At 39.8% G+C, this 72089-nt stretch overlaps 1 protein-coding gene across 2 annotated transcripts; it reads right to left on the bottom strand.

The window, feature by feature from the left end:
* Positions 1–15380: 15380 nt before the first annotated feature.
* On the bottom strand, positions 15381–31716 carry LOC117514761 (nuclear receptor coactivator 7). 2 transcript variants are annotated; one of them, XM_034175339.1, is made up of 7 exons: positions 31552–31716; positions 19294–19489; positions 18428–18574; positions 18184–18336; positions 17988–18083; positions 16778–16854; positions 15381–16490 (listed from the first exon to the last, which is right to left on the bottom strand). In XM_034175339.1, exons 1-7 carry the CDS (start codon positions 31650–31652, stop codon positions 16352–16354), a joined length of 909 nt encoding a protein of 302 aa, XP_034031230.1. In that variant the 5' UTR covers positions 31653–31716; the 3' UTR covers positions 15381–16351. The 2 variants fall into 2 exon arrangements, with proteins under 2 accessions (XP_034031230.1, XP_034031231.1); XM_034175340.1 differs by lacking the exons at positions 19294–19489; positions 31552–31716 and adding an exon at positions 18838–19051.
* Positions 31717–72089: the final 40373 nt, after the last annotated feature.

Below are 72089 nucleotides of genomic sequence, written 5' to 3'. Positions count from 1 at the left end.
CTGGGTATCATCTGCGTAACAATGAAAATTTAAGCAATACCGTCTAATAATACTGCCCAAGGGAAGCATGTATAAAGTGAATAAAATTGGTCCTAGCACAGAACCTTGTGGAACTCCATAATTAACTTTAGTCTGTGAAGAAGATTCCCCATTTACATGAACAAACTGTAATCTATTAGACAAATATGATTCAAACCACCGCAGCGCAATGCCTTTAATACCTATGACATGCTCTAATCTCTGTAATAAAATTTTATGGTCAACAGTATCAAAAGCAGCACTGAGGTCCAACAGAACAAGCACAGAGATAAGTCCACTGTCCAAAGCCATAAGAAGATCATTTGTAACCTTCACTAATGCTGTTTCTGTACTATGATGAATTCTAAAACCTGACTGAAACTCTTCAAATAGACCATTCCTCTGCAGGTGATCAGTTAGCTGTTTTACAACTACCCTCTCAAGAATCTTTGAGAGAAAAGGAAGGTTGGAGATTGGCCTATAATTAGCTAAGATAGCTGGGTCAAGTGATGGCTTTTTAAGTAATGGTTTAATTACTGCCACCTTAAAGGCCTGTGGTACATAACCAACTAACAAAGATAGATTGATCATATTTAAGATTGAAGCATTAAATAATGGTAGGACTTCCTTGAGCAGCCTGGCAGGAATGGGGTCTAATAAGCATGTTGATGGTTTGGATGAAGTAACTAATGAAAATAACTCAGACAGAACAATCAGAGAGAAAGAGTCTAACCAAATACCGGCATCACTGAAAGCAGCCAAAGATAACGATACGTCTTTGGGATGGTTATGAGTAATTTTTTTTCTAATAGTTAAAATTTTGTTAGCAAAGAAAGTCATGAAGTCATTACTAGTTAAAGTTAATGGAATACTCAGCTCAATAGAGCTCTGACTCTTTGTCAGCCTGGCTACAGTGCTGAAAAGAAACCTGGGGTTGTTCTTATTTTCTTCAATTAGTGATGAGTAGAAAGATGTCCTAGCTTCACGAAGGGCTTTCTTATAGAGCAACAAACACTTTTTCCAGGCTAAGTGAAGATCTTCTAAATTAGTGAGACGCCATTTCCTCTCCAACTTACGGGTTATCTGCTTTAAGCTACGAGTTTGTGAGTTATACCACGGAGTCAGACACTTCTGATTTAAAGCTCTCTTTTTCAGAGGAGCTACAGCATCCAAAGTTGTCTTCAATGAGGATGTAAAACTATTGACAAGATACTCTAACTCCCTTACAGAGTTTAGGTAGCTACTCTGCTCTGTGTTGGTATATGACATTAGAGAACATAAAGAAGGAATCATATCCTTAAACCTAGTTACAGCGCTTTCTGAAAGACTTCTAGTGTAATGAAACTTATTCCCCACTGCAGGGTAGTCCATCAGGGTAAATGTAAATGTTATTAAAAAATGATCAGACAAAAGGGAGTTTTCAGGGAATACTGTTAAGTCTTCTATTTCCATACCATAAGTCAGAACAAGATCTAAAATATGATTAAAGTGGTGGGTGGACTCATTTACTTTTTGAGCAAAGCCGATAGAGTCTAATAATAGATTAAATGCAGTGTTGAGGCTGTCATTCTCAGCATCTGTGTGGATGTTAAAATCGCCCACTATAATTATCTTATCTGAGCTAAGCACTAAGTCAGACAAAAGGTCTGAAAATTCACAGAGAAACTCACAGTAACGACCAGGTGGACGATAGATAATAACAAATAAAACTGGTTTTTGGGACTTCCAATTTGGATGGACAAGACTAAGAGACAAGCTTTCAAATGAATTAAAGCTCTGTCTAGGTTTTTGATTAATTAATAAGCTGGAATGGAAGATTGCTGCTAATCCTCCGCCCCGGCCCGTGCTACGAGCATTCTGACAGTTAGTGTGACTCGGGGGTGTTGACTCATTTAAACTAACATATTCATCCTGCTGTAACCAAGTTTCTGTTAGGCAGAATAAATCAATACGTTGATCAATTATTATATCATTTACCAACAGGGACTTAGAAGAAAGAGACCTAATGTTTAATAGACCACATTTAACTGTTTTAGTCTGTGGTGCAATTGAAGGTGCTATATTATTTTTTCTTTTTGAATTTTTATGCTTAAATAGATTTTTGCTAGTTATTGGTGGTCTGGGAGCAGGCACCGTCTCTACGGGGATGGGGTAATAGGGGGATGGCAGGGGGAGAGAAGCTGCAGAGAGGTGTATAAGACCACAGCTCTGCCTCCTGGTCCCAACGCTAGACAGTCACAGTTTGGAGGATCCCAAAAAATTGGCCAGATTTCTAGAAATGAGAGCTGCTCCCTCTAAAGTGGGATGGATGCCGTCTCTCCTAACAAGACCAGGTTTTCCCCAGAAGCTTTGCCAATTATCAATGAAGCCCACCTCATTTTTTGGACACCACTCAGACAGCCAGCAATTCAAGGAGAATACGCACAACAAACACAACAGATTACAAATACAGCAGTAACCGAATTCCAATGGTGTCGTGTGGGCAGGCTCGACGATAGGAGACGTCTGTCCGAGTCGAACCGGAACCACCCGATTTCCTCTGCCACCGAACTCCGGGGATACTGGAGCCGCCAAGTCCCGAACTCCCAGGTGGCCACTGCCTCCGCTCGTCGGATCCGGTACTGCTGGCAAGGAACAGAAACAGTCAGGTGTGGGTGCGGCTGCACCCAGCAACACGGAGGGTGGAAACACTGTTAAGGATTTTATATATATATATATATATATATGTTATCACTGTTAAACATTTGTAGCTTTGTCTTCTTTCTCATGAGAACGGTGTTGTGCTGTTTTGCACTTCACCCTGAGAACGTACGTGTTATTCAACCTTGTTTTAGCTTTGTCTTCTTTCTCATGAGAACGGAGATGTGCTGTTTTGCACCTGTCTTAATGCAATCCTGAGAATTCAATTTTGTTTTAGCACTCTGGGGTCAATCTGAACTGGGAATGAAGGACTGGATGTACTTATTGTTATAACATAACTTTGTTTTTGTAGCCGCTAACGACTGGGAGTAAAAGAACTGAAGGTTGAATTTTGACTGATTGTGATGCTTAGTGTTCCAGGCAGATGCAAAACAGCTGATAACTGCAACAGACGAACGAGATGTGCTGACCTGAAGTGTTCTTCCTTACAGCTGCACTTGACGTATGCGTTTATGTTATGGGAAGAAACTTGTCTTGCGTCATTACCCCCACCCTTAGGACAAGTTTCTTGTTTATGTGATGAGGGCGTCTCTTAATAAAAAGAGCGGAAAAGCAGGCCAGACTTTAGTGTAGCCTTGGTGTACAGCCTGGCCGCACTCCGCGCGTAATATTTGACTTTCTGTCTCACTGGTGTTTCTTGACTCTGTTTGTCTTGTTAAAGGTTTAAAAATGTTTGGAGGAGAAAATACCCAACATTGACTGGGGGCTACGTCCGGGATCTCAACAATACCGGAGGTGTCCAGCGGAGGTCGTCAAGTCCAGACGTAAATCCTTGGCCAAGGTCCGATCGATTGATCGTGTCTGCAATTGTCGACCACCGTTGGCATCGTCTGGTTGACGAGATTTTCCCGAAGAAGACAGACAGGAAGTCGAGTCAGTGAGTAGAATTTCTTTGTAAATAGTACTGAGTGAGTGGTGATCAGATCACATAAACAGTTAAATTCCGCAAGCGATGATACAGAATCGCCTGTTAATGCAAAGCAGTTAAACTCTGTAAGGAGGGTGCGGACTCCTCTGTTTATATACGCGTACCGGTAGGGGATAAAAGTGATCACATAAAACAGTTAAACTCCGTAAGCGATGATACAGAATCGTCTGTTAATGCAAAGCAGTTAAACTCTGTAAGGAGGGCGGACTCCTCTACGGTTGCGAGGGACGCAAGTAGTTAAATTCCGGAAGGAGGATTCGGACTCCTCTGTTTTAATACGTAAAGGAAATCCCGGGTAGAAATACGTGCACTGTAAAAAGTAGTTAAATTTGGCAGGGACGGCGGAGTCCCCTAATGCAGGACATTAGTTAAATTTCACAGGAGGGCGAGCTCCCCTGACATAAGAATACGCGTACGATTATTAGGAGTGTTTCTATGTGTAAATAGTGTTTTGCGCAAGTGTAAATAACTGTGTGAAAACTGTGTGTGTGTAATACTTTGGACAACGTTAGTGACAACCGTGCGTGTGGAAGCAGAGGCAAGTGATTCCGCTTCCTACGGGGAGGTGAAAGGAATCAACCACACGACGGCAAATTAATTGTCACGTCCAAAGAAAGTGTGAAAACTTCAGATTTAGAACACCCTAGGTGTGCCCCCGTCTGAAGTCCAAATTATAACAAGGGATAATAAAAATGGGGGGTAAGACGTCTATAATAAGGAAAATTTATCAACTGACGACTGGAAATTTATGGAAGCAAAAATCCAAAAACAACAAAAAATTGGAGACCTGGATTAATAAACATGACTTTGACGGACGACTGAACCTGATCAGTATACAGAAGCTGAAGAAGGAGTTAGAACAGCAACATAAAGGTGATGAGAAAAAGATGCAGAAAGTAGGGGCAGATTTAGTGGCATTTTGGGAGGAAGAAGCAGAGAACAGACAGAAGGGAGCAGAGAAGCGACGATTAGAGAAAGCAAGAAAAAAGAAAGCTGTAGGTAAGGCAGAAGAAGATGTGATAATTCAGCACAGAGAACCAGAACAGCCTCAACAACCACCGCCGGCTGGACCGTCGGTGGCAAAGAGACCTTTATCTCCTCTACCAGAGGATGACGATGTATTGCCACCACAGTATGATTTGGCAGTAAAACCTAAGGTAAAAAGAGAAAAACCAGAAAAACCACAAACACGCAGTCAAGCAAAAGTGCCTACAGCCCCTCCCATGGTGGAACATAGTGATCAGGGAGGTGCCTATCCTATGATAGAAGTACCAAATCCTCGTGCAGAAACAGCAGGACAGCTACCAACCATGCTCGTTTATCGGACATGGAATGCTGATGATATCAAAGCAGCAGTCGACATGATACCATCGCCACATGTCGACATTGAGGGATTTATGCAGGATATAGAAAACATTAGAACATCTTACCACCTTAATGGACCTGAAGTCCAACAGGTGTGGATGAAAGCATGTGGCCCTAAATGGAGTCAGGTACGTGGAGACTGGAATCCTGCAGATCAACAAGGCGTACCACTGACACATGATGATCTAGTCTTGAAAACAAGAGTGGAAGCTACGATTACACGTGCAAAAGGAGTGTTAGGACCAAAGATAAATTATACTGAAATTACCAGGACAACTCAGAAAGAAGGAGAACCATGGATAGAGTTTAGATGCAGATTTGAGAGTGTATTTAGAGTCCATAGTGGCATATTGCCAGGAACACCAGTGTATGAAAACAAATTGAAAAATATTTCACCTGTGAAGCTGATAATGACCGATTTGATTCATGATGGCAACTCAACAGCTGTCATAACAGTAACAGGTGCCACTGAAGATGTTTTAAAATTGAGATTCACAGGTATGCCATTACATGTGTCACTTTGTAAACCATATTTGACAGAATGGCAAGAATTGGGACTGACAGTCATAACAGCTTTGTCAGCCACTGATTGGAGCAGAGTTGGACCACGAACGGAGTTCAGTCCATCAACTAAATTGTATAAAGTGCCAGTTAATGTCTCATTGGTGCTGACAGCTGGAACACAGATTGATGTGTCCACTTCACAATCCTGAGTGTTTCAGTTGAGTCCTGAAGAGGACGATCTTCTCTCTTCTGTACCATCAGGATTGTGGACAACAGGTCCTTCAGACGTAGGACTGATAAAAAAATGCACAACCTGTAGTTATAAGACCAAAAACAGAATACAGACCATGTGTAAGACAGTATCCATTGAAACCTGATGCAATTGAAGGAATCAGGCCAGTAATAGAGAATTTATTAACAGCAGGAGTAATAGTGCCATGTCCAGATTCACCATGTAACACACCCATATTTCCTGTAAAAAAAGGCTCCGCCCTCAGTGGGATGGAGAATGATTCAAGATCTGCAGGCAGTAAATGCTGCTGTAGTAAAAAGAGCTCCATGTGTACCAGATCCGCACACACTGTTAAGCTCATTGAGATTAAATTCTAGTTGTTTTTCTGTAATAGATATCAGTAATGCATTTTTTTTTTTCCGTACCAGTACACCCAGATAGTCAATTCTGGTTTGCTTTTACCTTTAAAGGACAACGATATACATTCACCAGATTACCGCAGGGTTACGCAGAGAGCCCAACTATTTATTCTCAAGTCATGTCAGCATGTTTAGCTAATTTCGTTCCACCGGCAGATAGCCAACTATTAGTGTATGTTGATGACATTTGATTGCCTCTGACACACGAGAAAACTGCATAACTGACACAGTAGCATTATTATGTTTCTTATTTGATAATGGCCACAAAGTGAGTAAAAACAAAGTTCAGTTGTGTAGGGATAAAGTAAAATATTTAGGACATGAATTATCAGCCACAGGGCGCACAATCCTGTCTGACAGGAAGGAAGCAATTTTGCACGCTCCAAAACCACAAACCAAAAAGCAGATGATGTCATTTTTTGGACTGACTAATTACTGCAGGGCATGGATTCCCTGCTATGCAGAATTGACTAGTCCACTTTCTGATTTGATGTACAAGGATGATATTTCAATGTCAACCGTGTTGGAATGGAACAAAGATGCTGAGGAAGCTTTTGTAAAAGTAAAACAAACAGTGTCATCCACAGTTTTGGCACTACCAGATTATAGTAAACCATTCATTCAAACAGTTGATTGTAAGAATAAGTTCATGACTAGTGTTTTGGTTCAAGTGTATGGCTCAAAATTGAGGCCAGTTGCCTACTACTCATCTAAATTGGATGCAGTAGCAAGTGCTCTACCACCATGTGTACAGGCTGTTGTTGCAGCCTCTATGGCTGTTCAAAGTAGCAGTAATGTTGTTCTATTCCATCAGTTGACACTGAAAGTTCCACATGCAGTCTCTGCACTTCTGTTGCAGACAAACATGAGCCTTTTGTCCCCAGCAAGACATCTTTCGTGTATGTCCTTGCTATTATCACAACCACATCTTACGGTAGAGCGATGTACAACATTGAATCCATCCACATTGATACCCTTACCTGAGGATGGTGAGCCGCACAATTGTCTTGATGTAGCTACGGTCTGTACGAAAGCACGTCCAGACCTCCAGGACACACCCATCCCAAACAGTACAATTGTGTATGTGGATGGTTCTTCCACTAAAAACGCTTATGGACAAACACAATCTGGATATGCTGTTGTCACAAATTCAGAAGTATTGGATTCTGCTTCATTGCCATCCTCATTTTCAGCACAAGCAGCTGAATTAGTTGCTTTAACTGCAGCTTGCTATCTGTTTAAAGGTACGGCTGTATCAATTTATACAGACAGCCAGTACGCTTTCAGTACGCTGTGAAATTGCCTAACCAAATTGCTATATGCAAATGTGCGGCTCACACCAAAGGCTCTGACAGTGTTTCAAAAGGAAATGACGTTGCTGACAAAACCGCAAAGGCGGCAACAGCTCTTTCTATTTTTCTCCTATATGACACCCCTCCGGATATGACCACAAAAGAAACCCATATTGCCAAAAAAAAATATGTTTAAATGGGCAGCTATTATGAGCCATGGCGTGACGCATGTCTCATCAGGGGGTATGATATCGCAATTGCAATCTATTTTTTGTCTTTATGGGTTCGATGCATATGCAAAACAGCATTGTAGAGCATGCATGACATGTGCAAAACACAACTCACAAGGCAATTTGAGACCCCAAAGAGGTAAATTTCCAACACCACAATATCCCTTTCAAGTGATTCACATGGATTATATACAGCTGAGTAAACATGAAGGGAAGGAATTTTGTTTAGTCATAATTGATGCCTTCTCAAAATGGGTAGAATTGTTCCCTACAAAACATGCAGATGCACTTACAGTGGCTAAGGCATTGTGCAAAGACATCATTCCATGATTTGGAATACCAGAAACAGTCTATTCAGATAATGGAGCGCATTTTGTTAATACAATAGTGCAATACGTAGGAGAAGCGCTACAGGTCAATCTCAAAACTCATTGCGCTTATCATCCACACAGTGCCGGATTAGTGGAAAGGACAAAGGGCACAATAAAAATAAGATTAAGGAAATGTATAGAAGAGACAAAACGAACCTGGATTGAATGTTGGACCTAGTAAAATTGTATATGAGAATAACACCAACACCATCAGGGTTAACACCATTTGAGATACTTTATGGACGACCATATCGTCTACCAATTTTGACATGGATACTAAAACAGCAGATGAGGAACAAACATTAGCAAATTTTATGAAAAAGACATTAACACAGAAAGAGATAACTTAAACACATTTACTGCCGAATAATTTTGATCTTCCACAGGACGGCCTTCCAGTAGTCTAGCCAGGAGACTGGGTGTTCATCAGAGTGATTAAGAGGAAGAACTGGTCCAGTCCTCGTTGGGAAGGTCTATACCGAGTGCTGTTAACAACACCAACTGCAGTAAAGATAGCGGAGAGATCAACGTGGATACATCACTGTAAGATACAGCGTGTGTTGGCGGCCTCCACAGTGTAAGGGGAAGTCTGGCTACAAAGGGAGTCTATTTAATTAGCAATAGATTGTCTCAATGCCAGTGAAGCAGGGAGATCCTTGCACTATTAGGTGAGGTGGTTAACAACACTGTATCCTAGCAATCATGACTGAACTACAGCAGACCCCGGAGCGGCGTGCTCAGCGCCGCCGCTGCCGGACTGTTGGTAGGGCAGCCGGTTGTGTTGTGATCTTAGTGTGTTTCGTGCTCCTCGGATTCCTGGCCTGGTGGTTGACCCAAGAATTGCAGCTCACTGTGGACCGAGCCAGAGAACAACGCAAGCAACGTCAGAAGAGGTTTATTCATAATGTGAATGAGACAGATGGACACCCTCATATATACCATACTAATATGTGGTACAGATATGTTCATTTATTGGCTATGGAATTACGTTACTAATTATTATGTTTGTTCGCAAATACCTATATCCTCAACACACCCAGCTCTGACGGCTAAACCGTACCCTGCTAGGGTGACAGAATGTCTTATCATACGGATGCATAATCAAACTGTATTTCGGGGGCAGCAGTTCTCAGCAAATCTGATAAGATGTAACACCACTTGCCTCAGTGCAACCACTTATATGATAGGGATTTCAACAGAGGACGTACAAGCGTGCCCAAGTGCTGCTCCATTGACTAGACTGAAGGGAAACGCAAAAATATCATCACGTTAAATTGTCATCACAACGGCCATTCCCAATTTGCTTTTACGGGACAGGGAATAAAAATGTAGGTAAAATTAAGAAACGTCTGTGTACCCAAACGTATGTTTTATCAAATAATTTAAGCCTAACCAAAACATAATATGTGAATGGTACTTATCTTCATCACATTGGACGGGGATGTAATTATACAGGCTCCTGTCCATGGGGAACGGATGAATCATGTGCTTATGTTAGTAAGTTTTGCTACCACCTGTAAATGGTACTCCGGTGTATGATGACATCTATTGGCTTTATGGTTCCAGACTGTACATGAGTCTCCCACCAAATTGGGGTGGTGTGTGTGCACCTACCCAGGTGACTGACCATACATATGTGGTAAGACCTCCACAGAGAAGAATGGCAGCACCAGACGGAGGAGATTGATATACCCAGATGTGTTACCACATAATCACATGTGGGGCTCGGATGTACTAAAGGACCAAAAAATTGTGGTCTGTAGGAGATAAAATAGCACATTCATTGTTCCCCTGGATAGGAGTGGGAAAAAATTCATTAATGATTGAAACTCTGAATTATTGATTGGGTCTGTTCATGAATGTAACAAAAAAAATAGTAGCAGCTCAAAACACTGAAATAGATGCTTTACGTACCATGGTGATGCAAAATCGCATGGTTTTAGACTTGCTTACTGGTTCACAGGGAGGAGTTTGTGTTCTGCTGAACACAACATGCTGTACTTTCATCCCAGACTCCATTCATTCAGTGGATATGCAGGACGCATTGGAGGAGCTGAATGAACTTCGTGATGCAATGCATAAAGACACCCTAGCCGTGAACCGGTGGAATCCCTGGTCCTGGTTGACTTCAGGACCATGTTGGCAGTTACTATTGAAATGGTGTCAAATACATTTGTACAGCGTAATCTGGCCTTCCAACAAACTATGCCAAAATATCAAGCATTGAAACAGTCAGACCTTAGTGGAGAAAACTGTAATGACTGTACTGAGAATTATGATGATATTGAAAAGCTCACAACTCCAGTTCAAGCTTGAACTGTTGACGTGATGAGTTAACACACTCTTAGCCTATGAAGCTTTAGCTGAAAAAGTAATAAGACAAGTGGTGTAGTCGAATAATACAGAAAAACGGTTCATTTATACCAGTCGGTAGGAGTGATGTATGGTGGTGGTGTGGTGATAACAGAATCTTTGATAGACTGCCACGAAATGTGTCAGGTTATTGTGCATTAATATCATTATTGTTACCCATGACCCCTGAAGACGTTACGACATATGCAGCCTCTTATTCCTGAGGATTGGCAGAAAGGCATAGCCAGACATAGAGTAAAAAGAGATTGGAAAGGAGTAGGAAATCCAACATATATTGACGCAATAGGAGTCCCCAGAGGAGTGCCTGACGAGTATAAACTGGTTGATCAAATAGCAGCTGGATTCAAATCTTCCATCTGTTGGTGGTGTTCAATTAATAAAAACGTGGACAGAATAAACTAAGTTAATAAACTAACTAACTAAGCTGGGTGATGCCTGCTATACGTTTAACAGGTGATAAACAGGTGGGAAATGTTAAGGATTTTATATATATATATATATATATATGTTATCACTGTTAAACATTTGTAGCTTTGTCTTCTTTCTCATGAGAACGGTGTTGTGCTGTTTTGCACTTCACCCTGAGAACGTACGTGTTATTCAACCTTGTTTTAGCTTTGTCTTCTTTCTCATGAGAACGGAGATGTGCTGTTTTGCACCTGTCTTAATGCAATCCTGAGAATTCAATTTTGTTTTAGCACTCTGGGTCAATCTGAACTGGGAATGAAGGACTGGATGTACTTATTGTTATAACATAACTTTGTTTTTGTAGCCGCTAACGACTGGGAGTAAAAGAACTGAAGGTTGAATTTTGACTGATTGTGATGCTTAGTGTTCCAGGCAGATGCAAAACAGCTGATAACTGCAACAGACGAACGAGATGTGCTGACCTGAAGTGTTCTTCCTTACAGCTGCACTTGACGTATGCGTTTATGTTATGGGAAGAAACTTGTCTTGCGTCATTACCCCCACCCTTAGGACAAGTTTCTTGTTTATGTGATGAGGGCGTCTCTTAATAAAAAGAGCGGAAAAGCAGGCCAGACTTTAGTGTAGCCTTGGTGTACAGCCTGGCCGCACTCCGCGCGTAATATTTGACTTTCTGTCTCACTGGTGTTTCTTGACTCTGTTTGTCTTGTTAAAGGTTTAAAAATGTTTGGAGGAGAAAATACCCAACAAACACCACCTCCACCTCTACTCAAAAACAACACTGTAGACTGGAATGTGTGTACTTATCCAATCACGTCCAATATGGTCTTCAGATGACCCTAAGCACAAGCAACAAAGTATTATTCCTCTGGATTCACAATTGGCTGAGTTCGTTACCTCTTTGGTAGAGCGATATCTCGGCAATGAGGTGGAGATGCCGTCTTGCTGATATACCTCCCTGTTGATTAATATCAGCTGTCTCAAGGTGATGGGTGACAGCTGTCACCCTGGCTGCTCCTGTGAGGCGGCAGCGCCCTCCGATGCCTGGAGCCCGCACTCCAGGCAGGGCGCCCTCTGGTGGTGGTGGGCCAGCAGTACCTCCTCTTCAGCGGCCCACACAACAGTCTGGTTAGGTTAAAAACTCCAGCTTTTGTTGGCTTCTGGTTTATTCTTCTCTACCAGAGTCAAGACAGAAGTCAGACTACCAGAGCAAGAATTTTAGCTGAGGAAGCTTCTGTGATTTGAAGCGAAACATCCTCACGTCAAGCAACCCAGTCCAGTTGAAGATTCAAGCTTCTCTACTATGTGGTGATGTGGTCATATTTGCGCACCCTCATCAGGATCCTGGCAGCACTGTTCTGGATGCATTGCAGTCTCTGTGAGCTCCTGTCAGAGATCCAGATGAGGACTTCTTTACAGTAATCCAGCCTGGAGGAGACAAAGGCGTGGACGAGCTTCTCTGCATCAGCCAGGGTAAGAGTTGAATGTAGTTTGGCAATGTTCCTGAGATGGTAGACTGATGTTTTACAGAGATGTTTAATGTGGGTGTCAAAAAGTGAGCTGTGGGTCAATTTTGACACCTAGGTTTGTGACAGAACTGGAGAGGGGAATGTTTTGGCCAGTGAAGGTAATGCTGGTGATGGTGGAAGAGCGGAGCTAATGTGGAGTGCCATTGAGAATGGCTTGTGTTTTGAAGTTGTTTAGTTGAAGGAAATTTAGCTTCATCCACGCCTCTATCTCCTCCAAGCAGGTGGTCAGTGTGGATGTTGGCAGGGGAGCTGTGGAAGGGAGAGTTGTTCTCAGATAAAGTTGTGTGTCGTCAGCGTAGTAGTGGTAGGATATCCCATGCTTGCTGATGATGGCCTTAATAGAGGGGGACCACTGTATCTGCACTTTTAATCTTGATTGAGTTACAAGATGATAACATTTATTGTTTTTCTTATGGCTTGCACAGTGCTGGTTGGGGTTTGACTAACCCACCCATCCACTCATTTGTACATTTTTGTCGTGAAAGCCAGGTGTCACTGACTGAACGGTCTGTCAGAGTGCTCCATGATGCATATCACAAAATGGCCGACGCACATCCGAAATGTCCCTGTAACTGTCTATCTCTACCTAACTGCTTTTCAAAATGGCCGACGTACAAAATGTTCTTTTATTTGGCACGACTATCTGATCTTTTTATAGCCGTCTTAATTGATAAAACTATCTGATCTTTTCATAGCTGTCTAACTGGGCATGATGGAACACTCTGATTTATTGTGTGACATGCAGACATACACAATAAGATTTTTACATAACTGCCTTGAACGCAACGTGAGCAGGCACCCGCTAATACCCGCCTACTTCACGTTGCAGCCAGTCACATAGCCACTGATTAACAACAGGCTAAGGACCGCCCACATGGGGCCGACTGGAGGACCAAAAGTTAGGTAGAAAGAAAATCTGGGATTTTTGTCCCAGATGTAGCATGTGATCTAGTCCACGGCCCCAGCGCTGCAGATGACTGACTGTCAGTGTTTGAACTTTTTCAGTACAACATCTAAACTTTGAAGTCCGTTTCCTGTTTAGTTCTTTTTGAGATCACTCACCACATAAAAAAACCTAACAAGTCCCACTCTGCCTTCACTGCGCACACATCATTTCGGAGCATTAGCAACGTCAGTTCTAAGCGTCAGCTGTAATCCACTGATTATCGCATAATTTTTGCTTAAACCTGCACTCCAGTCATCATCTATTTCAGCAACAGATATCTGAAGCTTTTGTACAACAATCATTTCCACATGAATTCAGCATTATTTCGCAATAAAAGACAGAGGACTGATCAGAGTGCGTCAGTAGCAAAACGAGGTGATTATCGCCTCATTTCTGCTTAAAACAGCCTTGTTTCTGCTTAAAACTGACTTTAGAATGATTTAGGAGGTTTTACCTTGTCATCCGATGGTTAATAATAACATTAATATAATAATAATCCCTTTGATCTCTTTGGGTGTAGAGAGTCAGTCTCAAAGTGCCGCTGTGGTCCCAAATGATGCACGCGAATATAATTTATAAGATATACCTTTCTGAATTTTCATGCGCAGTGAAGTCAGGGCAGCCCATTTTTAGGGGAACTGTTCTGTCGGCTTCACTGGCGTTCTTACCAGCACAGGGAAACCTACAATATGTACCGCTGGAGAAGGCTGTTTGAAGGTTTTTAGCCAAGGTGTATGCAAACCTATGCCTGCAGGTATTGGCACATATTTTATATGCATGAATATATTTTATGCTTGGAAAAGCTCCAGCCAACCATTAACCGGAAACAATAATAGGTGAACAGTCACGTAATTGTATCTGTCTGCTGTTCCTCTTTTGTCAAAAGTGGTTGGTGTCATAAGTGTGATTGCATTTCCTATAAATCTGTGACACCAAATCTTCAAATTGTAGTAGATTGCAGTGGAAATTGTGCCCTTTTTGATAAAAGAAGGAAATTTGTCTGAAAAGCAGACCATTGAATTTACATTAAATTTAAGCTAGGTGTTGCCATAGTAACCGGCAGACATATTTCCGACCCTGAAGTTATTTGAGGTGCAGCTATCTGCTGCCCTGTGACCAATAATTGTAATAATTTTGGTACATTTTGACTTTTATGTCTACTATAAAGCATCAGAATGTTTTCATCTTATTTGTGTAGAATATCCATAAAGTTACTTTGGAATTTTGTTTTCCATTTGTCTTAACGTAAAAGGTTTCTATATTTCTGTCTGTGGGGTGAGGATGTGGAACAGATTGGGAGTGGGGCTCAAGCAATGTCCAAGCATGAACCAGTTCAAACAGCGGTACAAAAATATGTTTTTTTTTTCTAGGTATAGGGAGGAGGAAGGCTAATGAGGGTTAGGGTGTTTTTGTTTTTTGCTTCGGCTTGTAAATATATAGTATTTTGTATGTAAGTAGGTATGTGTAGGTGTATATTTATGTTTGTGTATATATGTGTGTATATGTATATATATGTATATGTGTGTGTATATGTGTGTATATATGTATATATATGTCTATGTATGTTGAGATATATATATATATATATATATATATATATATATATATATATATATATATATATATATATATATATATATATATATATATATATATATATATATATATATATATATATATATATATATATATATATATATATATATATATATATTGATATCGGTTTAGGTGTGTAGGAATCTATGTGTATATGTGGCAAAGGGTATTACTGGTTGTGGGGAAGAAGGGGTAGGGATAAATAAGCTGATGCTTCACCCTACCCCTTTTCGGACATGTTGGGTACACAGTAGGAACTTTTTTGTTGTTGTCTTTACTGATCTATCTTGTAATTGTTGTTGTATCAAATGTTCGAAATAAACAGTTTTCATCTTCATCTTCTTCATCAACGTGCTGTGCACGTGTGCAAGCAGGTGATGGGTCTTTTTTTTTACTTCACATTTCCTATTTAGTTATTAGCTGCATGAAAACAGCGAGTCGATGACAACACTGACTATAACACAGTGTCATTTATTCATAACAAAATATTCTTTAAATCTGTCATCAATGAACAAGCAAATGAAAAGCCTCCACAAAACATTGGCAATGCCAGCACTGCTATGCATGGAAAATCTGATTTGTACACAAACAAAAACAACAACAAAAAGAGAGGGAAAAAAAAAAAACAGTACTGGCCCAAGTAGTCTGTTCATTAAAAGAAGATTAAATTCATACAAAATAAACGTAAACGACATCAAACACACTGGGGAAAGGCATCTGAAATGTCACTTCTTTTAAATAATGCAATGAAATCCTTTATCAGTTTAAGCAAACAGGCCAGCTGGGAGAAAAAGAGGCGAACAGTTATCCGCCGTTACCTCTTCCTCAAACTGCAGGTTGACAGTATGAGCCGTGGATTTACTGTTGAAGTTGAACGGTTCGGACGTTGTCACCTGTACTTTTCATTTTCAAATAGAAAACACTCAAACATCATGTCTGGTCACATTTCTACATTAAACAAAATATGCTGCATTTTAGTCTTATGTTACTGAGACACAAAATGGAGTGTGTGCACACACTTGCACTGCAGACTCGTGTTTTTGAAAATGATGCAAACGTGCATCATTGTTGAATGTTCTTTCTTCACATACACAGTTTTCATCCCACAGTGATGCACTTTTTTATTACACTGGCCAACACAACCAAAGGAGGGAATAACAAGCTTTTAGAGCTTGGAATGTCCCCGGGCTGTCGAGCTGCTGCTGGATGTCACGGAGTCAGAAGCAGAAGGACTTGCGTCGCTTCTCTTGAAGTAGGAACGGGCTCAGATTACAGCAGACTAATCGGACAGTCGACTCTGAGCAGCACCACAGAAGGCGGCGGACGTGAGGAGAGTCAGCACTCTGTCCGAATGGAACCACGTGAGGTTCGAGACCTGCACGCTGCAAATTGGCTTCTGCTAAGCATTTGTTTTTCCACGTTTCAGTTGTGCACAGTCCACACCTCCAGGTTCCGGACAGTGAAGTCTTGCTGTGTGGACAGAGGTGCATTGTGGAAGGTGGGACAGGAATAGCTGGAACCACGGTTTAGATCAGCATCCAGCCACAGGCCGAAACCCCCGCTGCAAGCCAACAAGGACACATCATCAGTTTTATGCTGCCAGCCATGCAATAATTCTAATCTTGACTGTCCAGAGAGTAGCGGTTTATGGATTTATACTCTTCTCCTTTCTTACTGTATTTCAATTTATTCAATTTATTTTATTTGTTTAGCGCCAAGTCACAACAAAGCTGCCTCAAGGTGCGTCACATGAGTAAGGTGTATTCATGGCACAGCCAGGTGCGGCTGTTCTTTTCTTTCTGAGCTTATTACTGTGTTTGTTACAGGAGAAGTCAGAGCATAACGTACCCGCCTCCTGCACCAATCTGCAGCGATTCCAGTTGGCCGTTCACAAAGTAGGAGTTCTCCCCACTCCATCTGTATGCCTGAATAAAAGAGAAACGTGCAGCATATGAAAAACATACCAGAATGGATTGTGTGGTATCAAAATATAATACTGTGCAGAAGCCTTAGGCACCTTTGATTTATTATAAAAATATCATGTTGGTGTTTTTTAACCATTTTTAGTCTGTAAACAGAAAATCTAATTTGAAGAGTTTATTTCTATTTTGTTTAAGAAACTATGATCAAGTTACATTTTCCATTTGATTTCCTTGTGCATGAACTCAACAGAAAAATAGCTGTTGATCACTTAAGAACAAAATCATTGCTACAACCTCATGAAATACAATTCGATGTTCTCAGTGATCCCAGGACACCAACAGAAAGGAATGATATATATATATATATATATATATATATATATATATATATATATATATATATATATATATATATATATGTATATGTATATGTATATATATATATATATATATATATATATATATATGTATATGTATATGTATATATATATATATATATATATATATGTATATATGTATATATATATGTATATATGTATATATGTATATATATATATATATGTATATATATATATGTATATATATATATGTATATATATATATATGTATATATGTATATATATGTATATATATATATATGTATATATATGTATAAAGCTTGAAAATCAATATTGAAATTTTATTTCAATATTATTATAAATACATATTAACAAATGAACACAATAAATATTAAATATTATAAATATTTCCATGTACCTGTCAGATATGTAGAAATATTAGTAGTTTGTCTTTATTTTATTATTATATATTATTTTATTTTACTCTGTTATTACTTCATAAATATTTTCCTTATTTTTTAAAAACATTTTAATAAATGCATTTTAAACTGATATTGCAAAATGCATATTTTTATCATTTGCTAATTTTTGTGTGGGTTTTTTAAAAACATTTCTGCATTAATATATGCATTTTAAACTGATATTGCAAAATGCATATTTTTATCATTTGCTAATTTTTGTCTGTTTTTTTTTTGTATGTCTCTCTTATTGAACTTGCTAAAATCTTTTTTTGCATCCAGGTGTTTTTTTGTTTTTTTTCTCATAACGATAATTAAAAAACACTGGTTTCAAGCTTACCTTGAACTCAGGGCTGAAGCTGAACAGGAAGGTTTCTCCTGTGCCGTAGCAGTTTCGACTGACTTTAAATGGATGTGAAGAAAAGGCGCCAAACACCTGAAATGTAAAATGCAGGTCATTTATCAGGTTCATTTATTTGCACAAGACTTGGAGACAGTGTGTATTATAAATAGAGTATTTTATTTCTGATGCAAACCTTATTGTTCATGTCTTTGATGATGAGGAGCACTGGGCTTTCTAGTCCAGCCATGTTCCTGTACAGAGTCTTCAGACTCATGCCATGGACGTCCGTGCTGTAGACCAGATGCCAAGGACAGCCCTGCGTCCTCGCTGGCATGTGAGCTGCTAGCTGTCAAGAAAAGGAAATGTTATTCAGAAATCAATAAAACAAGATTATTCCTGTCAGCCAGGAAATCATTGCGATGTTGCAGATCTCTCACATTCTCTAGGTGATGGCCATCGAGCAGTTGACTGTGGTCACTCAGAATAGGAAGAACATCGTCGACTTCCAACTGGTACTCCTGCTCCTCAGATTCAACGGAGCTGCACAGACTCAGCCGACGTTTGGAGTCCTTCACCGTGATAATCTGATGACATACAAAGACAACACACAGTATAGTTAGAAGACTGATTTCTGACTAAAGCACTTAGACATGTTCTGACGCTGTTCCTTAAGTAGCACAATCCTGCAACTCTGTCGGTGACTACACATGTAAACAATCTGAACATGTGAAAGTAAGCGGTGAGATCAACGGCTAAGAATGAATGAATGAAGCTGCTGAACCATAAAGCTATTTCACTGAATATAAAGGCAGCTTGAAGTATCCTTCAGAAGCCACACATTCCATACCTGAACATACGGTTCCACGCAGCGACTGGCAAAATATAGAACTTTGATATTTGGCTGTTTCATAGCTCCAGAGTTCTCTGTCAGGTTCTGTACTGAACAACACTACATGTGTTTCCACTACACCAGCAACCACCCTCTTTTGTAGCCGTAGGTCTACTTTCACTTTGAGATCTCATTGGTTGGAAATGGAAACTAGAGGGGTTGGTTTTATGGGCTTACTATACACGCACTGCCTGCTTTCCTTTCTCTCTAAACAGGAAGACGTTAGAGAGCACTGCCATTTGGGGGCAGAAAGGATATCCTTATATGGAGGGCAGGATTTCCCCCCAACCTCATGCCTCACTTACTGTAAGTCAGCCTGATTTTGATTCAGAGCACTTACTGGCTTGTCCTTGTGCTACCTTGCAGTCCACCCAACTGCACATGGTTTTAATACTGTATCCATGCACATCTTACCTCCCAGTTGTTAGCAGCGGGGTTCAAAGAGTTGCTGAGCAGCTTGCTAATCACATCCACCTTGTCCTTCTCCACCACGAGGTAGCGGTTCTGATGTTTATCTCTAATGATGTAACTGGGTCGTCGTTGCTTTTTGTTGCATTTCGTGTAGATGTGCGGTGACCGTTGCACAAAGAAGGTGTAGAGGTGGTCAACCCTGCAGAGACAAAGTAGAGTTTTGCACTTTTAGCTCATCTCCAGACTGGAAAGCTTGTTGTTCACAGAGATGTTCTTCCCCGCGCAGTTTCCTCCACATAATCCTCATCCGTGCAAACATATGCTTCTAGGCAACTGGAATATCCACATCCGTGGAGAAAAAGCTGGAAAAAATTCTAAATCCCCATTCCACCTGTTTATTTGTTGTTCTTAATGGTCAGTGTTTGTTGTCACTCACTTCCGAGGATCCGTGCAAAATATTATCCATATGCTACTAACTGTGGTCCGTCTGCAAAAACATAAAGTTGATCAAAACATTTTCCTTACGTACTTAAACTTTATAGTGGACTCATCTGACACTACAGATGAATGAGAGCGGCGGTGGCAACAGTTCAGTGAATCAGCTCACAGCTAATTAACAAAGCTAACTTTTTGATAGCTGATTTGCTTTTCAGCTAGACTAAAAAAAATTAGCGAAGTAGGTAGCTTTCACTGGTATTGATCCGATACCAAGTAAATACAGGCCCAGTATCGCAGATATCGATACCGATACCGATACTTTTTCATATGTAAGCTTGATAGATCCAAAGGATCCAAAAGACCTAGGATGGAATTTCACCAAACATTGTACGTGACAACAAAATACTTTATTATCATAATCAACATTTTTGCTTAAAAAAATATCACTCAACACAACTTAAAACAAAATCTCCTGAGGTAGAGGGCTGACAAACCACAATACAAGGGTGTGCTGCTCCATGTTGTGTGATGTAGCACAGCGCTGCTCTTACACACAGAGAGTAGACTTTGATGAATCTGCGTGCGCAGCAGTCAGTGCGCGGGGGAGAGAAAAAAAGCTTGAGTATCGATCTTTTTACACGAGGCTCATTCAATATCAGTACCAGCGTTGGTATCGATATTATCGATATTAGGATCGATCCGCCCATCTCTAGTGTACAGCCAGTACATTCTGAGTGTCTGTCTCAAGCCTGGATAAATGAGGAGGGTAGGAGGAGGCAGGGCACTATTCCTACTTCAGGGGGCTTTCCTGGTACAATGATGTTACCCTCAATCAGTGATGCCGGTAACTTGTTACTTAGTAATGCGTTACTCTAATCTGTCCACTTTTTTTTAGTAATGAGTAATCTAATTCGTTAATCTTTCCAAATCAGTAATCGGATTAAAGTTACTTCTCCATGTCACTGTGCGTTACTATTATTTTTGCATTGTGGGTCAATAGCAGCATTAAACTTGGTCCGTGGGCAGGAGGTCGGGGTTCAACTGAACTGCCCATTTTAAGCGAGCTGTGAGCTTTTCATCCGCGGTTTTCTGCAGCAGCTACGACTCATCCTCACCTCTTAAAGCACGGTGACAACAGCACACCTGCACTGAGCTTTACAAAGACATTTTTATGTTTTTTTTCTCCTTTATTTAGAATTCTGAGCTGCTCCGTATCTGCTCGTTAAAAACAGCTGATCCTCCACGACGCGTCAACAACTAACACTATTTTCCACTCAAATGCACCTAAACTCTCTTTCTGAGGACCACATGATGTGAAAACACAATAAAACTTTCTTACCTGTAAATCTGGTTATGTTTTCTGCATAAATAAATGTTATCCATTCTTTGTGCTCAAACGCCAAAGCAGAGGCGAATCCAGATTGAATGGGGGCGTGGGGCAGGGATGTGCCCCCCCTCCCACAACACCCCTAGATTAAAGGTCCAGTTTTGAAGCCTTTGTTTTACTACAACTACTACTACTTATAATAATAATAATTTTGACAAGTAAAATGTTTAGAGAGAATTTAAATGTTAGAAAAATGTTAGAAATAATTTAATAGTTACATTTATAAACAATGTAGGTTAGAAATTGCAAGTTTTACTGTTACAGTGCTGTCAACAGTTAAATATGAGGTCAAGAAAGAGGTCTTTATTTTACTTTTTATAAAATAAGTATTTATTTTCATTGAAGTCAAGAAAGGGTGACTATAAAGTGAGTTTTTGCAAAACAAGTATTGTCATGTTGAGGGGTGGTAGAGGGTTGTTGTCGGCAGCTGGGGAAAGTAACTAAAAAAGTAACTAGTAATCTAACTTAATTACTTTTACAATTGCGTAATCAATAAAGTAACTAAGTTACTTTTTCAAGCAGTAATCAGTAATCAGTAATTGGATTACTTTTTCAAAGTAACTGTGGCAACACTGCCCTCAATATGGTTGAAGTGAATGAGGTCCAACTCGTCTACCAATTGAACAGAATGCCTAGTGTGTGCATGATGGGGAGTATGTTCCCAGGACCTGTCTCGCCCTCACTGCTTCTTGAAGATGTCATTGAGCTGACAAAATGTGGCTGCAAAGCAGGATGTAAGGGGGGTGCAGGAGAAATGGTTTTCCTTTTCCACCCCTCTCTGCAGATGCTATTCTGGAGATTGTGGGAATATCATCAGAAATAATGCACCAGAAGATGAAAATGATTGATCCGTCATCATACTGCTGCTGTATATGGTTGTATTTTGTACATACTGTCCCAAAGAGCCTGAGTATTATGTTATGTTTGATTGGTGAAAGTTTCACTCTGTTTTACTGACAGGACATCTGATTCACTAAACTCTCAGAACACAAATGGAATGCACCATTAAATCCGGTAACATTTCTTTGAACAAATCTAAATGGTTAAAAATGTTTGGAAACTATAAAATCATACATCTTTGTTCCTGGTCGAGCTTATACACTTAACCAATGAGCAAAACTGACACCGCGCGAAGGCAACCATGACCTCTAAGAGTTAGAAGAGGAGGAGGTCAAGCCAGAGTAACTGCATTAATTACATGATTGAAATTATTTTCAATGCATATCATTATTTCTTAATATTTCTTACCTGTTTTGTACTTTTTAGTACTGTGAAAAAACTGTAGGTTGAATAGTAAGTACTTTAATTTCATTTCATTTGTGCTTTTCATGATTTATTTATTGCTTGATCATCATGCAATCTTGGTATGCTCAACCTTGCTTCAACATATTAAAATTTCAGTTCTTTAGGTGTTTTTCTGGCTTTTACAGACCCCCCCTCCCCAAAAAAAACCCCCCAAAGCTAAATTTACGCTATAAATGTTTGTGATTAGCGATATGCTAAACCTTCTTGGTAACCTCCATGTCTGTGTTTCAACATATTAAAATTTCAGCTCATTAGGTGTGTTTTTCATTGTATTAATGCCCTACCCCCTCATAATAAAGTCAAAGCTAAATTTACGCTATAAATGTTTGTGATTAGCGACATGTTAAACCTTCTTGGGAACCTCCATGTCTGTGTTTCAACATATTAAAATTTCAGCTCTTTAGGTGTGTTTTTCATGGTTTTAAAGCCCCACCCCCTCGTAATAAAGTCATTGCAAAATTTACACTATAAAATTTAGTGTATTAGCGACATGCTAAACCTTCTTGTTAACCTCCATGTCTGTGTTTCAACATATTAAAATTTCAGTTCTTTAGGTGTTTTTCTGGCTTTTACAGAATCCCCCCCCCCCCCCAAAAAAAACAAAGCTAAATTTACGCTATAAATGTTTGTGATTAGCAACATGCTAAACCTTCTTGGGAACCTCCATGTCTGTGTTTCAACATATTAAATTTTCAGTTCTTTAGGTGTTTTTCTGGCTTTTACAGAATGCCCCCCCCCGCAAAAAAAAGCTAAATTTACGCTATAAATGTTTGTGATTAGCAACATGCTAAACCTTCTTGGGAACCTCCATGTCTGTGTTTCAACATATTAAATTTTCAGTTCTTTAGGTGTTTTTCTGGCTTTTACAGAATGCCCCCCCCCCCTCAAAAAAAAGCTAAATTTACGCTATAAATGTTTGTGATTAGCAATATGCTAAACCTTCTTGGTAACCTCCATGTCTGTGTTTCCACACATTAAAATTTCAGCTCTTTAGGTGTGTTTTTCATGGTTTTAAAGCCCCGCCCCCTCGTAATAAAGTCAAAGCTAAATTTACACTATAAATGTTTGTGATTAGCGACATGCTAAACCTTCTTGGGAACCTCCATGTCTGTGTTTCAACATATTAAAATTTCGGCTCGTTAGGTGTGTTTTTCATGGTTTTAAAGCCCCACCCCCACGTAATAAAGTCAACGTTAAATTTGCATTACAAAATTTAGTGTTTCAGCGATATGCTAAACCTTCTTGGTAACCTCCATGTCTGTGTTTCCACATATTAAAATTTAAGCTCTTTAGGTGTGTTTTTCATGGTTTTAAAGCCCCACCCCCACGTAATAAAGTCAACGTTAAATTTGCATTATAAAATTTAGTGTTTTGGCGATATGCGGAACCTTCTTGGGAACCTCCATGTCTGTGTTTCAACATATTAAATTTTCAGTTCTTTAGGTGTTTTTCTGGCTTTTACAGAATGCCCCCCCCCCCCCGCAAAAAAAAGCTAAATTTACGCTATAAATGTTTGTGATTAGCAACATGCTAAACCTTCTTGGGAACCTCCATGTCTGTGTTTCAACATATTAAATTTTCAGTTCTTTAGGTGTTTTTCTGGCTTTTACAGAATGCCCCCCCCCCCCGCAAAAAAAAGCTAAATTTACACTATAAATGTTTGTGATTAGCAATATGCTAAACCTTCTTGGTAACCTCCATGTCTGTGTATCAACATATGCAAATTTCAGCTCTTTAGGTGTGTTTTTCATGGTTTTAAAGCCCCATGCCCTCAGAATAAAGTCAATGCTAGATTTCCACTTTAAAATTTAGTGTTTTAGCGATATGCTGAACATCTTGGGAACCTCCATGTCTGCGTTTCAACATATTAAACTTTCAGCTCTTTAGGTGTGTTTTTCATGGTTTTAAAGCCCCACCTTACATAATAAAGTCAACGCTAAATTTACACTATAAAATTTAGTGTATTAGCGACATGCTAAACCTTCTTGGGAACCTCCATGTCTGTGTTTCAACATATTAAATTTTCAGTTCTTTAGGTGTTTTTCTGGCTTTTACAGAATGCCCCCCCCCGCAAAAAAAAGCTAAATTTACGCTATAAATGTTTGTGATTAGCAATATGCTAAACCTTCTTGGTAACCTCCATGTCTGTGTTTCCACATATTAAAATTTCAGCTCTTTAGGTGTGTTTGTCATGGTTTTAAAGCCCCGCCCCCTCGTAATAAAGTCAAAGCTAAATTTACACTATAGATGTTTGTGATTAGCGACATGCTAAACCTTCTTGGGAACCTCCATGTCTGTGTTTCAACATATTAAAATTTCTGCTCTTTAGGTGTGTTTTTCATGGTTTTAAAGCCCCACCCCCACATAATAAAGTTAACGTTAAATTTGCATTATAAAATTTAGTGTTTTGGCGATATGCGGAACCTTCTTGGGGACCTCCATGTCTGTGTTTCAACATATTCAAATGTCAGCTCTTTAGATGTGTTTTTCATGGTTTTAAAGCCCCATGCCCTCAGAATAAAGTCAATGCTAGATCTACACTTTAAAATTTAGTGTTTTAGCGATATGCTGAACCATCTTGGGAACCTCCATGTCTGTGTTTCAACATATTAAAATTTCAGCTCTTTAGGTGTGTTTGTCATGGTTTTAAAGCCCCGCCCCCTCGTAATAAAGTCAAAGCTAAATTTACACTATAAATGTTTGTGATTAGCGACATGCTAAACCTTCTTGGGAACCTCCATGTCTGTGTTTCAACATATTAAAATTTCGGCTCTTTAGGTGTGTTTTTCATGGTTTTAAAGCCCCACCCCCACGTAATAAAGTCAATGTTAACTTTGCATTATAAAATTTAGTGTTTTAGCGATATGCTAAACCTTCTTGGTAACCTCCATGTCTGTGTTTCCACATATTAAAATTTCAGCTCTTTAGGTGTGTTTTTCATGGTTTTAAAGCCCCACCTTACATAATAAAGTCAACGCTAAATTTGCACTATAAAATTTAGTGTATTAGCGACATGCTAAACCTTCTTGTTAACCTCCATGTCTGTGTTTCAACATATTAAAATTTCAGTTCTTTAGGTGTTTTTCTGGCTTTTACAGAATCCCCTCCCCCCCCCTCAAAAAAAAAACAAAGCTAAATTTACGCTATAAATGTTTGTGATTAGCAACATGCTAAACTTTCTTGGGAACCTCCATGTCTGTGTTTCAACATATTAAATTTTCAGTTCTTTAGGTGTTTTTCTGGCTTTTACAGAATGCCCCCCCCCGCAAAAAAAAGCTAAATTTACGCTATAAATGTTTGTGATTAGCAATATACTAAACCTTCTTGGTAACCTCCATGTCTGTGTTTCAACATATTAAAATTTCAGCTCTTTAGGTGTGTTTTTCATGGTTTTAAAGCCCCGCCCCCTCGTAATAAAGTCAAAGCTAAATTTACACTATAAATGTTTGTGATTAGCGACATGCTAAACCTTCTTGGGAACCTCCATGTCTGTGTTTCAACATATTAAAATTTCGGCTCTTTAGGTGTGTTTTTCATGGTTTTAAAGCCCCACCCCCACGCAATAAAGTCAATGTTAAATTTGCATTATAAAATTTAGTGTTTTAGCGATATGCTAAACCTTCTTGGTAACCTCCATGTCTGTGTTTCCACATATTAAAATTTCAGCTCTTTAGGTGTGTTTTTCATGGTTTTAAAGCCCCACCCCCACATAATAAAGTTAACGTTAAATTTGCATTATAAAATTTAGTGTTTTGGCGATATGCGGAACCTTCTTGGGAACCTCCATGTCTGTGTTTCAACATATTCAAATGTCAGCTCTTTAGATGTGTTTTTCATGGTTTTAAAGCCCCATGCCCTCAGAATAAAGTCAATGCTAGATCTACACTTTAAAATTTAGTGTTTTAGCGATATACTGAACCATCTTGGGAACCTCCATGTCTGTGTTTCAACATATTAAAATTTCAGCTCTTTAGGTGTGTTTGTCATGGTTTTAAAGCCCCGCCCCCTCGTAATAAAGTCAAAGCTAAATTTACACTATAAATGTTTGTGATTAGCGACATGCTAAACCTTCTTGGGAACCTCCATGTCTGTGTTTCAACATATTAAAATTTCGGCTGTTTAGGTGTGTTTTTCATGGTTTTAAAGCCCCACCCCCACGTAATAAAGTCAATGTTAAATTTGCATTATAAAATTTAGTGTTTTAGCGATATGCTAAACCTTCTTGGTAACCTCCATGTCTGTGTTTCCACATATTAAAATTTCAGCTCTTTAGGTGTGTTTTTCATTGTTTTAAAGCCCCACCCCCACGTAATAAAGTCAACGTTAAATTTGCATTATAAAATTTAGTGTTTTGGCGATATGCTAAACCTTCTTGGTAACCTCCATGTCTGTGTTTCCACATATTAAAATTTCAGCTCTTTAGGTGTGTTTTTCATGGTTTTAAAGCCCCATGCCCTCAGAATAAAGTCAATGCTAGATTTACACTTTAAAATTTAGTGTTTTAGCGATATGCTGAACCTTCTTGGGAACCTCCATGTCTGTGTTTCAACATATTAAAATTTCAGCTCTTTAGGTGTGTTTTTCATGGTTTTAAAGCCCCACCCCACATAATAAAGTCAACGCTAAATTTGCACTATAAAATTTAGTGTTTTAGCGATATGCTAAACCTTCTTGGTAACCTCCATGTCTGTGTTTCCACATATTAAAATTTCAGCTCTTTAGGTGTGTTTTTCATGGTTTTAAAGCCCCGCCCCCTCATAATAAAGTCAAAGCTAAATTTACACTATAAATGTTTGTGATTAGCGACATGCTAAACCTTCTTGGGAACCTCCATGTCTGTGTTTCAACATATTAAAATTTCAGTTCTTTAGGTGTTTTTCTGGCTTTTACAGAATGCCCCCCCCCCCCCCGCAAAAAAAGCTAAATTTACGCTATAAATGTTTGTGATTAGCGACATGCTAAACCTTCTTGGGAACCTCCATGTCTGTGTTTCAACATATTAAAATTTCGGCTCTTTAGGTGTGTTTTTCATGGTTTTAAAGCCCCACCCCCACGTAATAAAGTCAATGTTAAATTTGCATTATAAAATTTAGTGTTTTAGCGATATGCTAAACCTTCTTGGTAACCTCCATGTCTGTGTTTCCACATATTAAAATTTCAGCTCTTTAGGTGTGTTTTTCATGGTTTTAAAGCCCCACCCCCACATAATAAAGTTAACGTTAAATTTGCATTATAAAATTTAGTGTTTTGGCGATATGCGGAACCTTCTTGGGAACCTCAATGTCTGTGTTTCAACATATTCAAATGTCAGCTCTTTAGATGTGTTTTTCATGGTTTTAAAGCCCCATGCCCTCAGAATAAAGTCAATGCTAGATCTACACTTTAAAATTTAGTGTTTTAGCGATATGCTGAACCATCTTGGGAACCTCCATGTCTGTGTTTCAACATATTAAAATTTCAGCTCTTTAGGTGTGTTTGTCATGGTTTTAAAGCCCCGCCCCCTCGTAATAAAGTCAAAGCTAAATTTGCATTATAAAATTTAGTGTTTTAGCAATATGCTAAACCTTCTTGGTAACCTCCATGTCTGTGTTTCCACATATTAAAATTTCAGCTCTTTAGGTGTGTTTTTCATGGTTTTAAAGCCCCACCCCCACGTAATAAAGTCAACGTTAAATTTGCATTATAAAATTTAGTGTTTTGGCGATATGCTAAACCTTCTTGGTAACCTCCATGTCTGTGTTTCCACATATTAAAATTTCAGCTCTTTAGGTGTGTTTTTCATGGTTTTAAAGCCCCACCCCCACGTAATAAAGTCAACGTTAAATTTGCATTATAAAATTTAGTGTTTTGGCGATATGCGGAACCTTCTTGGGAACCTCCATGTCTGTGTTTCAACATATTCAAATTTCAGCTCTTTAGGTGTGTTTTTCATGGTTTTAAAGCCCCATGCCCTCAGAATAAAGTCAATGCTAGATTTACACTTTAAAATTTAGTGTTTTAGCGATATGCTGAACCATCTTGGGAACCTCCATGTCTGCGTTTCAACATGTTAAACTTTCAGCTCTTTAGGTGTGTTTTTCATGGTTTTAAAGCCCCACCTTACATAATAAAGTCAACGCTAAATTTGCACTATAAAATTTAGTGTATTAGCGACATGCTAAACCTTCTTGTTAACCTCCATGTCTGTGTTTCAACATATTAAAATTTCAGTTCTTTAGGTGTTTTTCTGGCTTTTACAGAATCCCCCCCCCCCCCCTCAAAAAAAAACAAAGCTAAATTTACGCTATAAATGTTTGTGATTAGCAACATGCTAAACCTTCTTGGGAACCTCCATGTCTGTGTTTCAACATATTAAATTTTCAGTTCTTTAGGTGTTTTTCTGGCTTTTACAGAATGCCCCCCCCCCCCCCCCCCGCAAAAACAAAACTAAATTTACGCTATAAATGTTTGTGATTAGCAATATGCTAAACCTTCTTGGTAACCTCCATGTCTGTGTTTCAACATATTAAAATTTCAGCTCTTTAGGTGTGTTTTTCATGGTTTTAAAGCCCCGCCCCCTCGTAATAAAGTCAAAGCTAAATTTACACTATAAATGTTTGTGATTAGCGACATGCTAAACCTTCTTGGGAACCTCCATGTCTGTGTTTCAACATATTAAAATTTCAGCTCTTTAGGTGTGTTTTTCATGGTTTTAAAGCCCCACCCCCACGTAATAAAGTCAACGTTAAATTTGCATTATAAAATTTAGTGTTTTAGCGATATGCTAAACCTTCTTGGTAACCTCCATGTCTGTGTTTCCACATATTAAAATCTCAGCTCTTTAGGTGTGTTTTTCATGGTTTTAAAGCCCCACCCCCACTTAATAAAGTCAATGTTAAATTTGCATTATAAAATTTAGTGTTTTGGCGATATGCAGAACCTTCTTGGGAACCTCCATGTCTGTGTTTCAACATATTCAAATTTCAGCTCTTTAGATGTGTTTTTCATGGTTTTAAAGCCCCATGCCCTCAGAATAAAGTCAATGCTAGATTTACACTTTAAAATGTAGTGTTTTAGCGATATGCTGAACCTTCTTGGGAACCTCCATGTCTGTGTTTCAACATATTAAAATTTCAGCTCTTTAGGTGTGTTTTTCATGGTTTTAAAGCCCCACCCCACATAATAAAGTCAACGCTAAATTTGCACTATAAAATTTAGTGTTTTAGCGATATGCTAAACCTTCTTGGTAACCTCCATGTCTGTGTTTCCACATATTAAAATTTCAGCTCTTTAGGTGTGTTTTTCATGGTTTTAAAGCCCCGCCCCCTCGTAATAAAGTCAAAGCTAAATTTACACTATAAATGTTTGTGATTAGCGACATGCTAAACCTTCTTGGGAACCTCCATGTCTGTGTTTCAACATATTAAAATTTCGGCTCTTTAGGTGTGTTTTTCATGGTTTTAAAGCCCCACCCCCACGTAATAAAGTCAACGTTAAATTTGCATTATAAAATTTAGTGTTTTAGCGATATGCTAAACCTTCTTCGTAACCTCCATGTCTGTGTTGCCACATATTAAAATTTCAGCTCTTTAGGTGTGTTTTTCATGGTTTTAAAGCCCCACCCCCACGTAATAAAGTCAATGCTAGATTTACACTTTAAAATTTAGTGTTTTAGCGATATGCTGAACCATCTTGGGAACCTCCATGTCTGTGTTTCAACATATTAAAATTTCAGCTCTTTAGGTGTGTTTTTCATAGTTTTAAAGCCCCACCCCACATAATAAAGTCAACGCTAAATTTGCACTATAAAATTTAGTGTTTTAGCGATATGCTAAACCTTCTTGGTAACCTCCATGTCTGTGTTTCACCATATTCAAATTTCGGCTCTTTAGGTGTGTTTTTGATGGTTTTAAAGCCCCGCCCCCTCGTAATAAGTCAACACTAAATTTACACTATAAAATTTAGTGTTTTAGCGATATGCTAAACCTTCTTGGTAACCTCCATGTCTGTGTTTCACCATATTCAAATTTCGGCTCTTTAGGTGTGTTTTTGATGGTTTTAAAGCCCCGCCCCCTCGTAATAAAGTCAACACTAAATTTACACTATAAAATTTAGTGTTTTAGCGATATGCTAAACCTTCTTGGTAACCTCCATGTCTGTGTTTCAACATATTCAAATTTCGGCTCTTTAGGTGTGTTTTTGATGGTTTTAAAGCCCCACCCCCACGTAACAAAGTCAACACTAAATTTACACTATAAAATTGTGTTTTAGCGATATGCTAAACCTTCTTGGGAACCTCCATGTCTGTGTTTCAACATATTACAATTTTAGCTGTTTATGTGTTGGGTTTATGGTTATGGTTAGTAAAATATAGGGAACTGAAGTTGACTGCTTTACAAAAACGTGTTGTATTTCGTGATAGTATCCAAAAAAACCAAACAAACAAACAAAAAAAAAAAACGCGTGACCGGGCTGTTACATCACAAGTTAGCTGTGCCCACCGCTGAATTAGAGAAACAGTTCATTCACTGGGAAACGTTAATGCATTTTAATGCAAAAGCATGAATGCACATGAAAAAAAAAAGCAGTTTCGTAACTTCTAAGCAAATAAAACACACACCCACATACACACAAAAGAAGCAACATTTATGAATTATATAAATTAATCTGACGGATCTGGAGCAGTTATTCAAGCTGCACTTTTAGAGCAGTAACAAACGGTGGCCCAACCTTTATTTCCCATGAAGGCAAAATAAAATTCCCACTTGAACACAGGACAATGTGAAAAGACAACAGCACACTCAGGAGACACGCCTGGACATGATTACCAGGAAAAGGGAACATGCTTTGAATGTTTTAGGGCATTAGTCATATTCTCACACTTTGAACAAAGCAGTGACGCACTGATACATTTCTTTAGTAGTTTGTGAAGCAAATCACTTTGGGGCATCTCAAGACCTGAATTCACCTCCCTCCCATAAGTCTAAATTACATTCATATGTGCTGCAAATCCCATTTCTAACACAAACCTACGCTCCTGCATTTAACTGTAGATACCCAGCATGGTAACAAACTCCAAATCACACATGGTATTTTTAAAAAAAGTATTAGAGATTAAACAAAACTAGTCTAAAATGTCATTTTGGACTTACTCTCCAACACTGTAGGCGACTCCCATGGTTGACGAAGGAGAAAGTAGTTGGTTTGGAGGCTCGATGCAGAAATACAGTGCCTGCTGTGACATCGGCGGCATTTATACGAGCGGTCAATCGCTGAGATAAGCTCCTTTGACCATAAACCCTCCCTTTCTCTCTGAACAGGTCTACATGCACCACACATGCAAAGATTTCACAACTGTAGTTCGAAGTCAATCTTAGTTGCGCATTAACCTGATTTGCTGAGTCCTCGTCCTGAAGCACGGCTGGAGTTCACACGGTCACTGTGTCAGGCTCATGGACTAAATCAGCTGTCTTATCAGTGAGATAAGGGACATTCTGTATTTTTATTTGACCCTTACTTCACTTTTTATCCAGCTATAATTTGTTTGGATTAACTAAAACCAAGCTGGCAAAAGAGATGTTTACTGACTGGGACAAAGTGATTTGGGGTCTGCACTGGCTGCCTGTCCATGTAAGAGCAGATTTCAGAGTTCTGCTGTGGATGCAGAAGATCCTGAATGATTGTGTCGCTCATTATCTTGTTGATCATATTGAGCCTTATGTGCCGGCACAGCCTGGCGGTCTCAGGCTGCTGGCTTGTTAGGTGTCTCCAGAGTAAAGAAGCGGTCTGGAGGTTACAGAGCCTTTATTCATCAGGTGCCATCTTTACAGAACAGCCTACCAGCTGGTATTAGACGTGCAAATTGTGGATGTTTTGCAAGTCAAGGCATAAAACCTATTTCTCCTGTGTTTCTGATTGATGAATTGGATTTAATGGATTTTTTTAATTGAGTTCTCCAAGCTGCAGGCCTGATTTTGTTATGTTTTGTGGTTTGTGTGTTGACCAAGAGCCAAACTAAAGTGCTGAAATATTAAACCTACATGGAAGTGCAGAATCTTGCAGTTTCTTCAATGGCTAGTTCAGGTTGACTCCAAAAGCAAGTCAATAGTCAATCCCCATAGACCCCCATGTCAAAATGTCCAACTTTACAGCAGAAGAAGTCCTGCATAGCCCCTGAAGCACTTTGGTGCCGGTACTTATCTCTGGATTCTGTAGCATCAAATGGATAAGAGGCTATGACACATACATACAATTAGCAATGACAAGGAAACACGACAGAAGCCAAAGCATAAACGTGGACAAAATCTGCTTTTAAGATCTCTTTTGCCTACATCATGCAGGAAGGTCGTGCCATTTGTGAAGAAATATATAGTGGATTATCAAGGCAACAAATGTGAATGAAACACACGTACTCTGTGAAATCATTCCTACCAATCAATCACAGATATTTTGCTGATCAATATGTACTTTAGATCATCCATCTAGGCTTCTTGGTTGTTGAGCTATAGCAAAAAAAAAAAGTGTTTTCAGACTATGATTTCCTTGACCTTTGACCACACTACTCCATAATCTAATCACGTTTAGAGATTTATCCAAGTAATATGTCCTCAAAGTTTGTCAGAAATCTGTCCATTTTTGATTTATCTTACCTACATACACACACTCACCAGTGAAAACAACACCGTGCTTGCGCAAAATAAATCACTGATTATGACGACAAACCTGGTGTTTGTTCAGATATCAAACATTATGATCGAGCTGCTCCGGGGTCAACAGTCAGCTATGATGTTACACAAGAAAAAAAACCCAATGAAGATCAATTTGAGGTCTTGTATAAACAGTCTGCTGCACAGATGTACAAATAAAATCAGTTCAGTAAATACAGATATGCAGATACATGTGCACACACTCAGTGAAACATGTTGTTTACATGAACACTGTATGTGTCACTTGCACACACGTGCGTGCATTTAGTATAAAGCGAAGGAAACTATGTCTCCCATCACTGAGGGGAATAATGCCGTTATTTTTTTCAGTAACGGGTAATATAACTAATTACTGTTTCCATCGTTACAATGCTGTTATCGTTACTGACAGTAAAATGTGGTGTGTTACTATAATTAAGCTTTTTGAAGTACAGGGTGACACCCCCCCCACCACCACCAACAACAACAACAACAACAAAACAGAACCCATAAAAATTGTAATAAATCCTACAAGGGTCCAGCAAACTTCTTGAATTTTGCTGGACTTAAACTTCAGTCTGTGTACGATCATTCCTTAAAGTTAGTTATCTTGGTTGCTTTGCATAAAAGTCGTGTTCTTTCAAAATTATTCTTCAAATGATTTGTTGGCAAAATAGGGCTCCGGGCAAAATGTCTTTTCCTTGGTTGACCAAGACTTGTTGGAGAAGATGATTGTTCCATTCGTCTTCTTTACTGTATGGATTGTTCCAATCATCTTCCTTTGTAGGATTTACTACAGTTTTAATAGGTTCTGTTTTTTTGGGGGGGGGGGGGTCACCCTGTAGCTTTCATCTGCAGACTCTCAGCTATGCTGCAAAGTGTTTTCTTTTCCTTTCTTTGGTGGTGGGGTTAAGGGTCGAAACAACTGCATAAGTGATGGTGATTGGCTAAGGAAGAGTAAAATCTCATGGTAAGCCAACCACAGATAGAGGTGGGCGGGAGTTGATGTGCAAAAACATCAAAAAGTTCTAAATTATCTATTGTGTTTGATTGTTCTACTATAGAAATGTAGTAATAATAATATATACATGAATATATTAAAATTGATCAGTGTTAGGGTAACAAATCTTGTGTCATTTGTCTCTTTATTTTGTGTCTATTACTCAACGCTGGCTTTGAATGGCATTCTGACTGGACCGTGCATTGACCGGTCCTGACTCTGGTTGCGTGCCTGTGTGCAGTATTGTGCAGCACCCTGCATGCCCACACAATGTTGGAAACCTTTTCAGGGTGATACAGCTTTTATCTTCTCACTTAATTGTCTACAAACTGAGGATAGACTCTTCCCATAAACCCAAGGTGCAAATGATCTGTAAATGATGTGCAACTGTCTGAATGATTGATTGATTTTAAATGATAAGGCTTTACAACGGGAAATTTTTAATACTTGCAATTTCAATGTATCACCTCTAAGTGTCGCCAAATGACAAAAACGCACCAGAAATGTGCATACCGCCTGAAATTAAACTGGCGAGGGGAAACGTACCTTCTCACGTTCAGTTCACTTTCAGTAATTCCAAATGCGAGCGTGAAAGATGGCCTACGCAATGTTTTTGTTCGTATGCAGCCTTGGTGAATGAGGCTCCTAACTTCCCACGTCAAAAACAGGATCATGATCACTGAATCATTGTTTGGTCGAGACAGATGCCACAGATGTCAAGACACATAAACTCCTCACAATGCTTGGATGGTTCCACCCAAAGTCCAGCACCTTGAGACCGTATGACAAGTAAAAAGAACCACTGTCAAGGATGAAACAAGACACATCCAAGAATCTGTTACGAAGCTGGTCCCCATGGACAAATCACTAAGTGAGAACGTTCAACAGCAGAAGGCAGTGGGTGGAAAGGAAGAATAAGAGATGACATAGATGATTGGGCCAATGGAAGATAGAGTAGGGTGGCTGACATCAAGAAATACTACCATTGACTAGCAAAGGATGGGATGAAGGACACCACAGAGTCTCTGTTCTTGTCAGCACAAGAATAAGCCCTGAGCACCAGGTCCATAGAGGCACTGGTCTATGCTGCCAAACAAGATCCAAGGTGCTGGTGGTGCAAAGGTGCCTCTGAGATGTTCAAACACACAATGGCAGGGTCCAAGATGCAAGCTGGAACAGAATACATTAAGAGGCACAAACAAGTAGCTGGGACAGTGTACAGGAACATCTGTATGGACTGTGAGTTATGTCCAAGTTGGGAAAACCACCAAAGGTGGTTGAGAAGGGCAGAGGAAAGGTGCTGTTGAGCTTCAAGTTCCAGACAGACAATCAGGTGATGAACAACCAACAAGACAGAATGGTAGTTGACAAGGAGCAGAAAAGCGCAGGCAACATCAGAAAGAAAGAGCATGAGAAGATCAAGAAGTACTGACGTCAAGGCCACAGTGGTCCCCGTGACAATAACAGCTCTTGGGTCTGTGACCCTCAAATTGGGCAAATGGGTTCAGCAGATTATAGGGACAACATCTGAGGTCTCTATCCTGAAGACTGCAGTCCTTGGAACAGTGAAGATACTGTGTAGGACCCTCAAACAACCAGGCCGCTTGGTGGAGGGCCCAAACCTGAGGAACACGGCCACCGCCACCTTAGAAGGTGAAGAGGGGGTGGGTAAGATTTGGATATATCCATCTCATTCAAATGCAGAGTCACCTGCTCCAAACTGGAGATGAGAATGTATATCAAGAAAGAACCACCCAGGCAGATGTAACCAAAAGATAATGCTGTTTCTGAGTGTAGTTTCTCTTTAAACTGAGCAGATGTTCTATTTTAGGTTGATGTTTAAATGGAGTGATTTAGAGGAAAGCTGGTGACCATATTAAGTTCATCACTTCACTGTGAATCTGCACCAACCACAACTCCCTAATTTCACTTGGGTCATTTCCCAGAATCCTGGGTCAGTGTGTATATACACACACACACACACACACACACACACACACACACACACACACACACACACACACACACACACACACACACACACACACACACACACACACACACACACACACACACAAATAAAGGCGTCCCATCATTTTCTTGGCATTTATGGCTTCGACTGTTGCAGAGCCATTCTTGCGTTACCTCTCCTCCAATTCCTGTAAATCCTCTCTGGCCCTTTCTGGCTTCCCAGCAGACATGGGAAAATACTGCATGAACGCACCCACTTTGCTGCAGACACAAAAATATTACCAAGGCATGCAGGCACATGCACACAATATGTATTCACACTCAGGGTGGAGAACAACCAACGTCACCATGAAAGATGGTTCAGTTTGATCCCTGATCCTGTTCTTCTGCCTACATTTGTTTTTTAACCCTTGACCTCAAACAAAAGTTCAGATTACAGGAACAAACCAAAAAAAGGGGAAAAAAAATGAATTAATTAATGAGTAAACTTAACTTAAAATAATAGTTTTCTGTTCCAATCCTTTAGGTTTAAGCATAATGACAACATGAAAACACAAGATCATATTACTGTCTTTTAACCCGCTTTGTAATGTCAAAGGTCACAATGAATTTCTTTTTAAAATTACTTTTTTGATTATTTAATGGATTAAAATAAATGAATTAAATTAATAAAATTTAATTAAGTAACTAAAATAAATGAAAAAAAAACTTAAGTTAAATTGAATTATTTAAATTTTTATAGTTTTGTTTTCATTATTTTTGTAGTTGTTAATTTTTGTTTTTTATTGATCTGATTTATTTGCAGAGTTCCATATCACAACATAGGTTGCTCCAAGGCGCTTCACAAGAGTAAGATCTAACCCTACACACCCTACCCACTTATAGCAATGCTGCTGAGGGGAAAATCCCCCCCCCCCACATTATTTATTTATTTTATCACAGGAATAAATGTGCTAGTGCAGTGCTTCACCACATCCAAGACTTTAGGAAACTGCCTTGGGTCCTGGATGGCAACAACCCAGACAAACAACTGATCCATGCCCACATCTCCAAAATAAGGTCTTACTGGGGACTAGTTTATTTTTTAAAATTGTCTTCTTACAAGAAATATTGAACTTCAAATCATATGAGGTTTTTTGTCAGTGGGCTTTAAAAGGCTAAACGCATCATTTGTGTGCATCTTTGTAATCCTTTTAATACACAGGAGCATCTCAAACAATGGAAAAAGATGAATTTTTTTGTCAGATATTTCAGGAAGTGAAAAAAAAATTACATATTCTAGACTCATTACATGTAAACTAAACTTTCAAACATTTTTTTTTATTTTCATATTGATCATTAGTGCAGACAGTTCCAAAAACAGAATGCGTGCATCTCAAAATATTAGAATATTTCATAATGTAGCGGGATGAAGGTCCCAGGTCCTGATTGAAAAGACGTTCCTGCTAGCTTGGCTAATGGGGAATTCCCCTTTGGCTGACTTGGTAGAGGAATGGTCTTTAGTGCGAGCCGTCTGGGTTCAATCCCACCACTGTCCCAGCCACAAAGGTCCTTCGGTCACAATCTGGCATCACAAACAGGATGTGGGTAGTCACAGAACATGCTTAAATCAATCAATCAATCAACTTTTTTTTTATATAGCGCCAAATCACAACAAACAGTTGCCCCAAGGCGCTTTATATTGTAAGGCAAGGCCATACAATAATTATGTAAAACCCCAACGGTCAAAACGACCCCCTGTGAGCAAGCACTTGGCTACAGTGGGAAGGAAAAACTCCCTTTTAACAGGAAGAAACCTCCAGCAGAACCAAGCTCAGGGAGGGGCAGTCTTCTGCTGAGACTGGTTGGGGCTGAGGGAGAGAACCAGGAAAAAGACATGCTGTGGAGGGGAGCAGAGATCGATCACTAATGATTAAATGCAGAGTGGTGCATACAGAGCAAAAGGAGAAAGAAACACTCAGTGCATCATGGGAACCCCCCCACAGTCTACGTCTAAAGCAGCATAACCAAGGGATAGTCCAGGGTCACCTGATCCAGCCCTAACTATAAGCCTTAGCGAAAAGGAAAGTTTTAAGCCTAATCTTAAAAGTAGAGAGGGTATCTGTCTCCCTGATCTGAATTGGGAGCTGGTTCCACAGGAGAGGAGCCTGAAAGCTGAAGGCTCTGCCTCCCATTCTACTCTTACAAACCCTAGGAACTACAAGTAAGCCTGCAGTCTGAGAGTGAAGCGCTCTAATGGGGTAATATGGTACTACGAGGTCCCTAAGATAAGATGGGACCTGATTATTCAAAACCTTATAAGTAAGAAGAAGAATTTTAAATTCTATTCTAGAATTAACAGGAAGCCAATGAAGAGAGGCCAACATGGGTGAGATATGCTCTCTCCTGCTAGTCCCCGTCAGTACTCTAGCTGCAGCATTTTGAATTAACTGAAGGCTTTTTAGGGAACTTTTAGGACAACCTGATAATAATGAATTACAATAGTCCAGCCTAGAGGAAATAAATGCATGAATTAGTTTTTCAGCATCACTCTGAGACAAGACCTTTCTGATATTAGAGATATTGCGTAAATGCAAAAAGGCAGTCCTACATATTTGTTTAATATGCGCTTTGAATGACATATCCTGATCACAAATGACTCCAAGATTTCTCACAGTATTACTAGAGGTCAGGGAAATGCCATCCAGAGTAAAGATCTGGTTAGAGACCATGCTTCTAAGATTTGTGGGGCCAAGTACAATAACTTCAGTTTTATCTGAGTTTAAAAGCAGGAAATTAGAGGTCATCCATGTCTTTATGTCTGTAAGACAATCCTGCAGTTTAGCTAATTGGTGTGTGTCCTCTGGTTTCATGGATAGATAAAGCTGGGTATCATCTGCGTAACAATGAAAATTTAAGCAATACCGTCTAATAATACTGCCTAAGGGAAGCATGTATAAAGTGAATAAAATTGGTCCTAGCACAGAACCTTGTGGAACTCCATAATTAACTTTAGTCTGTGAAGAAGATTCCCCATTTACATGAACAAACTGTAATCTATTAGACAAATATGATTCAAACCACCGCAGCGCAGTGCCCTTAATACCTATGACATGCTCTAATCTCTGTAATAAAATTTTATGGTCAACAGTATCAAAAGCAGCACTGAGGTCCAACAGAACAAGCACAGAGATAAGTCCACTGTCTGAAGCCATAAGAAGATCATTTGTAACCTTCACTAATGCTGTTTCTGTACTATGATGAATTCTAAAACCTGACTGAACCTCTTCAAATAGACCATTCCTCTGCAGGTGATCAGTTAGCTGTTTTACAACTACCCTCTCAAGAATCTTTGAGAGAAAAGGAAGGTTGGAGATTGGCCTATAATTAGCTAAGATAGCTGGGTCAAGCGATGGCTTTTTAAGTAATGGTTTAATTACTGCCACCTTAAAAGCCTGTGGTACATAGCCAACTAACAAAGATAAGTTGATCATATTTAAGATTGAAGCATTAAATAATGGTAGGACTTCCTTGAGCAGCCTGGTAGGAATGGGGTCTAATAAACATGTTGATGGTTTGGATGAAGTAACTAATGAAAATAACTCAGACAGAACAATCGGAGAGAAAGAGTCTAACCAAATACCGGCATCACTGAAAGCAGCCAAAGATAACGATACATCTTTGGGATGATTATGAGTAATTTTTTCTCTAATAGTCAAAATTTTGTTAGCAAAGAAAGTCATGAAGTCATTACTAGTTAAAGTTAATGGAATACTCAGCTCAATAGAGCTCTGACTCTTTGTCAGCCTGGCTACAGTGCTGAAAAGAAACCTGGGGTTGTTCTTATTTTCTTCAATTAGTGATGAGTAGAAAGATGTCCTAGCTTTACGGAGGGCTTTTTTTTATAGAGCAACAAACTCTTTTTCCAGGCTAAGTGAAGATCTTCTAAATTAGTGAGACGCCATTTCCTCTCCAACTTACGGGTTATCTGCTTTAAGCTACGAGTTTGTGAGTTATACCACGGAGTCAGACACTTCTGATTTAAAGCTCTCTTTTTCAGAGGAGCTACAGCATCCAAAGTTGTCTTCAATGAGGATGTAAAACCATTGACGAGATACTCTAACTCCCTTACAGAGTTTAGGTAGCTACTCTGCTCTGTGTTGGTATATGACATTAGAGAACATAAAGAAGGAATCATATCCTTAAACCTAGTTACAGCGCTTTCTGAAAGACTTCTAGTGTAATGAAACTTATTCCCCACTGCAGGGTAGTCCATCAGGGTAAATGTAAATGTTATTAAAAAATGATCAGACAGAAGGGAGTTTTCAGGGAATACTGTTAAGTCTTCTATTTCCATACCATAAGTCAAAACAAGATCTAAGATATGATTAAAGTGGTGGGTGGACTCATTTACTTTTTGAGCAAAGCCAATAGAGTCTAATAATAGATTAAATGCAGTGTTGAGGCTGTCATTCTCAGCATCTGTGTGGATGTTAAAATCGCCCACTATAATTATCTTATCTGAGCTAAGCACTAAGTCAGACAGAAGGTCTGAAAATTCACAGAGAAACTCACAGTAACGACCAGGTGGACGATAGATAATAACAAATAAAACTGGTTTTTGGGACTTCCAATTTGGATGGAAAAGACTAAGAGACAAGCTTTCAAATGAATTAAAGCTCTGTCTAGGTTTTTGATTAATTAATAAGCTGGAATGGAAGATTGCTGCTAATCCTCCGCCCCGGCCCATACTAAATGCACCTGTGACTTCGGGACGAAGTCAAAAATGGTGGGGAGATATCCTAAGGTCCATCAGTCACAATCAGATAAATGTTAAACTTCTGAAAACTTTATTAATTTATGCACTCAGTACTTGCTTGGTGCTGCTTTTTTGAATTAATTACTGAATCAGTGCAGCGTGGCATGGAGGCGATCAGCCTGAGGCACTGTGGAAGATCAGTTTGCTTTGATAGCAGTCTTCAGCACACCTGGCACATCTGTATTGTTGGCTTTGGTGTTTCCAGTGTTCATCTTGATAATAGCCCATAGATGGAGTCCATGAGGTACTGTCCATGGCCAGTCAAGTACAATAACACTATGGTCAGCAAACCAGCTACTCATAGTTTTGGCACTGTGGCCAGGTGCCAAGAGCTGCTGGCAAAGAAAATCAGCATCCACAAAGCTTGTTAGCAGATGGAAGTGTGAAGTTGTCTAAAATGTCCAGGTAGATGGCTGTGTTGACGTTGCACTTGATAAAAACACAGTGGACCAACACCAGCAGATGACGTGGTGCACCAAATCATCATTAACTGTGAAAACTTCTCACTGGGCTTCACCCAGCTTGGATTCTGTGCCGCCCACAGTGCTGTGTGGGTGGCACGGTGGATTAGTGGTTAACACTGGTGCCTCACAGCAAGAAGGTCGTGGGATCAATTCCCAGCCCTTTTGTGTGGAGTTTGCATGTTCTCCCAGTGTCTGCGTGGGTTTCCTCCAGGCACTCTGGTTTAATTCTACAACAAAAAATAAAAACAAAAAAATATGCTTATTTAGGATCTGTTCCTCTCTCTGCTCCTGACCAAGGCAGCATCTACATGTCCCCAGGCACTGGACTGTGGCTGCGCACTGCTCCTAGTGGTTGGATTGTGTGTTACTGTAATTAGGATTGTTAAATGCAGAGGACAAGTTTCGTTGTGTGTGTGTGTGTATATATATATATATATATATATATATATACACGAGGTCTGTTAGAAAACTATCCGACCTTTTTATTTTTTGCAAAAACTATATGGATTTGAATCATGTGCACTTACATCAGCCAAGCTTGAACCTTCGTGCGCATGCGTGAGTTTTTTCACACCTGTCAGTTGCGTCATTCGCCTGTGGGCAGGCTTTGAGTGAGCAGTGGTCCACCCCCTCGTCGGATTTTCATTGCGAGGAAATTGTCTGAACGATTTGGAGCTTTGCTGCATCAAATTTTTCCAGAAACCGTGAGAGACAGCCAGGTGGAAACCATTCGGAAGATTCAGACGGCTTTCAGGGACGATTCTATGGGGATCACGCAGATTAAGGAGTGTTACAACTGGTTTAAAGACGGCGCACAATGGCGGAGGGCGGCCGCGCTCCGAGCGGTGATCGATCGGCTGAAACAACCAGATCATTTCCAAACTGAACGCTGAGAAATGGCAGAAGATGTGCACATAGCACTTTTTCGGCACATTCCACTGTTACAGGAGTTTTCGTCATGAAAAGACATGCAGAGGAATTTGCACGTCGGGACGCAGCCGCTAACGGTGTGGGACAAAAAGCAACGCCGTGATGAAGCCTCACAGGACATGTTGTGGCATGTCCAGCTCGTCCACAATTTCTCGGATAGTCACATGACTGAAAAGCCACCGAAAGCCGTATGAATCTTCCGAATGGTGCAAGAGCTGGGCATGTTACAACATGTCCTGTGAGACAAACACGGAGGTGCTTTTGTCCTGCGCCATTAGCGGCTCCTTGGCGAATTCCTCCGCTCCTCTTTCCATAACAAAAACTCCTGTAACTGTTGTGAAAGTGTAGGAACACGGACCCACAACAGGGGGCGCAAATGAACGGACAATGGAGGAGTCGAATAACACTGCTTTTACTGTTGTGAAACAGGCACAACAAATACAACCGGTTACAATATCGAAATGGAGTCCAATTACAACGGTGTCGTGTGGGCAGGCTCGACGATAGGAGACGTCTGTCCAAGTCGAACCGGAACCAACCCGATTTCCTCTGCCACCGAACCCCGGGAATACTGGAGCCGCCAAGTCCCGAATTCCCAGGTGGCCACTGCCTCCGCTCGTCGGATCCGGTACTGCTGGCAAGAAACAGAAACAGTCAGGTGTGGATGCGGCTGCACCCAGTAACACGGAGGGTGGAGAGTCCACCTCCACCTCTCGTCAACAACAATGTAGGAAGGTGAGTACTTATCCGAATGTTGTCTAGTAGTCAGCTGTCCTATAGACAATCAAACAAGAATACAAGTAAAGACACACGTATGTGCAGGCTGAAATGGTTACCTCTTTGGTAAGGCGATATCTCGGCAAATGAGGTGGAGATGCCGTCCTGCTGATATACCTCCGTATTGATTGGGATCAGCTGTCTCCGGTGATGGGTGACATCTGTCATCCTGGCTGCTCCTGTAAGGCGGCAGCGCCCTCCGGTGCCTGGAGCCCGCACTCCAGGCAGGGCGCCCTCTAGTGGTGGTGGGCCAGCAGTACCTCCTCTTCAGCGGCCCACACAACAGTAACAGTGGAATGTGGCAAAAAAGTGCTATGTGCACATCTTCTGCCATTTCTCTGGTAGTCAGATGACGTCCCGTATCAACACAGCATTCAGTTTGGAAATAATCTGGTCGTTTCAGCCTGTTGATCGCCGCTCAGAGCACGGCACGCCCTCCGCCATTGTGCGCTGTCTTTAAACCAGTTGTAACACTCCTTAATCCGTGTGATTCCCATAGAATCGTCCCTGAAAGCCGTCTGAATCTTCCGAATGGTTTCCACCTGGCTGTCTCTCACAGTTTCTGGAAAAATTTGATGCAGCAAAGCTCCAAATCGTTCAGACATTTTCCTCGCAATGAAAATCCGACGAGGGGGGGTGGACCACTGCTCACTGAAAGCGTGCTCACAGGCGAATGACGCAACCGACAGGCGTGAAAAAACCTCATGCATGCGCACGAAGGTTTAAGCTTGGCTGATGCAATCACACGTGATTCAAATCCATATATCCATCCATCCATCCATTTTCTTCCGCTTTATCTGGAGTCGGATCGCGGGGGCAGCAGCTCAAGCAAAGCTGTCCAGACCTCCCAATCCACACACACCTCCCCCAGGTCCTCAGGGGGAACCCCAAGGCGTTCCCAAGCCAGCCGAGAGATGTAATCCTTCCAGCATGTCCTGGGTCTTCCCCAGGTCCTCCTCCCAATGGGATGTGCCCGGAACACCTCTCCAGCGAGGTGTCCAGGGGGCATCCGGAAAAGATGCCCGAGCCACCTCAACTGACTCCTTTCGACGTGGAGGAGCAGCGGCTCGACTCTGAGCTCCTCCCGAGTGACCGAGCTCCTCACCCTATCTCTAAGGGAGTGCCCAGCCAACCTGCGGAGGAAACTCATCTCGGCCGCTTGTACCCGCGATCTCGTTCTTTCGGTCATGAGCCAAATCTCATGACCATAGGTGAGGATCGGAACATAGATCGATCGGTAAATTGAGAGCTTTGCCCCCCTACTCAGCTCTCCCTTCACCACGACGGTCCGATACAGCGACCGCATCACTGCAGACGCTGCACCGATCCGTCTATCGATCTCACGCTCCAGCCGTCCCTCACTCGTGAATAAGACCCCGAGATACTTAAACTCCTCCACTTGAGGCAAGGACACTCCACCGACCTGAAGAGGGCAAAGCACCTTTTTCCGGTCGAGAACCATGGCCTCGGATTTGGAGGTGCTGATTTTCATCCCGGACGCCTCACACTTGGCTGGAAACCGTCCCAGTGCATGCTGAAGGTCCTGATTTGACGAAGCCAACAGAACCACATCGTCCGCAAACAGCAGAGATGAGATTCTGTGGTTCCTGTCAAATCCATATAGTTTTTGCAAAAAATAAAAAGGTCGGATAGTTTTCTAACAGACCTCGTATATATGTGTGTGTCTGTGTGCAATGACAATAAAGGCTCTATTCTATTCTGTTCCACTCTGCCTCCAGACTCTGGGATCTTGATTTCCAAATGAAATGCAAAATTTGCTTTCATCTGAAAAGAGGACTTTGGACCACTGAGCAATGGTCCAGTTCTTTTTCTACTTAGATCAGGTAAGATGTTTCTGACATTGTCTGTGGTACAGGAGTGGGTTGACAGTAGAAATGCAATGCTTTCCTCAACATGTCTGGGCATGGTGACTCTTGACATGCAGACTACATCCTCAGCCCACTACTTGTGAAGCTTGCCCAACTTCTTGAATCAGCTTTGCTTGACAATCTTCTCAAGGCTGCGGTTGTCCCTGTTGCTTGTGTGTCTTTTCCTACCCCACTTTTCCCTTCCGGTCAACGTCTGTTGAATATGCTTTGACACAGCCCTCTGCGAACAGCCAGGATTTTCAGTAATGACCTTCCGCAGTGAGTATCTTCTGGACAACTGTCAAGTCAGAAGTCTTCTTCAACCACAGTCTTGTGGTTGTATGTACTGGTCCAGGCTGAGATTCAAGGTATTTATACTGCATAAACAGTGACTTCAAACAAAATATTAAACTATTTTGAGCTATGCATTTTCTATTTTTACCGAGGCCAAAATATGGTCGTCGGGTATTGCAAAGACTTTGCGTCTGTCCGTCTGTCCGTCTGTCTGTCTGTGCTCAGCGTAAATCCAGCCCTATTACTGCCAGGGTCTTCAAATTCACAGGAACCAGTCTTGGAACACAAACCTTGGACAAGTTCAAAGGTGGCTAATCTTGACCTATTTTAAGAGGTCAAAAGGTCACATTCTGCTTCCTATTTTTGGATGATTCTTAGACTACGGGCACTTATTATGTCCTTTGATCATATTGTATGAAAAACAGAAAAAAGGGGAAATTTCACACTTTTATAGTTATCTTTACAATGAAAGTGTTTTAAGAAATTTGTTCTAGTAATCTATGATGACTTTTTCACCTTTTTCAGCATCATTATATGCAAATATTGCCGTTTTGTGCTTGTCCCACACCCAGACTTTTGATCTTCAATGATAAAAATGAATGGTAAAAAAACGTTTTTTCTAATGTCTTAAAATATCTCTGAATAAAATATCAGTAAAATAATCAAAACATAATTGGGGTATTCAATGTCATACAACTGTTGTGATTTTTTTTAAACAAAATGTAGTTGTCCCACACTATTGCTGTAATTTCCACCACAACACTGTAATGTCCCTTTAAACAGCTTGTATGAAAGATTGTTTGGGTAGTTTCTATGGAGATAAACAGTGACATCAGAGCACATGTATATAGCGCCAAATCACAACAAACAGTTGCCCCAAGGCGCTTTATATTGTAAGGCAATGGTGTGGTGGAAATTACATTTACAAGGCCAATAGTGCCCATAGTTAAAGAATCACCCTTTTATGCTCATACAGCTGAGGGTATTTTAGCATTGTGTTATATTTTGGACATGTAGGCCTCAATTACCACAATTAAAATAAAATAAAAAAAAAATTCTTGAAACTTTTTTGCTTATATGTAATGCGTCTAGAAAGCATAACATTTTCATGGAACCTTAATTTAGTTCATTCAGCACGTCCTTCGGGACCTTATAATTCCTTTGGAGAAGTGTGTAGGACGTATGGAAGATTGCAAACGCAATGTGCGGTGCCTTGTTTGTATTCGTGTACAGAGCAAATTTGCTTTTTCCACTTTTGCAGCCCACATGTACCAGCCACAGAACAAAGAGGACCAGGCATGCTGCTTTAAATACTTCTTAAAGATGCTAATTTAACTTTAAGGGCAAGATATAAATAGATCGAACACTCCAGTAATGCAGCTTCTATGCATTGTTTTAGTTAAGTGGGTAAGTGTGAACTTTGAGCGGCGCATGCGTGTTGATCCTGCTGATTTGGCTTATTGTACTGATGTGCTTTTAGAGTGGTTGATCAGTGGTGACGTAACGCTACTGTAAGAAATGCACACAGGTACAAAGACACACAAGCAACAAGCAGCAAAACTCTTCTTGGCTTAAAGGCACAAGAAATTTGCTCATGCTGACATTAAAGAATTGTGTAATTTTGTAAATTTTGTCAGTTTTCATGATCATAAAGTTGCTTCTAAGATAATAAGCTCCAAAAATTTCCATAGTAAAATTCAAATATTTGTTATATTATATAAATTTTTTTCGTAATATTTGTAGATTTCATATTTTGTGTTTTACTTGTACACTTAATGAAAAAAAACTTTAAAGTTTTAAAATGTTGATGAAAAGGCAAAAAGACCACCTCCAAAATGTTTCTAAATTTTCAGTGACAAAAGTCCAACTTCCTCCATTTTATCAAAAAAGGCTGTTTTTAAAATCTGTTGTTCACAAACAGATTTCGCTTCCACCCTCTTCACAAACGAGGTAATTAAGTAATAATTACAATTCTTAACGAAGAGAGATGTTATGAAGATGATAAACTATTAACTCAAAAATTATTCAATAGCATCTCAAACTGTTTCACAATAACAAGACAGGTATCTTGTTAAATAATTAGACTGTGCCTCCACTCCATGCCCAAAATGCCTTATGTTAAAATTTTAAAATAATTTTTTTAATGTCTTGGTTCTGCCCTTTTTGTTCCATGAATGTGTTAGTGGAGTTTTGAGACTCTGGCTCAATTTTTTCAAACATTTTGACCAAAACATGTTTATGCTCAAAAAGAATAATCCAATATTTGTCTAAATTTAAATAGGGGAAGCCGGGGCACAGTGGATCAGAAATGTTGTTTTGTGGCAGCATAAACACATTATGTATAGGTTTAGGTCATTGGATTTAATACAGCAGATTATTGTTTATAAGACTGTGTTATTTATGTCCCCCAAGTGTAATAAACAGGTGTTTAAAATTGATTTTAAAATTTCTGATTCACTGTGCTCCAGACACTAATTCACAGGGCACAGTGAATCAACTTAGAATATAATGAAAAAATACATGATTATAAAGATTTCTTCAAAATGATTAAATATATGCTGATGCAAATACGAACTATAATCCAGCAAATCAGCTATGTAATGTCTGAGTGTCTTATATAGTGATATAAGTCCTTTAGAAACTATTATAAACACAACTGTCAGAATTTCTGTTCAAACGTGAAAACAGTTGTTTATATACACAAATTATAGAAAAAAGTAATGGAAAAATAAATGTATAAGCTTCAACAAGTAATATTTGTCATCCACTTGATACTGGGGCTTAGTAAATCACTTTCTAGACTGATTCACTGTGGCCTGACTCACTGTGCCCCGGGTCCATGTGACACACGAGTCATGTTATCAAATAGCTGATAGTCTGGAGAAGACATAACATATGCTCATCAGTTGGATGAGGTAGTCTCCAACTAAGAACAATTTTTTGAGCCACCTTTCCTCTGTTGTGAGAAATGAATACAATGATACTGACATCCACAAAATTTACTTTTGATAGAACAAAGCTGACTTCACTTACCACTTAGTTTTATCCTTAATGTATCCAAAAACAAAACACTAATTTATAAGGGGGATGTCTTTATGCATAAAAATATGGCATAACTGCTGCAAACATATATGTAGTTTTGCAGATATAGCTACTGATTCACTGTGCCCCATGATTCACCGTGCCCCAGTTTCCCCTACTGCAAAATAATTCCCACCTTTTACCACAAGGAGGTCTTGAAAAAAAAATGCAGGATTAAAATGCAGATTTGTGCTTTCTGTGGCTGTTAAAAATGATATGCATTAACAGTAGTGCTATAAGTGCTTCCCCTTAAGAACCAAAGAATCACTTCTTGTTCTATTTAGCTGCATTTTTTTTTTTTTTTGCTCTGTCTCTCACCCCTCTAGCGGCTGAAAAAACAAATCTTCAAGCTCACAGAACTGGTTTGGAAAGGATTAATCAGATTTTGTACTCTGTGAATGCATACATGTTAATCTGAGGGCAACACCTGACTGGGACAGTTTGTTCCGTTGAAGACAAACCAGATATCCTCAAACTGCTTTGCATCCATTACCAATACTCATTACAGAGGTTTGGTTGGGAAACCTTTTGTTATAATGATAAACGGTTCTTAGGGATGCACTTAAACGGACAGAACACATGCTGCTCAGGTGTTATGTGCATATATGTAATGTCACTTAAAACACTAATAATTTACAAATACAAAATGTATGCATTTGGAAATTTAAAATTCTATATACTGGCTACAAAACTAAATGCTATTTCTGCTTATATTCTTCTCTCTTGCATAGTTACAGGAGGCAAACCGCTTATCTGGCACTATACTTTTAAAAGGACAGTGTGTCCATCTTGTGCAATATCTGCACCAGCAAGCAGTAAAAGACGCTTTGGCTTTGATTCTGCATTGTGAGTTATTAGTGTAGCATATCCCCATTAACCTACATGCAGCACGATGAAGAGAAACCACACACATCTTTTCAACATCAGACTGAAACTTCCTCTGCAACCTTTTCCTGTTTTGCAGAGACACATGGGTATTTATCTATGTGTAGAAAAAACATGAATTATCAAACAAATAAAACAAAATGTCCATTTTTCACTGGCTTATGTTGTTTCTTAAAATAAAATGTACACATCTGTTTAATATTTTTAAGATGTTCAAAGAGAAATATGTGTGCAGCCTGCAGTTACTGTCACTAAATCTGCCAACGTGCAGCATTTCGTAGGAGCATGCCATCACAAATACTATCATATCGTTAAACTAGAAGCACTCAGAGAGTGCAAACCTCCGCCAAGGCCATGGGGTCACTGACGCCATAACATCTACACGCCGTGGAATCATTGAACCCAAAAAAGTCTAACAGTGATGTTTGCTCAGTAGTAAAAAAGTTTCATCTGCTGTGACTGGATAGCATGTATCCTTAGCGCTTGGCATCACCGTTTATTGCAACTTGCACCTTTCCCAGAAGCTACTGTCATCTGAGCACTGATATTGATATTGCATGTGCTTATAGACAAAAACAAATAAGAGACAAAATTCAATTTATTATTCAACTAAACTGCAAATATATGAATTTTTAACATTTATGAAACACTTCTCTAAACAAAGCCATGGGGTCACTGACCCTAAAGAGATTCCCTCCTTGGCACAGTCTCTTTCTCTAAAATTGTATATAATAATCATTAGATTATTAATATATAAACAAAAATAAATTTAATATTTATAATAATATAATATTTATAATATATTTTAATATTACAATTTGAAAACAAATGCACCCGAACGTGATAACAGCTGCAACTGCTTAATGCTAACTTTTAACATTGAAAATACCATAGACATGCTAACGCATTAGCATCGGGATCCGGATCGTGATCTGGATCACCACTAAAATCTAATCACTTGTTCCTCTTGTCATTTCCAACCACTCCACAAAATTTCATCAAAATCCGTTTAAAACCTTTTGAGTTATCCTGCTGACAAACAGACAGACAAGTAGACAACAAATAGGGAAGCAATAACTGTCTTCTGCAGGGCTCAGGCTCCCTGTCCAGTTCTTTTGGATATTGAACAGACAGTTGGTGTTGTGGGCTGGGGTGTTTGGCTGGCTTTGTTTTTGTTTTCTGTTTCTCCCTCCAGGTGGTATGCGTTCAGGACTGAGTGACTGATGTGTGGCTGAGTATTAGGACCTCACCCTGAACACCTGAGGCTTGTTATCACGTGCAGGTCATCAGGACTCACAGCTGTGGTGTATCTGTCTTGATCAGAGCTTGCTGCACTTAAACCTTGAATGCACAGTGTGTGATTGCCAGAGACTCGACCTTGTGAGCAGACGTGTGAGATCGACGTCAGGAGAACAATCTCACCATTACGGACGCAGAGACCGCTCCAGGTTTGACACACAGTCTGTGAAGGAGGATTGGGTGAGGTCTCACGCTCTTCAGCACACTTCCTGAGGTAATTTGGTTTTGGTGACTTTCATGAAGTAATGACAGTGGATTTGGTGTCCCTCACACCTTGTTATATTGAGCTGTTATGCTATGCTAATCGCCTAATCAGCTTCTGCTGCAGTGGAGATTTGAACTGAGTTGTTCTGTGCTTGCAGGGTGAGAAGCTGAGTTATATTAAAGCCAGGAAGTGTTTGCTGATTGTGTGCACCTTTGAGTTGTGTCTCTCTGTGTGGAGTTGGACTCACCTCATGAATTCTTCCTTCGCAGACTCGGTTTGTCGCGGCCGCCTGGGGGGTGTCGGCGGGGTCCCTGGGTCCGAACTGCTGTGGCTCCGGACCGTTTGCACTGCTGAGAGCGCGCCGTGTTTCCACCTCACCAGACCGCGGACTTTTTGGGTTGTTTATCACTCCACTCACTGTTATGTTTATTAAATTCTGTTACCTTTTGAACCGTGCTCTGCTTATTTTATGCTGGGTCCAGTCAAACGCTGGGTCGGTGCTCTGACCGCGTCCGACACATAACAGTTGGTCCATAAACCTGGTCTGGGCTGTTATTATTTTTTTTTTTTCTGAACACTGGACAGGATCATTCCTTTACATTTGTCAGGCTCAAAGGTGACATTCCATCTGTCTGCACAACCCTTGATGTTTTGACCATCGTTCAAGGTTCCCAACATGCAACATATGAATGAACGTTTTCAACTTGCCCAGTACACAATTATATCATCCTGTGCAAAGATTTTTCCGCATTCTGAAATTTTTTGATAATGATGTATAAGGTTTGATAGCCACCCCTCACACACACACACACACACACACACACACACACACACACACACACACACACACACACACACACACACACACACACACTGTGGATCATCATAGAGTCACATTTTTAGAATGTCCAAGCATTTTATTAAAAAACAAACAAAATTGGAAAAAAAAACCCCAGCTGACATTTTTGAAACAAACTAATTTATTTAAAAAAATGAACAGATTGATTTAACTGTACTCGTATATGTGCTGCACAGCACATGACAACACAAAAATGTTGTAATCTGATTCAATACAAAAAAATTGTCTCATCAATTGGAGGAGACCATCTAATATGTATAGTTTTAGTTTTATAAAAAAAAAATCTAATTTGTAAAAGTGGAAACTGGTCACACATAAATTTAGATTTACATTTATATTTTTCATATTTGACACATTTGCTGGTGCTTAATTTTTTTTTTTATTATTATTATTTTGCACAATACTCTGCGTGAATTTCTTTTTTTCATGTTGTTGTTTTTTTGCGGGGATGGGAGCATTTCAACTGATAATAATAATTAATAAAAATAATAATAAATAACTTTTTCCAAGAGCATTTTAAGTTTTAGATCAGGTGTAGGCATGTGTTGGTGCCGCCTCATCCACCACATCCAGGAACTGGATTGAGTCCCGGATGGTTTCTGCCCAGACAGACAACACGTAGTCTATGGAGACCCTTAATTGAGAGAGTAACGTCAACTCAAAACATGGTGCCATTTTGGGGCCAACTGTGCTGAACTACTGAATGAACCTTTTATGTTTTTTATTTTTTTAATCATTTAACCACAATCAGCAAGACATACAGGCACAGGTGTGATCAAAATAAATATGAAAATAGTTAAGATATCAAATTTAGATAAATTTACAATTTCTAATGATTTATTTAATTAATTTAATGCCTAATTTATGCTTCTGTAGCTTTGTAACTCCGTGTCATGCAATGAAGTGCGTGACAGTTTAAAAGTTCTCTATATGCTTTGTTATGGATTAATTTGAACCTCAACAAGCTTTTCTTTCTGCAATCAACACCACCAAATCAAAGGTAAACTGTACAATTTCATCTTTTTCCAACTTCGTGCTGTAAAGTTGTGGACTTTTCTGTCAGATGTACGTGATCCTGATATGTAATCAGCGTGCGTACTGCAAAAATATGATGGAAAACAAAGGAGTGAAAGCAGAAAAGTGTCAAATCACAGCCTTTTGTGTTTAATTTAACAGGTGCACATCAGGCTGCGGGTCCGAGTCTGAGCACGGTGTGAAAAAAATTAACGGCCAGTCTTTTAATCACAAAACTTGACTCCAGTCCCACTTTCCTCAAATCAGCGAGTGTCAGAGCTGGACTTTAATTTGTACCTCTGTTACTGTGCACGTCCAGACTGCTCTGGGTTTTTAATGGAAATACATTGAGATCGGTCGGGACATTTTATCTGATGTGAGCGAAAATCCGTTATACAGAATCGGCTATATACACTGTTTCTTACATTGAAAACAATACAAAAACATTGGGACTTTTTTTGTCTGATGACTGCGAATATCTGGTTTATGACGGTTAAGTGACTTTTACTGTACATGCCCACACGGCTGACTTTATTATTTTCCCAAATTTTTCTTATGTTCGGATCTGAAGGGAATCTGTACATCTTGAAGCCTTTGTTGTGTCTATATGTGCATCCAAACTGACAGCAACCCGTCATTTTCAGTGAATAAATAAATAAAATAGCTGGATTTACATGCAGACACATTAACAGCGAATGCTATTTTGAACCCAAGATGACACCATGAGTCATGTGACCATTGTTTTTTTTAAGGTAAAGCTATAACATTTCCCTCGTCTGTCCAAGCACAAATGCATAAAAAAGTATGAGGTTAATGGTCAAATGTTAGGTTTCTGCTTAGATCTCACTTTTCCCAGCTCACAACAGGGCCGTATCCATGGGGGGCTTGCAAGGTGTCTTTAACCCCCTGACCCATCACCAAAAAACAAACAAACAAAAAACCCGGAATATTTAAAAACACCTTTATTCATAACATACACCAGTCTAGTCAGATTAAATCAAATGCGACTGTATGTAAAATCCAGTGACCGTTATAATTATGACCTCAGTCGTGAAATAACCCAGTTGTCTCTCTTAACTGTAACAAAGTGCAAAGATTTGTGTGCTAAATACAGGCAGCTGGCTATGTGCAGTCATCATGGCACAATGTAGAGTTGCTAATGTAGTAAAGAGTCCCTTATTGCGAGTGCTGTCATCCAAGATGCTGGTGAAGACCACTGTAGTAAATCTCAATGTCAATCTCTTTGCTAGAATGCAGGAAAATGCTTCATTTCAAGCCTGGGATTTCCAGTTGTCCTGCCATGCAGGCAGCAGTTTATCCAACTCTTTACAAGCTGGACAAAATCTATCTTCATATGCCAGCAATTTCTGTTCCCATGTGACTCTTGATTAAAAATGGAGAGAAGAGGAGCAGACTTGAGCGCAACACCGCTGAAATTATCTTGTTTTTAAATAAAAACCTTTGAAGCCTCCAAATCCTCTTCATTTTGTACCTTACCTTGTGAAGCGCTTTGAGGCAACTCTCTTGTGATTTGGCGCTATATAAATTAAAATAAATTGAAATTCTACAACTATGACCATAACAGTCCCGAGTTAAACGAACATTTCACAATTTATATCTCTATTACATGCAGTATTTTATGATGGCACAATCACATTATAATACAAGTATATTATTAATGTATTTAAACACCTGACTGTTTCATTGTTCCATGCAAGTGCTATGTTAAAGATTGGCCAGTAGATGTCGCCATATTTAATTGTGTCCAATGCTTCAAACACTGAACCATTTCAACACAATTGCTTCATATTGATTCAGTGGTTCAAAATGTTTCAGTTTCTCCATCAGTAATAATTATCAATAAAATCCATCAGCAACCATAGGTTTCCAGCACATTTGCATAGATAGACTTACAATCATGAATACTTGCTAACCAGGACATTAAATAATGTATGATATGTCCTTTAAATTACCTAGTTTGTAAATAGTTGAAGTCTGTAGCCTACTGTCTCAACACACAATTAGACTAATGATGCTCCATCTGTAGTGGCAAGGGACCCAGTTTTATAAGACAGTAGATTATTAAAATTTTTAGGCTTTTTATGGGCTTACCTTGTTATACACAACTTTCTATCCCACATCAGTGGTTGACTCAGACCCATAAGTGCCGAAGCTATGCTCAAACGCTCTCTGAACTCTTCATAGCTGTCGTATCAGATGACAGGTTTTCAGCGAATCAACGATCAGAGAATACTGCAGTGAAAATGCTGTCAACAGATGTTAACAGCTGTTTTGAGTGTGCGCTTTAAACTCCTCTCCTTTCATTAAGAAACAATGTGCCGTGGTCTGGTCTAATCTAGTCATCAACAAAAAATTAATGAGAGATATTTTTATTTTGGCGTGATATTTCTTGCTTGTGCGTGAGAGCGTGACATTGATGCTGAAAGTGTGAGTGTCACGCCAGATGCGTGAGAGTTGGCAACCTTACAAACAGGATTGGTGACAACGCGCAGCACTGGCGGAGGCCAACCCCCACCAGAAACGAACCCAACTTACTGCCGAGGACCTGAATACAGCTCTCACTTTGTGAGTACAGAGATTGGATTCCCCCAAGAACGGACCCCTCACTCCATACTCCCGCAGCACCTCCCACAGTATCTGCTGGGGTACCCAATCATATGCCTTCCAAGTCCACAAAACACATATAGACTGGATGGGCATAGACTATCATCTGAACCCTCCTTTCCAGTACCCTGGAGTAGACTTTACCACAGAGGCTGAGTAGTGTAATGCCTCTGTAGTCTGTGATGCTATCTGCCGTACTATTAAAGCTGCCGCCTTTGTTTTTTTTTTTTGTTTTTTTTTTTTAACATTTAAGTCATAAAAATAATTTTCATTTGCACAACTATTATTTTATACATTAGCATTTAAATAAGGGTTTCAGATTATGATATTGCGTATATGATCAAATTCACGGCGTTTGGAAACAAATTTATAATTTTGACCCCTGAAGGGTAGAAATTCAAGCGATCAGACACCATGACCTACATTTTGTAGTGACGCCATAGATCATATGAGGGCTTCCCCTATCTGTGTGAGGGATGCTGAAAAAAGGACACGGCGACTGCCGATTTGAGTAAAGGAAAGGCAGCGTGGCGTGCTTGCTCAAACAAAAAAACAAGATGGCAGAAAATGCTTTGAAACAGCTTATTTCCGAATCAATCTAATATGTTTCTCAAATATTTTGTAAAAGTTGACAAGAAATAAACACTTCTGAATCTAAAAACTCTGGTTTTGTAAGCAGATAACACCTCTGAAGTGATTTACAAGATATCTTATGGCTGTTAGCTTGCACGCATCAAGACAATATTCGTTATGGAATTCCACTCAAATAAATATGTCCTCTTCATTAAAATGAGCTGAATTTTTGCAACATGTTACAAAAATAAACTGGTATTATATTACTTGAATTTCAGTAGAAACAACATTTTGTCAGTTTTGTGAATTTAAAAGGCCGTACAGCTTTAATTGCTGATTTGATGTTGTATAATTTGTTTATATGTAATGATGATATGTTTGTCAGGCTGATATTTGTTCGTTATCACAGCACCAGCACATACTTGTGCTCTGCTAAAAATAGTCTTGCACCTCTCTTAAAGCACTAATCTGCCCTGGTTGGTGTGGTACTCTTTCTGCTGCAAACATTATGTAACGTCATTCGGCATACACAGTCTTGACTTGTTATTTTTCTTGGGATGACTTTATGTTTTAGGCAGCATGCATAGATGTGGCTACAAGTCAAAGGTGGCATGCTGACATCAAGTTGCTTATTTGGCTGCAGAAATGGAACTGAGAGTAGAGCAACAGTCTTATGTGCAAATCAAAACCTTTGATACAGCTTTGTCTGTTATGTAAAGCATTATGAAACTTGCATTTCTTGACTCATTGAGATTGCAGCAACTTTGCAGCGGAAGACAGAAACCATTTCATAACTAGAAGTACTCGGAGAGTGCAAACCTCCGCCAAGGCCATGGGGTCACTGACGCCATAACATATACACCCGTGGAATCATTGAACCTAAAAAAGTCTAACAATGATGTTTGCTTAGTAAAAAAAGTTTCATCTGCTGTGACTGGATAGCATGTATCCTTAGCGCTTGGCATCAAAGTTTATTGCAACTTGCACCTTTCCCAGAAGCTACTGTCATCTGAGCACTGATATTGATATTGCATGTGCTTATAGACAAAAACAAATAACAGACAAAATTCAATTTATTATTCAACTAAACTGCAAATATATGAATTTTTTAACATTTATGAAACACTTCTCTAAATAAATAACAGTAAATTCTGAAATAGAACTATTTTTTAAGTGTTGCATGTGCTACACAAGGCCATAGGGTCACTGACCCTAAAGAGATTCCCTCCTTGGCACAATGATCTATTCAACAATTCAGTGTTACAACCAAAACTATGATACATACACTTTTCTTTCCTTTATATATTTGACATCATTGACCATGAAAACATACCACTAGAACTTGGAATCTCTTTTATGTCTTTATTAGTTCAAAAGTTATTGTATAAAAACGATTTTTCGGTAATGGCGGTTTTCTTCTGGCTCTGGCTCCATAACATTTGAAGCTACATCAAATCTGATGACACCTTACTGAATCAGTACAGATTCAGCTACAATTTGGTGTTAGTTGTGCATCTCTAGCTTCATTTGTCACCTCACACTGACACATTTTCTATTTTCCCTATATTTTTGCATATTCTGGATCACCAGATCCGGAATCCGGATCCGATCATCACCAAACTTTGTTGTTTGATAGAACATTTGACTATGTTACACCCTAATTTTTTTCAAGCCTTTCTGCCTTGTTTTTGTGGAGTTAGAAACTAAAATGTCAAAATTCCCCCTGTCCCGCAATGGTGAAGAATCCTTTAAAAAATTCCTGGATCCGGATCGTGATCCGGATCACCACTAAAATTTAATCACTTGTTCCTCTTGTCATTTCCAACCACTCCACAAAATTTTATCAAAATCCATTCAAAACCTTTTGAGTTATCCTGCTGACAAACAGACAGACAGACAAACAAACAAACAAACTCGACCGAAAACATAACCTCCTTGGTGGAGGTAATTAAGCTACATGTTCAATGTGGTGGCAAATTTTACAATAACCCTTGTTTTTCTAGTGTGCAAATCCAAATCTAATGAAAATCAACACTGCTGCACAGTATAAAGTGTCAGATTTACGAAGACGCGTTCCACAGACGAATTCTGTTCTTGCAGCGTTTTCTGCTTTGGGCAGCAGTCATGTGGCAGGATGGAAGTGATGTCAAAGGTGCCGGTGGTGGATGTGGAGGTGATATCGACATGTAGGTACTCATAGTCGCTATGTGGTGTAACATTCATGTCACCACAAGGTCGCCATCCTAGTGGGCGTGTTGATATGGAGGGAATTATCTTTCACCGAGTTCAAAGCAGCACACAGCACAAAGGTCATTGTGGGTTTCCAACTGTTCTGAGTCATTTGTCATTTCTATGCTGGGCACCCACGCTGTCTAAATATCTGTGCACCTGTGGGTGTGTTTGTCTGATGCACGACTATCATTTGGCAGCATAAAGGGACTGAGGTACAGACCACCAAAAAACCTGGTTTTAATGTTTGTTTTTTCTTTCTGTTTTTCATCAAGAGTTATCCAGGTGTCAAGGATTTTATATAGTTCATGCTTATATTATCATTTATTTCCTTTTATGACTACGTGTACTTTTCCTCTTTGTGAGAAGAGGAGGTTTTAAAAAGAAAGACTTGTTGTCTGCATTCTTCATGATTGAGCAAACTATTTTTCATTTTGCATAAGTGCCTTATCCTGTTTTTGATGAGCCACAAGGCTCATGTCGCAGGAATGGAAGGTTCCAGCCGCTACCTTGCCTTGCTATCTCCCTCATGCAGACATGACTCATGTGTAACCTCTCCCTGACTGTCCTTGTTTGTTTTTTCTCATGTTGGTGAACTAAATAAAAAGCCGAGCCAGAGGAGGGGATTTTAGGAGAGCTTTGGAGCTGAGCACTTACAAGCTGCACTGCCCGCTCTCCTCCTCTGCGCAGAGCATAAAATATATTTGTCTCTCTCTGACTGGTTTCTTTACAGTGTCTGTGCCTCTCATTTCTTTTATCAGGTGCAAACCCAACACCAGGCAAACGTAATGAATGAATTAGCTGGGAAATATAATCTCTCCAGCGTGTCTCGGGGCCTCCTGCTGGTTGGATGTGCCTGGAAGACCTCCTTAGGGAGATGACCAAAGAAGCAGCAGCTCTACTCTGAGTCCCTCCCGGATAATCAAGCTTCTCACCCTGTCCAGGTGTGTAAGTCCAGATACCCGATGGAGGAATCTCATTTCTGTCTTATTCTTTCAGTCATTACTCAAAGCTCATAACCATAGTTGAGGATAGGAACGTAAATCGACTAGTAAATTGAGAGCCTCACCTTCTGACTCAGCTCCTTCTTCACCACGACGGTCCAGTACAACGTCCGTAAAACTGCAGACGTCACTCCAATCCATCTATCAATCTCCCCCTCCAATTTAACCCCACTCCTGAACAAGATTGTTACGTGCAGAGCCGAGTCTGAGTTAATCTGAACCCCACTTGCAGGACAGCCAGGACTCAAAGGGTTACCAACAATACAAGGTGCTTTAATGTCCACAGGTGAGTCAAAAATAACACAAGCTGGAGTCTGGAAATAACATCAAAAATACAACATCCAAGGCGAGGTGAGGCGATAACCCAAAAGAACAGTTGAGAAAAGTAGTGCGATAACAAAAACTGGCTACTTACAAACACACGAATAAACAGAGATAAATAAGAAGCAATACTAAACCAGTGACCCTGGAGAGGCATACCATAAGGTAGTTGACCCGCGAAGGAAAGACAAATGGGAGTGACAAAAAGCCTAAACTGATGGAAAATAGGTGTGTAACAAAAACCAAAAGGTGGCACATAACAGAATTACATGAAAAACGAACACACAGAGATAAATAAACAACCACCACGTAGGTGAACAACATGAAAAAAAGGAATAACACACTACAAAGCAGTCAAAACCAAACCATGAATCCATAAAATGAAAACGAGGAAATTGGAATAAACTGACAGACTCATGACTCAGTGGAGGGCACGGGGGGGGGGGGGGGGGTCCAAACGTAAAACAGGGAGATAATGACATCAGACACATACACAACATAAAGGACGGGTGCAGGTAACATGCATAACACAAACATGCATACAGGGGCAACAGGTGCACACACACACACAGGAAGAGGGGAGACAGGTGCATACGTATACGTAATACACACGTGACACACACATGGAACTTCGACACACAACAGGGAGGCAGACACATGCTCACACATACACACAGCTGACAGACGGGACACACCTACACACAGACTGGAGGCAGGAAGAACAGCGTCCTACATGGCAGGTAAGACACGAAACACGGCACAGAACAAAATAAAACCCCCATGATCAGACAGCCTCCACAACAGAGATATTTAAACTCCTCCATTTGGGGCAGTAATTCTCCCCTGGACCCAGAGGGGACAATCCACCATTTTCTGACAGAAGACAATGGTTGCCAACTTGGAGGTGCTGATTCTCATCCTAGTTGCTTCACACTCGGCCTCAAACCTGCTCAGTGCACATCAGAGGTCACCACTAGATGAAGGGAACAGAACCACATCATCTGCAAAAAGTAGAGATGCAACTCTGATGGATCCAGACAATTTAGGATCCATTACATGACATGTAGAATAAACAAGAATTAAGTTTATAATCGCTTAGAATTTCAGTTTATCCGAGTTAAACTCAACAGAAGTGGAGGACAATTTAAGGGACAGCAGAGAGGCCTGTGGCATGTGGACATGTTTAGCCCAAATGTGCCACCTACTGGTGAGCAACAATGCCTGCAATAAGCTCATCTTTAGGTTTACACTGTTGCCTCAGAGCAGAAAGGTCATGAGGTCCTTTCTGACCTGGGCCTTTGTGTGTTGTGTTTGCGAGGATTCCCTATGGGTGTCCGTGTTCCTCCGACGTACACACTGGGTGAAGTACATACTTTAAATTAACCGTTAATTGGAATAAGCGGGTCACTGTCAGGAGCACTTTCTGCAACGTTGCGCAAAGTATGATCACTTTAGATGGTATTTCTTCTCTAAGCTACCCCAAATTTTGGAGACATTAAAGACAAATTGCCCATAATTGTTGCCGATGTGCCTTCTGCTGCCTCAACAGCATAATATGTCTCACCATAATGCCATAACCTGAGGAAGTCCACCTAAAACAAACTTATTTCCACACAAGACACGATGGAAGTGGAGGTGCTGAGGGGGGCTGCAGCGCCCCCTGCTGGTGAAAAGCTGCAGTTACAAAGGAAACAGGTATACTGAACAAAATCAATTACAAATAAAAACATTTTATTTTATTTTAATAGTATAGGCCCAAAACGAACCCATTTTTCTTTTCTTCTTTTTTTTTTTTTTAACTAGAAACCTGTAGTCTGTATGTGAATAAAGTTGGGTTCTCTCAACATTTTAAAATATAACCTGAAAACATTTTTTTTTCTTTTTTCTTTGACTGCCTACAATTAATGGTATGATTGATTGACTATTATTGTTTAGTGTTTTATTTCGGTTTTTATGTTTTTTTTTAATACATTGTGTTAAAATGTATTGTGTTAAAATGCTACATAACAAAATAATAATAATAATAATAATAATAACAACAATAACAATAACAACAATGCTGGTTTCTTTCTGGTTCAAACTCCACTCCTGCCACATTTCTGTGTAACGTGGAGTTGCATAAGGAAGGGTATCCAATGTAAAACGTGTGCCAAATCAACATGTGCATCCAGCTTGTACCTGCTGTGGTGTAGAGGTGGGCAGATCAATCCTAATATTGATAATATTGATACCAACGCTGGTATTAATATTGAATGCTTCTCATGTAAAAAGATTGATACTCAATGCTTTTTTCTCTCCCGCACGCACTGACTGCTGTGCACGCAGATTCATCAAAGTCTACTCCCTGTGTGTAAGAGCAGCCCTGTGCTGTGTCACACAGCATGGAGCAGCACACCCTTGTATTGTGGTTTGTCAGCCCTCTACCTCAGGTGATTTTGTTTTAAGTTGTGTTGAGTGATATTTTTTTAAACAAAAATGTTGATTGTGATAATAAAGTATTTTGTTGTCACATACAATGCTTGGCGAAATTCTATCCTAGGTCTTTTGGATCCTTTGGATCTATGAAGCTTAAATATGAAAATGTATTGGCGATACTGGGCCTGTATTTACTTGGTATCAGATCAATACCAAAATTCCTGGTATCGCCCACCTCTACTGTGGTGACACGAGTGAAAACAAGGGAGCAGCTGAAGAAACTTACTTTAATGATTATTAACTATACACAGCTGAGGATGCTGTGCTGTTTTGACATACAGTACTAGGAAAAGGTTTTAGGCATCCCAGAATTGTTATTATTATTATTAGCAAATGATCATGCAATATTAAAATGATTTGTAAAACACAATTACTCATTCTCCAAGTGCTTTTCTTAAAACAGTTTTTGAGGTCCTGTGACTTACACTCTAGTGCGACTTATATACAAAAAAAACCCAAACAAACAAACAAAAAACCCACATGTAAATAGAACCGAATTACATCAATTATCCATTAAAGTTGAACTTCATCAAACATTTCATTTATTTATAAATATTTATCAGGTTTTCCTAATTGTTAATGTTTAAATGATGAATTAAATATGCCTAAAACATTTGCACAGTATTGTAGTTCAATTTGGTTTTCAATGTTGGTGAGTGCAGTTGGGTAAAATGCACTAAAACTACAAAAATCACAAAAGCTGCATTGCTGCACAGCATTTCATATGAAGTCATTATGTAGCTGAGACTCTCTCTCAGCACCCCCACCACTGACTGACTGCCAGCATCCCTGAAGCTGTTTGAATTTGAGAATTTTAGGGAATCGAAAATGAATGAATTTAACCCAAATGATGGCGGCAGTAGTAGCTGTGTCCACTGGGGGGCAGTATTTACACATGGATGGCCCGCGTAACAAGAACAAAAGGTTCCAGGCTGAGGCCAATAAACCAAACTGGGATTGTTAATTGTTGGTGTTATCGATGAGTAAAATATTTTTTGCATCATTTAGAATAGAATAGAAAGAATAGAAGATAAATGCCTTACCCACTGCTGCCAAGTTTTTTTTAAAACCATGAATAATTATGATATCACTAACATGCGCATAATTAAATATGTATATAAGGCTGTTAAATATGTTTATAAGGCTGTTATATATTTGTGGATTAATGATAAATATATGTATTATTCTCACTGGAAGTCAACAAGCAAGTAAATCAAGAGGAAATAAAAAAATAAACTAAGGATTGACTTCAAATGGAAATGCACAGGCTGTTTTTTTGCATTATTGCTGCATTATTTAATATTTCTCTGCAAATTGATGAAATAAGTATGGCCTGCAGGCTCATTCTGCCCCGTGCTCCTGCACCAATCACTGTGCATTACGCTCTCCATTTACCAAAGCCACAGTCCAGCCTCTGCTGTGCTCCTTGTGCACGTAACTGCTGCAGCGCTGACAGTCTGCACTCATGTACATTTGCCTTGAGAGAAATAGATTTTCTGTGTGAGGCGTCTGCAGGTAATTATTACAGCATTATTACATTAATTATGGAAATCACAAATATCACAATTGTTACTGACTAATGCCAGGCTACCGTTTTCTTTTTAATGTAGTTTTTATGCCTTTTTAATGCAGTCACCTTCATATGCAGCAATTTAGAGAAAATTCCCTTTTAGCTTAAAGTGTGTACTACAGTGTGTAGAGTTATTAGCAGAAATGGAATACAGCATTCAGAACCATCTGCTCATAAATGTATAATGAATCTGTTTGTTTTTCCATAAGTTTAGGATGACACTGAAATAGAGGCTCATACTTGTTGCTAATCACAAGAGAAGGTCAGGGAGCATGGGGAGCACCCACTATGCACAAACCTGCAGGGAAATAAAATAGTCACTAGCATTAGCACAGTGCATTCTGCAGCCACACAACTATATGGCCGTAAATCCTGCACACTATAGCTTTAATGCATTTGTTTTGGATTTAGTAAAATAAGACATGTTTCTATGACTTCTACAAAATGTGCTGGTGGCACACCTGTGTTACACGTGTGAATGCTGGATGTCACTGTGGATGCGCTCACATTAGAGTGGACGTCCTCAGAAAAGACGACTGATGGCAGAGATTCGTGTCCGTCTTCCTCCAAGTGCATCTGCAATAACACCTCATGTCCCGTCCCAGTCATCTCACATCATTTGTGCGACATGTTTGTGTGGCCACCTTTTTGATCATCTTCTTCCACAGCATCTTCCCTGAGAAAAACAACATCCACTTCAGGTTTAGACCTAGATGCCATTGTGTCGCAGACGACCCCACAACAGGCCGCGAGAACGACCATGTCTCTCTCACCTGGCGGCAGCAGACAGATGATTATATCCAAGAAGCCGAGATGGACTGGTTGACTGCCTGGGTGGTTGCTATCCAGGACACAAGCTGGTTCTGTAGTATGGTGGATGCTTTGTACAGCCAACCTGATCTGACATCATCACAATGGACTTCAGGTAAAACAATGAAAATGTTCTGTAGCATTGAGGTTCAGTTGTGCCGCATTCAGTGACTTATTTATTTATGTATCCATCCAATAAATGTATATGTATCCATCCGCTGACATTTCAGAAGAAAACTGGCTGTAGAAGTGATGATTTCTATTAATCATAACCATATTTATTTTGTCCATTTGATTTTGGTCTCTGGAAATAGGGGGACTGTGTATAAAAATAGCTTTAATTCCTAAATGGTACATGTAAAATTTTTGTTAACCATTTGAATTAAAAATAACTGAAGCTTGAATTCAAAAGACAAAATTACAAAATTTGTGTCACGATCCAAAGCCTTATGTACTTGACTGTAACATTTTATTTTATGTTTTCATCCCTGTTTGTTTGTTTGTTTGTCTGATTGTGAACAGCCTGAAGTCAACAGTTTTTCATATATCATTATGAAATTTTAATTGAAGATTCATATCCTGATAGGCAAGAACTGACTCAATTTTGAGGGTCAAAGGGCAAAGTCAGGAAAATTCTTAGAAAAATCCCTATTCTTTAACACTGAACAAATTTTTTAAAAGTCATAACTCTGTCAAAAAAGATAAAATTTCTTACATATTTGAAAGTGTTATGTAGGATGGTATATTTTATTGACTGACAAAGTTTGATCTGGATCTGATTCAGATTACAGATTTTTTGGCCATTTAAATCTAAGATTAGTTTAAATGTTTATTTTACATTATATCTTAATCAAACATGACCCAATTACTCTCATATTTGAAAGTGAGGTGCAGACTGACACTCACTGTCACCTGACAAAGTTTGATCTGGATCTGATCCAGATTGTGGATTTTCTTAATTTAATATTGAAAAGCCCATTTGGTGTACATTTTGCATTATATCTCAATCAGAAGTGCCTCAGTCACTCTCATTTGTGACAATGAGGTGCAACCTGGCACTCTCAATGAATAAGACTAAGTTTGATCCACATCTGTTATATTTTAGCTTCTGAAAAGTCACTTCTAACAGGACTTTGACCATGAAAATTTTTCAAAGTAAAATTTGTGGAATTGGAAGCTAGTGTTGGTGAAGGTTTGTGCTTTAAGAGGAAAGTGCTCTAGTTTATTATTTTTTTTAGTACCACTGCAATCCTTGACTCATTAAATATTTCAATGAGCTGCAAAATCATGATTAAAATACTGAATTATTCAAATAAATAAGAACCTGCAATAGCAGAAAAATGCACACGGTGTGAAGCAGAGGTGCGATGGGCTGCTGACTGAAAAGGTCGTCAGGAATGTTCTGATGTATGATATACAATGATAATAAATATCCTGTACATGTATGGTACAAGCTAACATTGATGCACCAAATCAACTGAAGTGTGAAGTGTGTGTGTTTAAACACAATAACTAAAAACAGCTGTGTGGATTTTCACCAAACCTGGGGGAATATTATCTGGATTAGTATCTTCATAAAATGATTAACTCTTGGTTCAAGGTCAAGGAAAAGATAGCCCAGAAATGTTTTCCATATCTCTGCTACCAGATTTCATCAAAAACTTAAGGGTGATTCTTTAACTATGGGCACTATTGGCCTTGTAAATGTAATTTCCACCACACCATTGCCTTACAATATAAAGCACCTTGGGGCAACTGTTTGTTGTGATTTGGCGCTATATACATGTGCTCTGATGTCACTGTTTATCTCCATAGAAACTACCCAAACAATTTTTCATACAAACTGTTTAAAGGGACATTACAGTGTTGTGGTGGAAATTATGGCAATAGTGTGGGACAACTACATTTTGTTTAAAAAAAATCACAACAGTTGTATGACATTGAATACCCCAATTATGTTTTGATTATTTTACTGATATTTTATTCAGAGATATTTTAAAACATTAGAAAAAACATTTTTTTACCATTCATTTTTATCATTGAAGATCAAGAGTCTGGGTGTGGGACAAGCACAAAACGGCAAATTTGCATATAATGATGCTGAAAAAAGGTGAAAAAGTCATCACAGACTACTAGAATGAATTTCTTAAAACACTTTCATTGTAAAGATAACTATAAAAGTGTGAAATTTCCCCTTTTTTCTGTTTTTCATACAATATGATCAAAGGACATAATAAGTGCCAGTGGGGTGTGCAGCCAGTACATTCTGAGTGCCGGTCCCAAGCCCGGATAAATGAGGAGGGTTGCGTCAGGAAGGGCATCCGGCGTAAAACAAGCCAACCCAACTATGCAGACTCGAATTCCCATACCGGATCAGTCGCGGCCCGGGTTAACAACGTCCGCCACCAGTGCTATTGCCCAACAGGGTGCCGGTGGAAATTGGGCTACTGCTGGGCGAAGACGACGACGAAGAAGAGGAGGAAAACGTTGCCACGAACAGCGGGAGAAGAAGAAAACTAGAAGGGTGGAAATGAGAGTGGGGACTTTGAATGTTGGTAGTATGACTGGTAAAGGGAGAGAGCTGGCTGATATGATGGAGAGGAGAAAGGTAGACATATTGTGTGTGCAAGAGACCAAGTGGAAGGGAAGTAAGAGCAGGAGCATCGGCGGTGGGTACAAGTTGTTGTACCATGGTGAGGACAGAAAGAGAAATGGTGTTGGGGTCATTTTAAAGGAAGAGTATGTTAAAAGTGTGTTGGAGGTTAAGCGAGTGTCTGACAGGGTGATGAGTGTGAAGTTGGAAATTGAAGGGGTGATGATGAATATCATCAGTGCATATGCCCCACAGGTAGGTTGTGAGATGAAGGAGAAAGAAGATTTCTGGAGTGTGTTAGATGAGGTGGTGGAGAGTGTGCCAAAGCATGAAAGAGTGGTGATAGGAGCAGACCTCAACGGGCATGTTGGTGAAGGGAACAGAGGTGATGAGGAAGTAATGGGTAGATATGGTATCAAGGATAGGAATGGGGAAGGACAGATGGTAGTTGATTTTGCAAAAAGGATGGAAATGGCTGTGGTGAATACCTACTTTAAGAAAAGGGAGGAGCACAGGGTAACATATAAGAGTGGAGGAAGGTGCACACAGGTGGACTACATTCTTTATAGGAGATGCAAGCTAAAAGAAATCACAGACTGTAAGGTGGTAGCAGGAGAGAGTGTCACTAGACAGCATAGGATGGTTGTTTGTAGGATGACTTTAGAGGTAAAGAAGAAGAAGAGAGTGAGAGCTCAACAAAGGATCAGATGGTGGAAGCTGAAGGAGGAAGACTGTTGTGTGAAATTTAGCGAGCAGGTGAGAGAAGCACTAGTTGGAGGGGAAGCAATTTTGGACAATTGGAAAAGTACTGCAGATGTGGTGAGGGAGACAGCTAGGGCAGTACTGGGTATGACATCTGGACAGTGCAAGGAAGACAAGGAGACTTGGTGGTGGAATGAAGAGGTCCAGGAATGCATAAGGAGAAAGAGGTTAGCGAAAAAGTTTTGGGATAGTCGGAGAGATGAAGTGAGGGCTGCTATGAAGAGGATGAGGAGTGGAAAGGCAGTTGGTCCAGATGACATTCCAATGGAGGCATGGAAATGTCTAGGAGAGATCAATCAATCAATCAACTTTTTTTTTATATAGCGCCAAATCACAACAAACAGTTGCCCCAAGGCGCTCCATATTGTAAGGCAAGGCCATACAATAATTATGAAAAACCCCAACGGTCAAAACGACCCCCTATGAGCAAGCACTTGGCCACAGTGGGAAGGAAAAACTCCCTTTTAACAGGAAGAAACCTCCAGCAGAACCAGGCTCAGGGAGGGGCAGTCTTCTGCTGAGACTGGTTGGGGCTGAGGGAAAGAACCAGAAAAAAGACATGCCGAGAAGGGGGGGCAGAGATCGATCACTAATGATTAAATGCAGAGTGATGCATACGGAGCAAAAAGAAACAGTGCATCATGGGAACCCCCCCACAGTCTACGTCTAAAGCAACATAACCAAGGGATGGTCCAGGGTCACCCGATCCAGCCCTAACTATAAGCCTTAGCGAAAAGGAAAGTTTTAAGCCTAATCTTAAAAGTAGAGAGGGTATCTGTCTCCCTGATCTGAATTGGGAGCTGGTTCCACAGGAGAGGAGCCTGAAAGCTGAAGGCTCTGCCTCCCATTCTACTCTTACAAACCCTAGGAACTACAAGTAAGCCCGCAGTCTGAGAGCGAAGCGCTCTAATGGGGTAATATGGTACTACGAGGTCCCTAAGATAAGATGGGACATGATTATTCAAAACCTTATAAGTAAGAAGAAGAATTTTAAATTCTATTCTAGAATTAACAGGAAGCCAATGAAGAGAGGCCAACACGGGTGAGATATGCTCTCTCCTGCTAGTCCCCGTCAGTACTCTAGCTGCAGCATTCTGAACCAACTGAAGGCTTTTTAGGGAACTTTTAGGACAACCTGATAATAATGAATTACAATAGTCCAGCCTAGAGGAAATAAATGCATGAATTAGTTTTTCAGCATCACTCTGAGACAAGACCTTTCTGATTTTAGAGATATTGCGTAAATGCAAAAAGGCAGTCCTACATATTTGTTTAATATGCGCTTTGAATGACATATCCTGATCAAAAATGACTCCAAGATTTCTCACAGTATTACTAGAGATCAGGGAAATGCCATCCAGAGTAACGATCTGGTTAGACACCATGCTTCTAAGATTTGTGGGGCCAAGTACAATAACTTCAGTTTTATCTGAGTTTAAAAGCAGGAAATTAGAGGTCATCCATGTCTTTATGTCTGTAAGACAATCCTGCAGTTTAGCTAATTGGTGTGTATCCTCTGGCTTCATGGATAAATAAAGCTGGGTATCATCTGCGTAACAATGAAAATTTAAGCAATGCCGTCTAATAATACTGCCTAAGGGAAGCATGTATAAAGTGAATAAAATTGGTCCTAGCACAGAACCTTGTGGAACTCCATAATTAACTTTAGTCTGTGAAGAAGATTCCCCATTTACATGAACAAACTGTAATCTATTAGACAAATATGATTCAAACCACCGCAGCGCAGTGCCTTTAATACCTATGACATGCTCTAATCTCTGTAATAAAATTTTATGGTCAACAGTATCAAAAGCAGCACTGAGGTCCAACAGAACAAGCACAGAGATAAGTCCACTGTCCAAAGCCATAAGAAGATCATTTGTAACCTTCACTAATGCTGTTTCTGTACTATGATGAATTCTAAAACCTGACTGAAACTCTTCAAATAGACCATTCCTCTGCAGGTGATCAGTTAGCTGTTTTACAACTACCCTCTCAAGAATCTTTGAGAGAAAAGGAAGGTTGGAGATTGGCCTATAATTAGCTAAGATAGCTGGGTCAAGTGATGGCTTTTTAAGTAATGGTTTAATTACTGCCACCTTAAAGGCCTGTGGTACATAACCAACTAACAAAGATAGATTGATCATATTTAAGATTGAAGCATTAAATAATGGTAGGACTTCCTTGAGCAGCCTGGCAGGAATGGGGTCTAATAAACATGTTGATGGTTTAGATGAAGTAACTAATGAAAATAACTCAGACAGAACAATCGGAGAGAAAGAGTCTAACCAAATACCGGCATCACTGAAAGCAGCCAAAGATAACGATACATCTTTGGGATGGTTATGAGTAATTTTTTCTCTAATAGTCAAAATTTTGTTAGCAAAGAAAATCATGAAGTCATTACTAGTTAAAGTTAATGGAATACTCAGCTCAATAGAGCTCTGACTCTTTGTCAGCCTGGCTACAGTGCTGAAAAGAAACCTGGGGTTGTTCTTATTTTCTTCAATTAGTGATGAGTAGAAAGATGTCCTAGCTTTACGGAGGGCTTTTTTATAGAGCAACAAACTCTTTTTCCAGGCTAAGTGAAGATCTTCTAAATTAGTGAGACGCCATTTCCTCTCCAACTTACGGGTTATCTGCTTTAAGCTACGAGTTTGTGAGTTATACCACGGAGTCAGACACTTCTGATTTAAAGCTCTCTTTTTCAGAGGAGCTACAGCATCCAAAGTTGTCTTCAATGAGGATGTAAAACTATTGACGAGATACTCTAACTCCCTTACAGAGTTTAGGTAGCTACTCTGCTCTGTGTTGGTATATGACATTAGAGAACATAAAGAAGGAATCATATCCTTAAACCTAGTTACAGCGCTTTCTGAAAGACTTCTAGTGTAATGAAACTTATTCCCCACTGCAGGGTAGTCCATCAGGGTAAATGTAAATGTTATTAAAAAATGATCAGACAGAAGGGAGTTTTCAGGGAATACTGTTAAGTCTTCTATTTCCATACCATAAGTCAGAACAAGATCTAAAATATGATTAAGTGGTGGGTGGACTCATTTACTTTTTGAGCAAAGCCAATAGAGTCTAATAATAGATTAAATGCAGTGTTGAGGCTGTCATTCTCAGCATCTGTGTGGATGTTAAAATCGCCCACTATAATTATCTTATCTGAGCTAAGCACTAAGTCAGACAAAAGGTCTGAAAATTCACAGAGAAACTCACAGTAACGACCAGGTGGACGATAGATAATAACAAATAAAACTGGTTTTTGGGACTTCCAATTTGGATGGACAAGACTAAGAGACAAGCTTTCAAATGAATTAAAGCTCTGTCTAGATTTTTGATTAATTAATAAGCTGGAATGGAAGATTGCTGCTAATCCTCCGCCCCGGCCCGTGCTACGAGCATTCTGACAGTTAGTGTGACTCGGGGGTGTTGACTCATTTAAACTAACATATTCATCCTGCTGTAACCAGGTTTCTGTTAGGCAGAATAAATCAATACGTTGATCAATTATTATATCATTTACCAACAGGGACTTAGAAGAGAGAGACCTAATGTTTAATAGACCACATTTAACTGTTTTAGTCTGTGGTGCAATTGAAGGTGCTATATTATTTTTTCTTTTTGAATTTTTATGCTTAAATAGATTTTTGCTGGTTATTGGTGGTCTGGGAGCAGGCACCGTCTCTACGGGGATGGGGTAATGAGGGGATGGCAGGGGGAGAGAAGCTGCAGAGAGGTGTATAAGACCACAGCTCTGCCTCCTGGTCCCAACGCTAGACAGTCACAGTTTGGAGGATCCAAAAAAATTGGCCAGATTTCTAGAAATGAGAGCTGCTCCATCCAAAGTGGGATGGATGCCGTCTCTCCTAACAAGACCAGGTTTTCCCCAGAAGCTTTGCCAATTATCAATGAAGCCCACCTCATTTTTTGGACACCACTCAGACAGCCAGCAATTCAAGGAGAACATGCGGCTAAACATGTCACTCCCGGTCTGATTGGGGAGGGGCCCAGAGAAAACAACAGAGTCCGACATTGTTTTTGCAAAGTTACACACCGATTTAATGTTAATTTTAGTGACCTCCGATTGGCGTAACCGAGTGTCATTACTGCCGACGTGAACTACAATCTTACCAAATTACGCTTAGCCTTAGCCAGCAATTTCAAATGTCCTTTGATGTCGCCTGCTCTGGCCCCCGGAAGACAATTGACTATGGTTGCTGGTGTCGCTAACTTCACATTTCTCAAAACAGAGTCGCCAATAACCAGAGTTTGATCCTCGGCGAGTGTATCGTCGAGTGGGGAAAAACGGTTAGAGATGTGAACGGGTTGACGGTGTACACGGGGCTTCTGTTTAGGGCTACGCTTCCTCCTCACAGTCACCCAGTCAGCCTGCTTTCCCGACTGCACGGGATCTGCCAGGGGGGAACTAACGGCGGCTAAGCTACCTTGGTCCGCACCGACTACAGGGGCCTGGCTAGCTGTAGAATTTTCCACGGTGCGGAGCCGAGCCTCCAATTCGCCCAGCCTGGCCTCCAAAGCTACGAATAAGCTGCACTTATTACAAGTACCGTTACTGCTAAAGGAGGCCG

The sequence above is a fragment of the Thalassophryne amazonica genome, chromosome 7 (assembly GCF_902500255.1).
Source record: "Thalassophryne amazonica chromosome 7, fThaAma1.1, whole genome shotgun sequence".
Taxonomy (NCBI): Eukaryota; Metazoa; Chordata; class Actinopteri; order Batrachoidiformes; family Batrachoididae; genus Thalassophryne; species Thalassophryne amazonica.
This window is presented reverse-complemented; position numbering and strand designations above follow the sequence as displayed.

Excerpts from the sequence above, each read along its gene's own strand:
- LOC117514761 (XM_034175339.1), bottom strand. The coding sequence starts at position 31,652 with ATGCCGCCGATGTCACAGCAGGCACTGTATTTCTGCATCGAGCCTCCA. Across the intron at positions 19,490-31,551 it reads GTCGCCTACAGTGTTGGAGA|GGTTGACCACCTCTACACCT; the intron begins GTAAGTCCAAAA and ends TTGTCTCTGCAG. Across the intron at positions 16,491-16,777 it reads CAGATTGGTGCAGGAGGCGG|CGGGGGTTTCGGCCTGTGGC; the intron begins GTACGTTATGCT and ends GTTGGCTTGCAG.